Raw genomic sequence first — 72,089 nt, 5'->3', positions numbered from 1 at the left:
TGTACAAGATCTCTGGGGTCCGGCGCACATATAACCAGGCCACCCACCGCTGGACCGATGTCATGGACCGGGAGCGGGACTTGCTGGACGCGCTCGGCGTAGAGGTCCCCGGGCTTGGTGAGTAGTAGTAGTAGTACATTTACTACTCTGTTTTATCCTGCTCTGTTATTTGCAAATCTTTGTTCTTTACCAAGAGCAATAATGCTGCCGATTACATTGAGGTAAATTATATTTCAAAATCTTCTATGCATTTCATTTTCAGGTGCACTGCTCTCCTTCTCAGTAGCCTTGCTTGCTACTATGCTTCTTTGTTTTGTATGTTGTGTTCAGAAGCATTTCATTGGCCTGAGAAATTATGTATGAGTGTACTGTAAAGAAAAGAACTGCGTAATGCTAGACAGTAAGGGTCATATTTTCAATTACCGGCGCATCCCTGCAAAGTAGCAGGGATGCGGCAGTAATTGTGTGCCATGCCACCACCACCCATTGGCCCAAAACGTCACAGAAGCCTTACGCATCTGTGCCGTAAAGGCAGCGCATTGCTGGAGTTGCGTGCCAACGATGGCGCAGCTCCAGCAATGCTCTGGGGTACCCTATCTCCCCAATGCTGCATCAAGCCGTACGTCGGCTTCAAGCGCGCAGGGTTTGAGTCATGCATCATTGTCCTAAAAATGACTGATTGACATCTTGTAGATTTCCCTCAGCCACTTTTAGGATTCGTTCCTGCGCAGGTACGCCCTCCCTTGCGCCGGAACGCCCCCTGATGGCGCAGGGCTTTACAACGTGATGCATCGCCCATATGCCCATATGTGTTTTTTTTTTTAATATATACGCCGCACCAACACCATGGCGAGTCTTTTGTTCTGCCGCTGCGTCAGAAAAGGCACGCAACAATGGAGGAAAATCAGCCGCAACTTCCGCAAGGGACTTATAAATCAGCCCCAACAGACTGAAGTCCAGTCCTTCCTTTAGACAGTCACATGGCTATCAGAAGAAATAGTGGCGGTGGTGGCGGGTGGATTGATAGTTTGAGTATTCACTGATCTGCAAGCAGGATGGACTTTGTCTGTCACGTGTTGCGCACTGCTGCCTGCAGTGCCAGGCCTAGGCAAACCTCTTTAGTAGTCTGTTTATTGAGTTACATAGGAACTTTCTAAGTCAACGTTCCGCAAATCAGGCAATACGAATAACGTAGTATACCACATGAGATAGATCCCGTGGAATAGTTGTCTATCTATTTGCTATTTTTCCAAAATATGTTGTTATTGTTCTTTTGAAATGTTTGATTTGGTTGAAAAATCTATTCCATGTTTTCTGGTTTTTCTTTCTTTCATGTTGTACATCAGCTCCCCCCAAGGGCAAGAGGACACAGGAGGAGGGTGCTGAGGATGCAGGCCAGGATCGGGCAGGCGAGGGCTCCTTTGCTGGCCCCAGTAAGTTTACATTTTAATAAACAGTACATATTTTTTCCTAGCGTTCCTCATTCGATTTTTTCTAAATCGTCTTTGATCTTCTTGTAGACTGGATATAAATTCTTATCCTGCCTCGAATATGACTCCCTGTGGTATTACTAGACTATTCTTATTAGTCTGTCTGTGTAGCTAACTAAGATTGGACATTTGGCAATTCCATTGGACTCCCATTATATTCAGCAATACCTCTATGCACTGTCTCCTTACTGACTAGATAGTGTGGCAGAGTCATTCAGCTCCCGAAGTCACCGATTATAGATCCCCAATGATCTCTAGATTATCGTACGCAGGACAAGAGAGTAGTACTACGGAGTCACAGCACAGTCAAGAAGTGTCAGAGGCACTCATGCTTGCAAAAATTCCAAAACCTTTAGCTCATCCACTCTAGTCTAGAGGAACAAAAACCACAGAGTCTATTTAAGTGTAAAAGCTTTATTAAAAGTAAACACATTTATTAAAATCTACTTTGTCATAAAACTATTTAACTGTAAACGGAAAAGTGGTTAGTGCTGACGATTAATTGGACACATTTCTTGTGGTCGAGCCGAACTCTCACCTAGTTTGAACTTGATCCTGGTCGTGTTCTTAGGACTCAGGAGTCAAGCTTCTGTCTGTTAGGAGAAAAAGTGGTGCGTGTTAAAAATCAAAAGCAAGCATTCATCAGTTGTGCATAAAAGTGCAGCAAGACAACAGCCTTCCCTGGAAAATGGGACATTTTTACTATGGAGTAGACAGTCACAAATCATTACATTGTATTCTGTTTTTTTAACATTTCTCCTAGACCAAATATTATATAGTAGTGAGTGGTGTATTCTAACATTCTTAAATGTACTTTGTAGGTGTAACATCTGGTGACGGGGCCAGCGCGGAGGTGGCTGTGTTGGACTTGGACTCGGAGGCCTCTGGGGAGGAGGCGGCGTTAGAAGAGCTGGTGGCCGTTCCTGTGGGGGATCAAACGGTGGTGGCGGAAACAGGTAAGCTATATATTCCTTACTTATTGAGATTGAAGACTGCATAGTGTGCTTTCTGCACGGGTGTATTACAATTACAAATCAACCAGGTAGTAGCCTCCTCGAAATGTACTTCGACTTAGCTGTGAAGTTTTTGGTGAGAAGAATCCCAATAAGTTCTTAGACGAACGTGATGGATGGGATGAACGAAAAGCGAAAGAAGGGTGTAAGTAAGTGGGACGCGAACTTGTATGATGGCTGGCAAAGAAGAACGATATGTGTTTGCTTGGACCCAGAGGTGGCTGGGAAGGAAAGAATATGGTATGGTGCATGGCTGGGTCAATGATGAAGCAAGGATGGGTGGAAGGACAGCAGCCTGGGTGGGTGAAACAGAAACTGTATGTGTGCGTATACTTTGACTGAATGGATGCCTGGAGCATGGTATTCTCTGACTCTTACATAGCACATGTGTATCTAGAGAGAGTAGATGGTCGCCAGGTGAAGTAAGTGTTACCTTGAAGAGCATGTACCACCGCACCCGCACGTCCGTCCCAGTGCAGGGAAGGCAAGGAAAAGAAATTGTAAATGTGTCCAATACTACCATGAATAGTAGCAGTACTTTGTATTGCGTTTGCATTCACAGCATATATCTGGTTATTACGGTGGACACTCCGTACCTCTCTTAATAACTTTAGTTTACTTGTAGTACGTCATTCATGTGTGGGTGTATCACTGTTCACTCAATATTAAGCAAAGCACCTAAAGTCATCTCATCTGTCATTAAATACGTCCCATGTGAAGTGATAGATAATCAAATTAGTTAGCTTCTTCAGTTTCCTTTTCTAGTACTCATTTGCACTGTAGGGTGAAAGGTAAATTAATTAAGCAGTAGCCCTTGTAACAGAGTATTCTCAGTGCCACCCGTAATAGAAAAGTAATAGCTTCACCACCTGCATGTACTGGACCGGTACAGTAACGCAAGTCTGTCTCCATCATCATGGTGTGCAACTTTTTTTCTCGGGTGCAACTTCACTGTGCTGTGTCCATGTCATTCTGCCGGCTTGCATAAGATAACGTACCCATTTCCCTAAACAAGAGAGAAGAAGAAGAATAAGACTGGTGTACTGTCATAGTCGACTGTAATGGAAGTCCATAGTGGTCGTAGAATTAGTTCATTAAACTACCACTACTGTTAGAGCAAGGATGCAGAAGTGGGAGGTTACATAGATACTGTCCTCAATAGTTATGTACTGTGCTTTCAATTTGCTACTTGTACTCTGTGACCCAACTTTCGGCTCAATCACTTTGTGTTATTAATAAGGAGCATTGGTTACAGACTATGTCTTTCTTTCTTCATATAGTTGCTCCTTCCAAATCAACAACAAGGAGGGAGCAGGCTAGATTGGCCCGGCAACGGAGGCTGGAGGCCACAGTCGCCGAGTATCGGCGGCTGGTGGCCCTGGAGGAGGAGGAGGACACGCAGTCGAGCGGGGCAACATCTTCGACTGTGACCACTGCATCCTCCTCCGTGACTAAGCCAGCGGGACCGAGCCGGGCTAAGAAAGCCGACCGCCACCGCCAAGCAACCGAAATACCAGCTGCCCCCCACAGGAGCTGCAAGGAACGCCAACGCCGCCTACGAGTCCGCATGTCCAACCTGGAGCAGGAGGTCCTGAGGTATAAGACCTTGGTTAAGGGCCTCCGCTCCGAGCTTGCCACCCTCCGCAAGGAGTATGATGCCCATGCCGCATCATGCACCAGCACCAGCACCCTCCAGTAGTGGAGTGTCCCTTGCCCTTTTTTTATAGACTTTTGGGGGGTGGGATTTGGGAGTTGGGATCGTTTTGGGACGTTTCAGAGACAATCGTTGGGGTTAGGGTGGGTGAGGGAGATTATTTTGTTAGGGATAAATAAATATATTTTTCAACTTTATCTGACCATACCTGTTTTTTACTGCTTTTCAGTCTGGTGGGTGGGGGGCGGGGGTGTAACAGTAACTTTGTTTTCCTGAACAGTCGTAGGACTTTAGTAGTACAACCGTCAATCTCTTGTCTACTCCGAAATAATACTCCATTATACTACCTCCCACCAAACGCTTATCTTACCTGTAATTTGTGTTAGAAATTAGGGCTAGGCCCAGGGCTGGCTCCAGGTGAAATGGGGATTAACGTTGTCATTCCTGGGCGGGTGACATTTCCTCATTGCGGTGGTACTAGTGGTGTGACACAGTGGCAGTTGCATGCCTATGGAAAAAAAGAAAACGAAACCTTGTTTGTACTCCTTACTGTAGCATTACAACGGTTACGGTACGATCGAGAAAATAGCAGGTGACAGTACACTAGAACAGTGCCATAATGTAGCCTAACAAATGGTAAAGTATTGCAAGTATAACTAGTACTTGCGTTGAATTTATTTGACATTGGCTACTACTACTAGAAGATATAGTACTGAAGCTGAGTAAGTCTAGAAGATATCCTCGTATTCCTTCACCAGCCTGTTGCTGCTATCACCTTATCCTCCCCAGCAAGTGTGTGGAATTATTGATGTCATTTTAGTCAGACATCAAGCAAAACAACACAGCCCGGGGGAAGAGGGTTAGGGTTTGTAAAATGGATGGGAATGGGGGTTTCTTTTTGGGTAGGTTTTGTTGAGAGAAGAAAAAAAAAGCAGAGCATGGACAAACAATAATTGAAGAAACAGAGTTTACAGACAATCTTTGGTTACAAACTAAAGGTAAGCACATGCAGTCACACTCATAGAATAAAAGACAACAATGGATACTGTATCTGTATTGCGTATGTTGTTGGAGTTGTCCTGTTGAAATTGGTAAGTAAGTTGCATGCAGCAAACAATTCCTCTTATTGGCGGCACTCCTCCATTCCAGCTGACGCTTCGTCCATCAATGTGGTGGTGACCACTGACAGAAGAGACACCCTGTCCACTGCCTGCTTGGCGGATGTTGACTGAAACCCGGCCTGTAATTATTGAACGGAAAACAGGAAGTGCTATTACAATACCACTGATAAATAAATAAAAGGTATGTACGCTGTGTGGTTCAAAAAGTGACACTTTGATTTCCCTAATAGACAGTACAATATTTTTGAAATTGCGTACTCTGTCTGAGTCACCTTTTTAAGGATCAATAAGTATGGCCAAAATATTATAGCGGATCTTTCCCCTCAAGGTGGGTGTACTACTGTGTTTTAGAACAAAATTTGACCTTCCCAGCAATGCTCCCACCAAGACCCTTACTAAAGCCAGTCGCAAAAATGTAGAAGAACCCAATCATATCTCCAAAAACGATGCCTAGCAGAAAAATGGTTACAAAACGTACTTTGAAAGTAACAGTAGACCCAAATACAGACCGTGGATGTATTCAAACCACTTGCCTGCAAGCAAAAGTATCCATAGCCAGCATCGCTCCAACAGTGCTCTACAACAACAGAACCGCGTTGCAATAGAACCCCCCTAAACACATGCAATCCTGCTGCTAGGGCTAACCCTAACGAACCCTAACTTACAAAAAGTGCCAAAACTGGTGTTTCCTTATGGATTTTGTCCAACAAACTTCTAGCCGGTATTAGACCTTCCCAGGAATGCCCCAGGCAAGACCCGCCAACCCACCCGCAAAAAAACACCCGACACAACACCACCAAACAGCGAAAAAGCTAAATCTCATACTTACAATGTCTCTCGGCCTTCGGTCCAAACGCGGCGCTGTGCAGCTAGGTCGTCATCATCATCAATCATCATAACTCCTGTTTTCCACCACGGATTTCCTGAAAAGCAAATGCAATCAAGATTAGACTGTCGCAGCAGTGCTTCGACAGAGACCCCGGCCGCAACCCACCCACGAACAGCAGGAAGCCCCCCAAAACGCTACATTGAGCAAGATGTCTGAAGAAATGGCAAAAAAAAGGCTTTTCCTTAAGGATTTTGTCCAAAACACTTCTATCCGGCATTAGACCTTCCCAGGAATGCCCCAGCCAAGACCCGCCAACCCACCCGCAAAAAAACACGCGACAACACCCCCAAACAGCGAAAAAGCTAAATCTCATACTTACAATATCTCTCGGCCTTCGGTCCAAAGTAACGCGCTGTGCAGCTAGGTCATCATCAATCATCATAACTCCTGTTTTCCACCACGGATTTCCTGAAAAGCAAATGCAATCAAGATTAGACTGTCGCAGCAGTGCTTCGACAGAGACCCCGGCCGCAACCCACCCACGAACAGCAGGAAGCCCCCCAAAACGCTACATTGAGCAAGATGTCTGAAGAAATGGCAAAAAAAAGGCTGTACCTTATGGATTTTGTCCAAAACACTTGTATCCGGTATTAGACCTTCCCAGGAATGCCCCAGGCAAGACCCGCCAACCCACCCGCAAAAAAACACCCGACACAACACCCCCAAACAGCGGAAAAGCTAAATCTCATACTTACAATGTCTCTCGGCCTTCGGTCCAAACGCGGCGCTGTGCAGCTAGGTCGTCATCATCATCAATCATCATAACTCCTGTTTTCCACCACGGATTTCCTGAAAAGCAAATGCAATCAAGATTAGACTGTCGCAGCAGTGCTTCGACAGACACCAAAAATTACACACAAACCCCCGGAACCCCGCCAAAGAGCACCTCAAAGGCAAGCAAGTCAGCAAAAACGGCAAGAAATTTCCACCTCATATTTGGTCCAAAACACTTTTGTCCATTATTAGAGCTTCACAGCAATGGGCCCAAAACCGTCAACTCACCCGCAAAGAAGTACAACACCCCCACAAGTGCTGAGTCTTTCTTCATTGTGCGTAATCCAGCACTCTGCTTGGAGGGAAATCGCAGTCTGGAGGAGGAGGATAGAGGAGCATGTTCTTCAGAACTTGTGAACCTGAGGAATGTAGACTGCGGCACCTTCAAATCAATAAGCAAACAAGTGAAGACAGTTCTGATGATGGTCTTGTTTTTGGGATTAGGTGATTAAAGTTTGAATTAAATTAACTGTGCAAAACAAAGAAAGAGAGACACAAAGCACACAGGAATAAAAGTGAATAAGGACGAAAAAGAAAGTTCTTGATTGATTGTCTCATTTTCAGGGCTCGGTGTCAGGGAATAAGAACAAGATTTCGTCATCATACTCTGCGAATTCAGGCTGGATGAGGTCAGTGGCACCGAACAGAGAAAAAATCCCCTCATCTACGTTGCTGTCCTCCTCGTCTTCATGCGGCGTGCTTTCTCGTACTTTGTAATCTGGTGGTATGAGGTGCTGATTCATCTTGATCATTGTCAGCCGCTCCACATTTTTGGGCGAGAGGCGGCTCCGTTTGGGAGTTACAATGCCACCAGCAGCACTGAAAACACGTTCAGAAGACACACTTGCGAGTGGGCAAGACAAATAGTTTATAGCCAGGTTGTAGAGCTGTGGCCACAATTGTTTTTTGCCATGCCAATACTGCAATGGCTCCTCATTAAGAAAGACCACTGTTGAGTCATTCAGATAGTCCTGCACCATCGACTCAAGGTCATCAACTGTTCCTCCACTTTGCTTACTTTTTGCTGTGCCTGTGACATTTTTTCGAGAACCATACCCCATCAAACTTAGCCAATCCTCCTCCCCAGCCACTGTTAGTGTTGTCATTGTGTGTGGTGCAGATGATCCAGTTGCCGGTGTCTTTAACGGCTGAGAGGTCACTTGTGCCCCAGCCACAGGTGCAGAAGTGGATTCTTGTGACTGCGGATGGCCTGCTGATGCTGATGCTGATGTACTGGCTTCTCCTTCAATAACCTGCCGTTCTTTTTCAAACCTCTTGGCTGACCAGGCTAACCAATGTTTGTACTTTTGAACATCTGCATCAGCGAAAGGAAAGAATGCGTTGTCTGCCAGCGCCTTTTTGTAGCGTGGATCCAGAATAGTAGCACAAATGTAATGCTGATCTGAGTTGATGTTTTTAAGACGTTCATCACCACGTAGGCGATGTAATAATTTCTCAGACAAAATGAAATGGGTTTTTTTTTTTTCATCTTTTTGAAACTCAGAAGAAACCGCCATCAGTTGGTGCTCCAGTATGCACAACAATGGGATAGCTTTTCCCAAATTACAGTCCTCCTGGCTGACTGCACGCGTGAAGAACTCAAAAGGACGAAGCATGTCTGTCAGGCTTTTAACTATGGCCCATTGCGCCTTACTCATCCGCAGGTCCTCCTTCTGAGATGTAGCCTCTGTCAAGAAATAGTGATCGAGTACCGTATACTGCTCATACAGACGCTCAAGCATGTAGAAGGTTGAGTTCCAACGTGTTGCCACCTCCTGGATGAGTGCTTTCACTGGCATTCCACGTTCAAGTAGCAGTCTCCGCAGATGCTTCCGGGCCTTAAAAGAATGGCTGAAATGGTTGCACATTTTGCGGCAGGTGGCCATTACCTCGAACGCTGGACTCTCTTTATCACTCAAGAATTTTTGAACTACCAGGTTGATACAGTGCGCCAAACACGGCACTCTAACATGGTCACCCTTCAACATGGCCTTAACTACATTGGCGCCATTATCCGTGGAAACATAACCAATCTTGCGTTTTAGGGGGGATAGCATTGTCAAGACCTTTTTGTCAAACTCTTCCAAAAGGTTTTCTGCTGTGTGACTTTTCTCCAAGCCAAACATGGCTAGTGTTGCATGTTTCCGAGCAGCTTTGAAAACTTGGTCCGGGTCAACACCTGCGTTTAGCTTTGCTATAACACCTGAAAAAGAGACCCAGTGTGCAGTGATGCACATGTAATCATCGCCTGGGCCACTGGTCCACATGTCTGTTGTCAGATGTATTGTGTGAACAGCACTCTTCTGCAAAGCTGCCCCAATCGCCTGCAGCACATCTTCATGTAGTGCTGGAACCGCAACTCTGGCAAAATAGAACCGGCTCGGAACCTTCCATTTAGGGCAGAGCGTTGCCACTAATTCAAGAAAACCTACCGCTTCTACAAAAGAAAAAGGTAGAAGGTCCACAGCTAGCATTTTAGCCAGCTTAGTGTTATACAGACGCGTCAGTGGGTGGTTGCGTTCATATGGCACGTCTGAAGTAAGCATTGTTCTAATGTTGCCCTGGACCAAGCATTTACGGGCTGATAATGACTTCGTTGACCCAATTTTGCTCGCTGGTGAACTTTTGTGCGTTGGTGTCTCACTCGCTCCAACACTCTTAGTGTGCCTCACATTGGGTGTGCTGCTGACAGGGGTACTGGGTGTAAGGGAAGTGTTTGACACGTCTTCTTCCTGCTCGTCATCATCAGATGAAACATCAACGTTTCCTTGAATTTGGCCTTTCTTGATCGCATCTAGGTGCGCAAACCATTTGACAGTGTGCTGTCTCCTAAGATGACCTCTCTGGCCTCCGGTACCATAGTTGGTACCTGGCTTACCACGACTAACTGCTTGCTTACAAATGGTACAAATGGCAAACTTTGGATTTTTTGGACAAACAGTAAAGAAGTCCCAAACTGGGGACTTGAAGTGTCTGTGGGACATGGAGGAGGCGGCGATACTGGTGGTGGTGGTCATGAAGCAAATGCCAGATGAAGTGGAGGATGTGGATTGCCCAACTTTTGTACGTTTTGCACTTTCACCGCCACTAATTAAGGTCGAGATTGACGGAGGTCTCTTCTTGCCAGAAAGAAATATGAAAGCGGGACGAGTTGGTGTACTACTTAACTCCAATGATTGTGGTGTTTCCACTGCCTCCTCATCGACAACATCATCATCACGCTCAGCAGCTCTTCGGGCTAGGGTCAAAATGTCTGTTTGCTGCATGCCCGCTGGGGCTGCAGTGACCTTTATGATGACTGGGTCGTCGTTGGCAGAGTCTTCATCAGCAGCAGTATCCGCCACTTCTTGTTGAGACTCATCACACTCCATAACTCTGAGACTTTGGACGAGCTTCCTTTTACGCTTAACTACCTTTGTTTGTTCCCAAGTTTGATCCGTATCATCAGAAGGAGGTGTGCTTGAAGAGGATGTAGACACCACCCTTGATCTCTTCCTTGCTAGGGGTGTGGAAGACAATGAAGGATCATCAGGAGGAGTGGCTTCCTCAAATGATACCTCGCCTTGATTGTCGATTTCCTGATGTGCCCCTACTTCGGGAGGAACAACTATTGTGGGCACTTGTTGTGACCCTCCATGCACCTCTGCTTGCGCATCTCCTTGCGCTGCCTCTCCTTCCACATGTACTTGGGCTTGTACTTGCACATGTGATTGTTGTTGCGGCTGTGGTTGTTCAACACTCGTCAGATGAGCTACAACAACCTGTGTTGATTGAGGGACATTGCTGCTGCTTTCTTGCGATGAGCCAACATCACTGGTCGATGGTGATTGAAGAAGTATACTGGCTGCCTCTGCAGCACTCAAGGGCTTGGACTTAAGTTGGCGTGGTGGTGGTGGTGGCACTGAGCCCAATGGAGCGGGGGTGCTGCTGCCAGCTTGGTCCCCAGCAGATCCCGCTGCAGCTGCTGCAGGCATACTTTTTTTTTTACTCCCAAAAAAAGGGGCGGGCGGCACACCAGTGTCCTTGGTAACTTGCTTCTTCTGCTCCTTACTGGCACCTTTCTTGCTAGAGGAGCTACGGGTTACTTTTTTTGGGGCCATCTTCTTCAGAGCAGGTCAGCAGGCAGCAGTTGCACGAGTTGCAGAGGGTTCTGTGTCCAGAGTGACGTGACGTCGCGTGACGTTATGCTGCACACACCGCTGCAGGACTTCTTCCTGGCACTGGTGGTTCTATTGAGTCTTCTTGTGCACCTAAAAGCAATGGAAGACAGAGGAACATCAGTTCAGTTATACACCCCAAAAAATCGACAAAACACAGAAAAATGAGCACAATCCCATGCCATCCATGATGTTTACATTGAAGACACCCCACAGAAAGACTAGGGACATGCAAGTATGCAACACTCACTACCCCTGGGCAGAAGGGATGAAAAGTAGGCAAAATAAGTGCAGGCCTCAGACACTGCCTCTCCTCAAAATGGCCCCCTTACACCCCAAGCACATGTTGCCTGTACCAGCCAGCACTCAAGATGGCCACCACCACCACCCACATGGCCAGTCCACATCAACAGTACACCCCCAAAAAACAGAAAAACAGCCAGAAATCACCACAAGCCAATGCCATCCATGATGTTTACATCAAAGAGAGTGAGACCACACCACAGGCACACTCAGTCCATGCACCACCACCACCCCTGGGCAAGCAAAAGGCCACACCAGCAGCCCCCCAAAAACGACAAAAAACAATAAAATTAGCACAATCCCAGCCCATCCATGGCCTCAATTATGTTTAAATTCAAGAAGACACCCCACAGAAAGACTAGGCCCATGCAACACTCACCACCCCTGGGCAAAGGGCCACACCAGCAGGCCCAAAAAAACGACAAAAACCAATAAAATCTGCACAATCCCAGCCCATCCATGGCCTCAATGGTGTTTAAATTCAAGAAGACACCCCACAGAAAGACTAGGCCCATGCAACACTCACCACCCCTGGGCAAAGGGCCACACCAGCAGGCCCAAAAAAACGACAAAAAACAATAAAATCTGCACAATCCCAGCCCATCCATGGCCTCAATGGTGTTTAAATTCAAGAAGACACCCCTCAGAAACACTAGGCCCATGCAACACTCACTACCCCTGGGCATAAGGGATGAAAAGTAGGCAAAATAAGTGCAGGCCTCAGACACTGCCTCTCCTCAAAATGGCCCCCTTACACCCCAAGCACATGTTGCCTGTACCAGCCAGCACTCAAGATGGCCACCACCACCACCCACATGGCCAGTCCACATCAACAGTACACCCCCAAAAAACAGAAAAACAGCCAGAAATCACCACAATCCAATGCCATCCATGATGTTTACATCAAAGAGAGTGAGACCACACCACAGGCACACTCAGTCCATGCACCACCACCACCCCTGGGCAAGCAAAAGGCCACACCAGCAGCCCCCCAAAAACGACAAAAAACAATAAAATAAGCACAATCCCAACCCATCCATGGCCTCAATTATGTTTAAATTCAAGAAGACACCCCACAGAAAGACTAGGCCCATGCAACACTCACCACCCCTGGGCAAAGGGCCACACCAGCAGGCCCAGAAAAACGACTAAAAACAATAAAATCTGCACAATCCCAGCCCATCCATGGCCTCAATGGTGTTTAAATTCAAGAAGACACCCCTCAGAAACACTAGGCCCATGCAACACTCACTACCCCTGGGCATAAGGGATGAAAAGTAGGCAAAATAAGTGCAGGCCTCAGACACTGCCTCTCCTCAAAATGGCCCCCTTACACCCCAAGCACATGTTGCCTGTACCAGCCAGCACTCAAGATGGCCACCACCACCACCCACATGGCCAGTCCACATCAACAGTACACCCCCAAAAAACAGAAAAACAGCCAGAAATCACCACAATCCAATGCCATCCATGATGTTTACATCAAAGAGAGTGAGACCACACCACAGGCACACTCAGTCCATGCACCACCACCACCCCTGGGCAAGCAAAAGGCCACACCAGCAGCCCCCCAAAAACGACAAAAAACAATAAAATTAGCACAATCCCAGCCCATCCATGGCCTCAATTATGTTTAAATTCAAGAAGACACCCCACAGAAAGACTAGGCCCATGCAACACTCACCACCCCTGGGCAAAGGGCCACACCAGCAGGCCCAAAAAAACGACAAAAACCAATAAAATCTGCACAATCCCAGCCCATCCATGGCCTCAATGGTGTTTAAATTCAAGAAGACACCCCACAGAAAGACTAGGCCCATGCAACACTCACCACCCCTGGGCAAAGGGCCACACCAGCAGGCCCAAAAAAACGACAAAAAACAATAAAATCTGCACAATCCCAGCCCATCCATGGCCTCAATGGTGTTTAAATTCAAGAAGACACCCCTCAGAAACACTAGGCCCATGCAACACTCACTACCCCTGGGCATAAGGGATGAAAAGTAGGCAAAATAAGTGCAGGCCTCAGACACTGCCTCTCCTCAAAATGGCCCCCTTACACCCCAAGCACATGTTGCCTGTACCAGCCAGCACTCAAGATGGCCACCACCACCACCCACATGGCCAGACCACATCAACAGTACACCCCCAAAAAACAGAAAAACAGCCAGAAATCACCACAATCCAATGACATCCATGATGTTTACATCAAAGAGAGTGAGACCACACCACAGGCACACTCAGTCCATGCACCACCACCACCCCTGGGCAAGCAAAAGGCCACACCAGCAGCCCCCCAAAAACGACAAAAAACAATAAAATAAGCACAATCCCAGCCCATCCATGGCCTCAATTATGTTTAAATTCAAGAAGACACCCCACAGAAAGACTAGGCCCATGCAACACTCACCACCCCTGGGCAAAGGGCCACACCAGCAGGCCCAAAAAACGACAAAAAACAATAAAATCTGCACAATCCCAGCCCATCCATGGCCTCAATGGTGTTTAAATTCAACAAAACAGTTGTATCATGCACCCATAACCAACCCTGGTCCTACTGGATACTGTGGCTACCCACAATATAATTTATTTAATTTTCTGAAAAAGTTCCAAAATTGTACTTGCAGCAACTGTAATGCCCCAAACAAACTTACTTGTGAAAGTTGATTTCTAATCCAAAAGTGATCCAAAGACAGTCAAAAAGGCCTCAAATCCAAATATCCAGCAGCACCCACAAAAAGTAATCCTTCCAGCTCCAGATCCAAATGAAAGTGACCAGGAGATGGACAAAGCACTGGGAGGAGCCTGCTGGACAGGAACAGGAAGTTGGAGACTGTGGGGCACTTCCTTCCTCCCCCCCCCCAAAATGGACTCCTTGCAAAAAAAAAGGCCATGCAAATGTCAACCTGAGGAGTGATTCTGATAAAAATCATAATTTTCTGAAGGTTTATCCTGTTTGCTGGTGATTTTCTTGTGCGAAATTGCAAAATCTCTATTTCGCAAGTGCGAGATTGTTCCTTTCCGCCGCAACTACGTGTTCGCAATTGCGAACTCTCGCGAGGTGTGCTGTGCAAGGTGGCAAGCCGCGAGTACGTATTCGCGGGCGACAAACTCCCGCGGGAACACGCAGCAAGATCTAAAATGGCGCGTCACTCGCAAAGAAAAACAACTCGGCAAACGCTAAAATGACGGAAAGTGAACGCCGTGCACCACGCCGCGCGCCGCAACCAAGCAAAAAATCCGCCGCGAGCGGATTCACGGATTTTCGACAAATTCGCGAGAGTTCGCGGATTGCGAATTTGCCGAAAATCCGAAAAATCCGCGATCGGAGCGGATTTTACGCCCATGCTTAATCACCACCCCCTTTTTGTACCGCATTGGTCGCCATAAGTGTGGCAGGGTATGCTCAGACGTGAGTCCCTTGCTCACTTTGCCACTGGATTCAAGCAAGCCGGGCTGAAGATGGCTGTAATGCCAGAAACCGGTCCTCGGAAGCTTGTTTCCGGTCCAGGGAAGGCATGGCTTGGCAGTTCGGGCTGGACTGTTCCCATGAGGCACAGGGTCAGACTGATTTGCATATAGCCATGTCTGAACTGGGGTGCAGAGTGGGCTAAAGAAGGGTGATGGATCAAACCCAGATCTTTTGACTGGGTGTGAGTGTTTGATTGGTTCAGATGCTCCATCCATCACCACCCCCTGTTTGTACCGCTTTGGCTGGGTATGCTCAGAGGTGAGTCCCTCGCTCACTTTGCCACTGGATTCAAGCAAGCCGGGCTGAAGACGGCTGTAATGCCAGAATCCTGTCCCATGTGCACCCCCGCCCCCTAGAATCCCTGGGGGCCCGCTACGGGCCCCCTATGCTGAGAACCACATATCTTTCCGTGGCGGCACTGCCGCCACAGAAAGGCATGTCCCCGCATGTATGCTAATATGGATGGCGGTATCTACCAGACACCACCACCATATGAACAACTTTTCCGCCCGGTCGACTCTTCGACCGGGCAGAAAACTGGCGGATGGTCTTTCAGTCAGCCGGGGTCCCCCCGCCATGGTAATTTACATGCGGGTGGGGGGAATTTACATGTGGGTGGGGGAATCTGTCAGGAAGATCGTCACCGCCCTGCGGGCGGTGGAAATCCGCCTGACATACTAGTGGGGGCTTAAGTTTTTTAAAAGCTGTAAAGTGCAAGTGCAAATTATAATACACATTGGATCCTAGTAATAATAATAAAAATATTGGACGTAGCAGCCTATGTTCATTGTGATAATCACCCCCTATATACATTAAAACAACAATGTGCAGCTACTAATACAGTACAGATCACTACACATCGAATCTGACTTCTAAAAGCCAAATGTAAAGAAAGTAATCTCTGGACTCCAGATTTACTTTTAATTGCTTTGAGGCTAGTTTACATATGGCCAATCTTCCCAAAGATATGGTGATACAGAATTAAAAAGAATGTTGTTGTCCGTCCTTAGACAAAAAGCTATGACAGTACTAGTAGAGCCAAAATCAACTAATCCTCCACTTTCTCACAGCTTTCTCACAGCTACATGCTGGTTAAAATATGCACCAATAAAAACCTCAAAATTGAGAACACCTATGCTAGCTGTTGTACCGCGTATCGAAACAGCCATGATTTTCAGAAACAAGCCTTTTCAAGTAAAATAACAAGGGCCTTCATGAGAGATCAAACAAACTAGAGATCAAGGCAAAGTTATCTCCATAGTCTGAGGCTAGAACACTTTGAACTTTCTGTAGCATAATTGGAAACCTTGGTCCAGTATTTAATTACGTTCAAGGGGAAGGCCCAGGAAAAATTACTAAACAAACATTTGCAGCTCCAAAGCCTTCAAACAAGAGAACATTAAAATAGGAAATAGTTCATAGATCATGACAAGCAGGAGTTCTATGTAATACTTTGGCTCTAACCTTTATCTTTGTTTCTTCATCAAGTTGAGCAATCCTATAGGAGTGAGATGTGATCTAAGAAGCTTGTTCTCCACGCCACATAAACACTGACACTGCCCAAATCCCAGAAGTACATTTGAACTGCACCAGTACTTAGAGTTAATGGCAAGTGCTTAAAAGAAGAGAAAATGCCCTCTGCCTAGTCTGGTCCTTCTTAGCATAGGTACTTCACTCTGGTTACTGCTCAGGTTGCTAAGGAATGTATCTGTATGATTTTAACAAACAAAAGAAAAGTGCATGAGCAAAGGGTATTTCTGATATAAGCCTGACTTAGACGAAAGCATATTATTTGGTAAAGAATTTCAAATTGATTTAGGCCATGATTTACCATTTGAAGGACGGGTTACTCCGGCCACAATGGTGAGGGATCTCCTGTCCACCAAAGTCATCATCCCATAGGTTACTGTGGGATTTAGATTTCAGCGGACAGGATATCCGGCAATGCTAGGCAGGATTGACCGGCCCCTTGTATTCTAAATCAGGCCCTTAGACTTTGGCATCTCTTATTATTTACTTTTATAACAAGACCGTGCCCCATATCCTACTGCACTCTTACACTTTTATTTTGTCCTAGTTGATGAATTATTAATTCTTTTGATCCTGGTAGGTTCTAGGTGATGAATTGTCCCACATGTCCTACATGGGAGTTGACCTACTAATATGTAAAAAGGAGTTTATTACCGTCAAAAAGTTTATTTTAGTAGGTCACACTGCAGGTCTAAACTGCAGCATTAGGCTATAAAGATAGGCGTGAAGCCATGCCTTCCTTGTCACACCAGTGGATGGCAAAACAAGTGCGACAGTCCACAGGTGACATTTAATTTCTACACCAACTAATATGTCCTTCTAGGAAAGTATATACGCCAACAAGAGATTAGCAACTTTTTACGTTTTTAGTGGTCAGGCCACTTAGAGTGAACATTAGAAAATAGTGAACCAGTATTCAGAGTCTAAAACTAGTGAAAAACGGGAGCACTACGCGAAAAGAGATATTTCCTTACAATCTTTAAAAGTGAAATGTGTCCGAACATAAAGTTGGTATATTCTTAACATGATGAGCCACTATAAGCTATTTTCACTGGTCGTACTGTAGCTGAAGCCTAGACAATGGAAAGGTACTTTATATCAATTTAATCTGCAATGTTTGACATTAAATGGCTTCAAAAGTCATTCAAATTGTTTTTATATTTATGAAAATCGAAAGGTCATTTTATTGGCAAAGTTAGATTTTACTAATATGTACCTGCCTGAACCTCTAGTTGGCTAATAAGCATTAGTTGAACTAAGAGCTGGTCTGAGCAGGTGACCATATGCAGGTGTGAAAACTGCTCCCAGAGCAGAAACAATGGCCTGAGTTTGAGGAGGTGTTTTCTTCCCCTTGCAGGAAGAACAGCTAGGGTACACAAAGGAACTTCATTATCTTGTGAAGGGCCTGTCCTGTCACAAGTACATGTAAGGGTGGACCTGGAGAAGATAACCTTTTGTTCCTGCAGCCTGGCTGGCTCCAAACCCAGAGGGAAGAGAGCTACCATCAGAATTGGTTTTGAGGGACTGCTAATGAGTAAACTACTTTTTACCCTGGGTATAACTCTGGGTGGCTCACAGACTCTGCACAAGAGAGAAAGGGTTTCCCCTCTTGGATTTTATGAGCAAGGTCCACTGTGGGATTGTTTGTAACAGGACAAACAATAAGTGATGAAAAAGTAGGTAAGATTGCCCCAGGGTACTTTTACCGTATGGTAAGGGAGGAACCAGAAGTCACCATAAGCTGATGTCAACCATAAATGTGGCACCATAGGCTCCCTCCTCAGAACACTTTCTTGACCTGTGGCGAATAGGGAAAGGACTGAACATTGCTTTCTGTAACCTGAGAGGAGGGCTGAAAGCCTAGATATGTGCCCTCCTGTAACAGGGCAAAGGAGTGGACTTCAACGGTCAGTAGGCTGACCTCCTGTGTAACTATAAGGACACACAAAGACGAGATACCCCATTTTCCTGCATGGCCAGTTGCCCAGTCGCAATTTGGCCTGCACTGCACTCTTCACAAGGCCTTTTCTGAGCCAAGGTCTAAAATACCTAGACCCCTTGAAGCATGAGAGCCTTAGGTAAACAGTTGAAGGAAAAAGGGCATACAACGGCAATGTTTGAAACTAAGAAGAATTCTTACTTACAGCTGAGGGGGGACTTAGACCAGAAACCCGAGCCAATCTGGCAAGGGCATAACGTTGCTGGGCTGAAAAAATATGATTGTTCCACTTCCTTGCAACAGTGGAGTGTTCTTCATTACAGCCTGCTGCCTTGTCCTGCGGGCGAAATCCAAGCTACATTTCAGAGACTAAGGGCCTCGTTTAGATCTTAAAAGGGGGGGTGGTGAGGACAGAGTATCTGAATTAAGCAGAACACTCCTACCCAGTCAAAAGATCAGGGCTTGATCCATCACCGTTTTTTAGCTCACTGCACCATCCCAGTTCAGAACCTGGCTACATGCAAATTAGTCTGTCCCTGGCCCAGTGCATCATGGGAACAGGGCAGACCAAACTACCAAGCCAATTCTTTACTGGAAAGGAAACAAGCTTCCGGGGACCGGTTTCTGGCATTACAGCCGTCTTCGGCCCGTCTTGCTTGAATCCTGATGGTGCAGTGAGCAAGGGACTCACATCTGAGCATACCCTTCCACACTTGTGGTGGCCAAAACGATTCAAAAAGGGGGGTGGTGATGGACAGAGTATCTGAATTAAGCAGGACACTCCTACCCAGTCAAAAGATCAGAGCTTGATCCATCACCGTTTTTAGCTCACTGCACCATCCCAGTTCAGAACCTGGCTGCATGCAAATTAGTCTGTCCCTGGCCCAGTGCATCATGGGAACAGGGCAGACCAAACTACCAAGCCAATTCTTTACTGGAAAGGAAACAAGCTTCCGGGGACTGGTTTCTGGCATTACAGCCGTCTTCGGACCGGCTTGCTTGAATCCTGATGGTGCAGTGAGCAAGGGACTCACATCTGAGCATACCCTTCCACACTTGTGGTGGCCAAAACGATTCAAAAAGGGGGGTGGTGATGGACAGATTATCTGAATTAAGCAGAACACTCCTACCCAGTCAAAAGATCAGGGCTTGATCCATCACCGTTTTTTAGCTCACTGCACCATCCCAGTTCAGAACCTGGCTACATGCAAATTAGTCTGTCCCTGGCCCAGTGCATCATGGGAACAGGGCAGACCAAACTACCAAGCCAATTCTTTACTGGAAAGGAAACAAGCTTCCGGGGACCGGTTTCTGGCATTACAGCCGTCTTCGGCCCGGCTTGCTTGAATCCTGATGGTGCAGTGAGCAAGGGACTCACATCTGAGCATACCCTTCCACACTTGTGGTGGCCAAAACGATTCAAAAAGGGTGGTGGTGATGGACAGAGTATCTGAATTAAGCAGAACACTCCTACCCAGTCAAAAGATCAGGGCTTGATCCATCACCGTTTTTTAGCTCACTGCACCATCCCAGTTCAGAACCTGGCTACATGCAAATTAGTCTGTCCCTGGCCCAGTGCATCATGGGAACAGGGCAGACCAAACTACCAAGCCAATTCTTTACTGGAAAGGAAACAAGCTTCCAGGGACCGGTTTCTGGCATTACAGCCGTCTTCGGCCCGGCTTGCTTGAATCCTGATGGTGCAGTGAGCAAGAGACTCACATCTGAGCATACCCTTCCACACTTGTGGAGGCCAAAACGATTCAAAAAGGGGGGTGGTGATGGACAGAGTATCTGAATTAAGCAGAACACTCCTACCCAGTCAAAAGATCAGGGCTTGATCCATCACCGTTTTTTAGCTCACTGCACCATCCCAGTTCAGAACCTGGCTACATGCAAATTAGTCTGTCCCTGGCCCAGTGCATCATGGGAACAGGGCAGACCAAACTACCCCCCCTTTGTAATTATTTTGGCCACCATGAGTGTGGAAGGGTATGCTCAGACACGAGTCCCTTGCTCATTGCACCATCAGGATTCAAGCAAGCCGGGCCGAAGACGGCTGTAATGCCAGAAACCGGTCCCCGGAAGCTTGTTTCCTTTCGAGTGAAGAATTTGCTTGGTAGTTTGGTCTGCCCTGTTCCGATGATGCACTGGGCCAGGGACAGACTAATTTGCATATAGCCAGGTTCTGAACTGGGATGGTGCAGTGAGCTAAAAAACGGTGATGTATCAAGCCCTGATCTGTTGACTGGGTAGGAGTGTTCTGATTAACTCAGATACTCTGTCCATCACCACCCCCTTTTTGTAATTATTTTGGCCACCATGAGTGTGGAAGGGTATGCTCAGACATGAGTCCCTTGCTCATTGCACCATCAGGATTCAAGCCAGCCGGGCCGAAGACGGCTGTAATGCCAGAAACCGGTCCCCGGAAGCTTGTTTCCTTTCCAGTGAAGAATTGGCTTGGTAGTTTGGTCTGCCCTGTTCCCATTATGCACTGGGCCAGGGACAGACTAATTTGCATATAGCCAGGTTCTGAACTGGGATGGTGCAGTGAGCTAAAAAACGGTGATGGATCGAGCCCTGATCTGTTGACTGGGTAGGAGTGTTCTGATTAACTCAGATACTCTGTCCATCACCACCCCCTTTTTGTAATTACTCGTTTAGATCTTGGCGGATGGGTTACTCTGTCTCAACTGTGACAGATATCCTGTCTGCCAAAATATAGATCCCATAGGTCATAATGGGAATTATATTTCAGAGGACAGGATACTCGTCACCATTGTAACGCAGTTACCCGTCCTCCGAGATCTAAATCAGGCCCTAAGTCCCAATGTATAAAACGAGACTGGATAGAGGAACCAAAAAGTATCCAACTGATGCAATGACAGCCATGGGCATGAAATGAAACTTTTCTGCCAAATTGAAGGATTTAGAGGGTCCTCTCTTAATACCTAGCCAACTTATGTGAGACCTTTTTGGAAACAGCCTGCTGCCTTGAACCCCTGAAGGTGAAATCTCTGACTGGGCCTTCCTGCTTGGTGTATCAAACCTCAGAATCCATTGCAGTTGGCCTCAAAGTGTGCCTGGGCTCCTGTCTGCTACAACTACAGACTATCATTGATGCATATTGCTTTTCGGTGCAATTTTTACTCAAAACTTTAAAAACTCTCCGGTTCTCCTTCGTGGAATATTGTTATATTGGTGTCCTTTTATTTCTTAAAATGTTCTATATTTTTATGATTTGGTTTGATATATTTATTGTTAGGTATTCTGACTTTATTACTATTTTCGTGCTCTATAAATACTTTATGCGTTGCTCTAAATCATGCATGACTAGTCTTGCGTTAACATGTTAAGCCAACATTTACACACAGGAGCAGTGTGAAATACAGTTCCTGTTCCCTCAGTAGAGGGATTTATAAAATAATACATCACGTGTATACATTGTATATAAACTCTGGGAAGTATTTAAGGCTTTTGTCAACTAAGTATTAACAATAAATCTAAAACATGAGAACAACAGGCTATCTCATAGGTATACATGATTCTACCATCAAACAAATGAATCACCAAACATATTACAGCAGTGCCTCACTCCACCAATACATTACACAAGTGTAAATGTCGACCCGTTTGTCCCCGCCCCCTAGAGTTAACCTCCACATCTTTTAATAGGCCAAGCTCCCATGTAAACATATGCACAGACCCCACCAGATATGTACAGTGACTTGTCATCATAAACCAACCAGCAGAGACGCATACAACAGAAAGCTCCCATACTGAGGGCATCACAAGCAACTCTGTAGCTACCTGCACTAGTGATATCCAAAAGGTAGCCTGTCATCAGACTTTGCTTCCAATTTCATTATGTACATGTCCCAGGTTTAATTCCCAGGTTCAAATTCCTTGTATCCGTCCAAATCACCTAGGCAATGTATTAATGGTGGCCAGCTCCACCACTGCCCACCTTTTTGAAACCTTAATCCAAAACCTCAAAAGTCAAGTAGATGTTGAATTCCAGACCATTGCAATGCGTCATTTATATAATAACAGTGCTATGTCAAAAAACCTATTTTCCTTCTTGGATCTAGTCATATTCCCCAGCAGACATTAGTGGGGACCCATTAAAAAAGTTTTGCCAACTAATTCAGAAAATACATTGAAAACTTCACCCCATTTCTGCGGCAGTACTGAACACTTCCACATCATGTGGTGAAAGTGTGCTTCTTGTTGACTACATCTAGGGCACTAAGAGGATTCCCCCAACATATGTGTCCTATGCGTTTTGGAGTGAGATAGGCCTGATGGAAGTTGGTAAACTGCATGAACTGGAATCAAGCATTCAGAGACACTGCCTTAGTGAATTTGTTAATTGCCCTCCATTGTTTATTCATCAAATCCAGATTCAAGCAGTTGAGCCACATATTTCTGACCCCAACACAGTTGTGCAACAGTTGTGATTGCTAGGCTCTGTATAACAGCACAACAGCTGTTCCCCCACTTATATGCATTAGCACACACTGCAATGTCGCTCCACTTATGTGCTCCCCTGGGCCCCATAAGGTATGTATCCAATGTACCAGTGCATTGTGAGCCAAGAATTGACTATGACCCCTGCTGTTGTTCTCAACTATACCCTGGAATGTATTACGTTTTCCCTGTTCATACAAGTTACCCAGGAAAAGAACTACCACCACATTGTATGTAGTGGCAACATCTCTGAGTCCTTGCAACACCCACAGCGGCAACTGCGGGCCATAAAGGCAATACCCAGCCTTAGGCTGCACATATCTGCACTAACAGAATTTAACCACTTTGTGCAATCTGTTCAACCCAGGTACCATCTGTGCTGGTGCCATGAACCACTTCATTATCAAGTGTCCCTGTCCCCCAACCACTTCATGGGCCTCTAAAGTTGAGCTACTGCATAGTATCACATATAGTTAGGGACACTCATGTGGCCCTAACTATGCATCATGTGCAGACAAAGCCTCTTTCGACCTTTGCCCCATATCAAATATATGGCATGCAACTCTGCAAAACAAGTTCTATTAAGCACCACTGCTAGCGCTGAGAATAAGCATAGGAATCACAGCAATACCTGCATTTTAGCTATTGCTACACATCCCATTGGGGACAGAGGGAATGTCCACCAGAAGGACATCAATTGTCGTGACTAAGCCAGCACTCTGCCCAAATTGCCTTTTAGCAAATCCTCCTCAGTATGGATCATATTAACCTCCAATAATTGAACGTGACTTATTTCCATTTTAGTCCAGTAAGGCGCATAGCCACCTAGTCCATTGTCATACTCTGTCTAAAAAGGGAACAGCCAGGATTGGGCCAATTTATATTGAAGCCTGAAAAATTCCAAAACTGATCTAACTTGACCATTACCGATTTCGAGGACTATTAGGGTTTCCTGGGAAACACCAGAGCATTATCTGCATACGATGATATTACATGCCAGAAGCCCCCAGCACTTATGCCCCACTTTGGACCTCTCTACCACAAGAGACAACGGCATGGACTCCACTGCCATAGCAAACATAATGGGCAAAAGGGACACCCCTGCTGAGTGCCCCGGCCAACCCCAAAGCCATCAGATGTAGCCCATCCAGTTTTAACCCAAACCAATGGTCCTGAGTATAACAGTTGTATCTATCCTAGAAATTCCAGACCTAATCCCGTCCTCTTGAGAACTGCCATGAGGTAAGGCCAAACCAGAGATGCTGCTAATGGCCATTCATCTCTGTCACTCCTGCATCCATTAAACCAAATAAATATCTAATGTTCATTAAGGTATTCTGTGATGGTTGAACCCATTTTGGTTTGACTGGATCACTGCTGGCAAAACTGGTTGGAGCCTATTGGCCTAAATTTGACTTGGAATTTTATAATCCTGATTCAAAAGTGAAAGTGGCCTATGGAATCGAACATCATTCTAGGGGTTTGTCACCCTGCTTAGGGAGTACTACTGTCAGTAACTCACTCATAGGCCTCGTAAGTTCCCTCTTTGCTTAAAGGCTTGATACGTCATTGAAAAACAGTTGGCAATGCTAGCTCTGTAAATGGCATAAAACTCCATAGGCAAACAGTCCATACCAGGCATCTTGTTTCTTGCCAATTTAAATATTGCTTCTTGAACCTTTTCTAGCTACAAAGTCTTGTCAAGTGTCTGACCTGATTTTTAAGTTTAACCCACATCCCCGTCAAGCTTGTGATTGACACATAAACCACTTGAGTGCACCCTCAACTATCTACTAACTACTTGTGGAACTTCACCACCCCTATTGGTACATTGTACCAGCAATGTCAGTATTCAGAAAATATCCATTTCAACTCAAAGACAAAGCTTGCACCCAGCAAAAACATAAACAGCCAAATTAAGATATCTAAATATAGTTACCTACCATTGAATAAAAGTTTCTATAAATATTACAGTGTGATCACACACTTTAAAAAGAAAACAAAATGGACTGAAATATGTAATTTTGTCTTGTTATTAAGAAGCAGATTTGGCAAATTAGGAATCCTATGGTAAACAAGCACAAATTATTAAAATTAAGTAAGTGTGTTTCTAAATTCCTTTATGAAAGCCACACCCTTTTAGCTTGGAGCAGGTCATTTGAAGCAGTTGCTTCTAACTTGAGCTTGATCCCTATCAACAAGTGGAAGTGCCACCTCATGTAAGAATTTCAATGCTTTTACATTTGACTTCTGAGGGACACCCACTAACAACTTGGGAAACTGCAGCTACAAGTAAAAATTTCAATGTTTTTGCATTCGACTATTGAGGAACACCTAGTAACGACTTGTGAAACTGCACCTTCACAAAAGAATATTAATACTTTTGCATTCAACTTTCTTAAAAATTGTTAAATATTTGTGAGTTAATATGGAAAAGTGTTTTGACCAAAGTAGTGTTGGATTTTGGGGATACACAAGAGTAATTTAACGAAAACTGTAGGATTTGGCCTCGCTTAAGCATATCAATATGTCATCTGTGTGTTTGATATGGCATCATTCTGGGCTCTGATGGCACCTATGGGAACTCTAGACACATGTGACCTTAAAAGCTGCCAGCCAATCATCATGAACATTCTATTGGCTTTCTTCAAGTTGGCTTCACAAGGACACCCTGTAATCTTTGTTTACAAATATGTTCAACTACTCTTTGGCTGCCCCTGCTGCAATGGGGTATGTAACCTCCTGGTTTTCAGCCAACGTGATATATTTTTCTATAGTCAATAACTCTTTATTCAGTGTAAGTTTGATGTCACAAGTGGCCTTAACACAGTGCCCGTGTTTACCCACCTTATCAGCATCCCACTTGATTGTACCATCTGTTGCCAATCCCTTTATGCAAGATATTGATTAATGTATGTGCCTATTGGTTTATGGAATGAACAATACAATAATGCTCAGTTCTCAGCCTCCAAATGGGGATACAAGCCTGATTCCTCCCACTAGAATATGACCATCTTTAGAGGATTGTGGTCAGACAATGTATATCCCAAATGCTCAGTTACAACCACCTGCTTACACAACCTTGAGCCTAGTCTAGTATGCAGCTGGTGTACTGGTGAATAGAACACATATTTCTTGGCCTAGGGGTGCATGAGCCTCCACGCTTGGTACAAGTGTATATTATCTAACCAGACCTTAAAATGTTGTGCTACCTTAATATCAACAGTTTTCGGCAAGGGTGCCAGATTTACCAGTAGACACAAGGAGCCTGCAGGTCATGCAGCAGCTCTGGGGTCAATGTATCCATATCGGCAGTGTAATGGCAATTTCGTGAATAGTTCGCAATTACAGACATAGGTCCTCCATCAAGAAGCCCTTCCACCACTAATAATCTGCCCTCCATCAATCTTAGTATGCTGCTGAATCAATAGTACCCCAAAAGCAATCAAGACAAGCACAACTGTCATATACAGCTAGTCCCTCCATCTCTTAACCCATGTCATATAGGGAAGGAGGGTATTTCACAGAACATTCATTGGATGATATTTACCACATGCACGGAATCGTGATTCCCCACCTCTTGGCATGGAACATTTACTCACACACAAGGTCTCTTTAAGTGAAAGAATAAAAAATCCCAGCTCCCTCACCTAGACAGAGGACCGAAACAAGACCCCACCACCAAAACAACAATCCCATAGTGTTGGTGAACTTTGACTCCATCGTTATCCATTAGTATTTGGCCATGCTAATCAATGAGGGCTATCCATCCCCTACGCCTAAAATGTTTGCATCATTCCCTCCAGTACCTTCAGAATTAACATCACCCCCTTCATATTACAGTAGCAAACACAAACTACATGCTACCACCATTTACATGTTTAGTTTGTGTTTTAAATGATGTAATCTGCAGTTCTTCTGGTCAAGGCCGGCCATAGCATGCTGTCAGACTCAGACTCCACAGTGTCCTCCACAACAAAGTCACCTTCAGAGGGGGGACATGGATTGAGGTCTGAGAAGATGGCCACGCGCTAGGGGAGCTCCGCATTGGCTTGTTCTACGTATCGGCCTCCTGATGGACTCGGGCCGTAATTCCGCATGGGAATGGAGTCTTTGAAGATGTGAAGCACGAAAGATTTAACACATGAAGTTTTTGTGGCACAGGTGAGCATTCTTTCCAACTCTTTTGGCCGGTGCATTTCTATTCATGGCTGTTTGTTTCAGCGCTGCCTCACATTTTATTAAAAATGAGGCAGCATTTCAATGTTTTTTCAGCATTTCTTCATCGGAATGAAGACTCATTTCCATTGGATTGACTTTGCTTGACCTTGCAGGAATCTGTCTCATGTTCATGTGGCAGCACTAATGTTGTTGTTGAGATGTTACTGACATTTCATTGAGATTTATCCTTGCAGAGGCACAGTATTTTTCCACTGTTTTGTTTTCTTCTCTTTGTATTTCAAAGAGTGTATTTATGTCTAATTATTTTGATGAATGTTAATGATTTTCTTAGACTTGCTGCATCTTCTTGATTTTTTCTTTGTCTGGCTTTTCCTCTGAACATATTATCTCTGCCTGCAGAATCTTTATGAGGGCTGTACCTCCATTATTATAAAAGTGCCTGATTGAAATTATGGGGGAACGAAATCTGCACATCGTATTTCTGCTGCTCTCTCAATGTCCTCATCTTTAGCGAATCATAATCCTTTTACCATTCTTCAAACAGTCATGGAAGAGTCTGACTGCAATATGTTCCCTCCTTCCACTGGTGTCACTGAGGTGTCGTCAAATAGTATCCTCCCACTAATAAATGTACATATAAATTGACTGCTTCATCTATGCTTTTCTCTAGTAACGTGTTAAAAAAGAACCTCCCTCACAGGTCACATCTTCTCCTCCACAGGCCATGGAGTTACTTCTTGAGGAAATTCACACTCTTCATCCTTATATGGAGGAAACAAAGAAGCATCTTCAAGCCCTAGATGACAAGTGGTCAAATATGGGGAATAACATTGTACAAATTGAGCAACATGTGGACTCTGTCCAGGCTGTGGCGAACCAGGTTCCCTCTATGAAAATGGAACTTACTCTTCTTAAAAAACAAATGGAAAATCTTGAAAATTGTATTAGGCATAACAATTTGAGCAAAAATGGTTTTGTGGAGGTTTTGGAGGGCTTGGATCCTATTTTAATTTTTAACTCATTTCTTCGACAAGTTCCTGTTATCTCTAACTCACCTGTTTTGGATATTCAAAGAGCACACTGCCTGAGTCGTAATCCAAGTTTGACATCATCATCTATCAAACCATGAGGTGTTATAATCTATTTTTTAGAATATACTATATTGAAGGTTTTGCTGGCAGCTAAACTTAAGGTACAAATGTCATGGCAAGGCATTAATCTTTTCTTTTATCAAGACTATGCCAAGGAGACAGGAGATAGGAGAATGAAATTGGACATGAGACCACGCTTCACAATCTTGAATGCAAGACTTGTCTTCTTTCATCCATGTCTTTTTAAAGTTACCAACAAGAACAAAACCATGAATTATGAAGATCCAGCTTGGCTTCAATACTTTCTGGATCACTGCAGAGAAGAATATATGGATATTTCCTGGCTTTCCAGTGTTTACATTGATTGTGTTTTTGTTTTAAGTGCTCTTTTTTCTCATTGAATGTTATTATTACATGCTTCTCTTTTTGGCGTTTATATGTATTATTTATCCTTCATGTTCTTCCCCTTTTGCTAGGTGCGGTTTTCATTCATGCTCATTGTAATTCCGGGTCTGCTTTGGATGGTGTCCTCTCCTCCTGATCCTCCCTGGGTTGACTGATTAGTTGTGTCATCTTCCTTATGTGGCTTCACCACCCTCATTTTATTCATGCTATGTTTGGTCAGTTAACTTGTTCTCAAAACGTATGGTTTGTGTTTTTCCTTGTTGTGCATATTTCTCTTTTATTTTCTTCTCTTCGCTGTCCTCTCTCGGAAACTCTATTTTCTTTCTTAAATAGTTTCCCCTCTTTTCATCTTTGCTTTTCTTCTTCATATTCAAATGTATATTTGTTTCCTACTTCTTTCCCTTTCATAACTGCTTATTTCTTTTTCTATGCTATTCAGTTTTGCTGATATCATTTGACATGTTCTTTTTTTGTTTTCAGTGCTCATATATTTTCTTGCTTTCTAACTGTTGTGGTTTTCCTATCACTTATTTATATTATTCAATACGTTACCAAAGTTGCTAAGATTTATTTCTTAGAATGTTAAGGGTTTGGGTTCTCCTATAAAATGCCAGAGGGTACTGCCGCACATAACTAATTTGAAGTGTGATATAGCTTAATTACAAGAAATACATATTTTAAACATAGAAATATCTAAACTTAAAAGACAATGGGTTAGTCATGTTGTGGCTTCTCCGGGTACGGGAAAACGTAATGGAGTTGCCAATTTATGTCACAAGCATTTTGATCTGCAGGGTTATCCACAAAATGCGGATGAAATGGGTAGATGGCTTTCTGTTTATTTGTTGGTTAACAAGATTCTCATGATGCTTTTTAATCTTTATGCACCCACTGCCCCTGACACTCTTTTTTGGCCTGCAATATTATGTAAATTTATGTCCTTTCAAGATGATTGTTTATTGGTTGGTGACTAAGGTAATATGGTTTTTGACCCCATTATTGACCTTAATTCTAAATCCATTCCCTCCCACATTCATTCTCAGTTTACATCTACTATTCAACAACTGTCACCAGTGGCTGCTCGGAGACTGTGCAATCCTATTTTAGAATATACTTTCTTTTCGCCTCTACACACTTCCCAATATCGATTAGATTATTTGTTTCTTTCCAAACCACTTGCCAGATGTGCTGCAGTTCCACCAGTGAAATTAGGATGCTCCTGCCATACTGGTGGGCTCATCCTGCCCTTTTAACCTTGCAGACAGTGCCGCTGGCTCAAAAGAGCATGCACATCCTTTCCCTGCACCACGTAGCAGGCACAATGCAGTGCCTGCCACTTGGTGCATGGAACTGCATGGAGGGATCATGGGTACCCTCTCCAATGCACCCCACCACACTGAGGGGGCCCGTAACGGGCCCCCAAAGCCAGTCTCTGCCTGTCTTTTTGCAGCGGGATATCCACCGTAAAAAGAAAGGCAGAAGGGCATATTATAATCACTATGGCGGTGCCTGCAGGGCACGACCGCAATGCTGCCCTGGTTCCGGTTTCCACAAGGTGGGCAGAAAGTACCGCCTTGCGGAACCATGGTGGACGGATTTTCTGTACACCGCAGAACCATTGTGATTTCCACCGCCATCCTAATTTGGAGGTGGTCATTTTAAGTATGATAGCGGAAGGACCGCCAACGTCGGCCCGGCGGTGGCGGTCCTTCTGCCATCATAATGAGCCCCTAAGTCACTGCAGTTTACATGTGATACTTTTTTTAACTTTATTTTGCATTTCCATCAAAACAAAGAACCAACCAAGCATACAGCAGTCCATAATCAAGACAGTCACAGCTTCTTAGAGTCAGCGTCCACAGATTCAATATTATCTTTGACAAAACACCAAGTAAGAAGACCAATAGCATTACCAATAAAATGTCACATTAGGGTCCGAGACCCAATCCCCACTCTTAGTTGTGAACATTAGTGGCAATTCACCTCCAACAGTCTCATCTCCCGCTTCCACTGCCCAGACCAGTTGCCAAATGTTGCGTACATGCTGTTGTGGGTATTAAAACATGTAAACCAATTATTCAGACAGCGTCATCCCACTCCCGTGGGGACAATTCCCTCCTCCAGTTGCGATTTGTTTTCTTGTCTAAGAGTCTCGACATATGCCCTGTATGACCCCCAGATATCCTTGGGCAAGACGTACTGGGCATTGTGTCTGCATAAAACTCACTGTTCACATTATAATATGCGATACTGTGCAGCCATACCTGAACATTTGGGGCAGTTGTCTGTCCCCGGTGCAATGCCACCTCTTGCTTAGCTAATAGAAGGCACAATGAGGCTAACCTATGAATTTACTTAGGGAAAGTGACGATGTATCCAATTAGTGCTACCTCTGGAATCGGGGTCAATGGGATGTGCAATATCAGTCCAAGCGTGTGGTGTACTCGCTCCCAGTGTTCATGTATGTTCTGGCATGTCCAAGTGAGGTGTACGAAGTCTGCATAAGGTGCAGAACATTTGCAGCATGTTTGAGGCTTAGTGGGATCTATTTTGTGTGCAAGCGCCGGAGTAAAATAGATGCGACGCAAACATTTGAAATGTAGGAGCTTGTGTCTGCTGTTTAGGAAAACGGCTTGTGTGACTGAGCAGCAGTGGGCCCACTGTTTGTCTGTAATAGTCATACGCAGGTCCTGCTCCCAGTCTCTGTGAATTGTACTATCTTGTACCAGTTTTAATGAGGCACTAGCCTTGTAAAGCTTACATATCAGATGTGTGTTATCTTCTTTATCTATGAGTAGCGTTAAAGGAGGAAACGAGACAGGTTCTAATGGGAATGTCGGGAAGATGGAGAGTAGTGTGGAGAAGATGCGACATAATACAAATTTGTCTATAAAGTCTGCTGTGCTAAAGCGTGTGTCTACCGACGGAGAGAAAATATGTCCGTCTGGGTATAAATCTCCCAGTTTAGTCAGGTCAAACTTTGTCAGGGTACGCTGCACCAGTCGCTCAGATGTGATGGGAATCAGTCGAGGATTAACAACAAGTAAACCGGAGGAGTAGAGCTTCTCTGTTCCAGTGATCCTGCAATGTTTATGCCATGACCAGTTCGTGGAAGAAACAGTCTGAATATCGACAGGGTCTCTGGGAAAGCCGACAGGTAGTACCGCCGAGAGGTGCCCGGGTAAAATCAGCCTCTGGTCTCAAATAGGAAATACTGGTGTTCGGATGATACGCGTAACTACACTGTGCCACCAAATAATAGAGCTGAAAATCTGGCACATTATAACCCCCTCTTTCATAGGGCAATGTGCGGGCTGCCCAACGGACCCATGCCTGTTTACCCCCCAAACAAGCCTACTCAGAAGCAAACAAAGTGTGTTAAAAAAATTATTGGTGAGGGTGATTGGTATGCTATTAAAGAAATATAAAAATTTGGGTAGGACAACCATTTTTATAATAGCCACACGGCCTGAGTATTTGGGCAGTGTCCAGGTGGATGTGGATGCCTAAGTACTTTACCAACTCCGTACCCCATTCAAGGGGAAACTCCAGTTCCCATGGTTTTGTGCTAGTTGTCAGTGGAAAGATGACCAATTTATGCCCAGCCCTGAAAAACTGCCAATTCGGATGATTTCTCTAATCAGCTCAGTTAAATTATCCTGGGGGTGTCTAACATACAATATAGTGTCATCAGCATACAATGATACCAATAAAGGGCCAGTATTGAATTGTAATCCCATATGAAGATGTTTTCCTGAAAATGACGTATGAGGGGGTCCATGGCCAGGATGAACAAGAACGGGCATAGTGGACAGCCCTGCTTGGTTCCTTGCATTAGCTGAAAAGGATTGGAAAGGGAGCCATTGAACTGCAGCCGGGCAGTCGGTGTATTATATAAAAGGGCTGTTGTGGCAATAAAACCCATGGGCATGCCCATGCATCGCATTATGGAGTGGAAAAAGGACCAGTCCATGGAAACATAGGCCTTCTCCGTATCCAGTAGGACGGCTGCTGCAGGAGTCTCAGGGTCAATCCTGCGGAGGACTGAGAACAGCCAGGGGAGAGCCAGGGAGGTGGAGCGCTGAGGTACAAATCCAGATTGAGCTGGGGAAATAATAAAATATGTGGTACTTTTAAGATTGCTTTCAAGGATATTATTATCTCCTTTGTGTCTCATTGGAAGAAAGTTTCTTCAAATAATTGAAAGTTACTCACAGCATGAATTAAACAATTAGAACTTTCATATTATCACACAAATTTTATGGCTTGTCAATCAAAATTTTAGTTCAATAAATGGATCACTGATACATCGACTCTCAAAACATCGAACTACAGAATTATCGAGTCAGTAATATCATAAACAAAAATATCAACACACAATACACAAAATAGAAAGGACACTAACATCGATTAAAAAATATTGTTTAAATAAATCTCAATGACAAAAATATCGACACCAAAAATATAGACTAGAAAAATATCTATAACATTAAAATAAAATGAAACACATCAAAAACATCGATACAAACAATATCGACAACACAAACATCAATAAAATACATATAAACTATAAATAAAATAACATTTAAACATACAAAAATACTATTTATGATAATACAATAAAATAACATATACTAGTTTTTAAAAAAATATAAATTATTCACATTATTTTAAATAAATAAATTAAAAAGTCAAAAGCAAATTAATAAACACAAAAATAAAACATTGAAAAGATACCAAAAGTAACGAAAATAAATAAACATATATAATATATAAAAAATACAAACACAGTTATCTACATATACAATTTCATAACAACAATCAACAAAATAAAAACAAAACAATAAATAAACAAAAGAAACATTAAATAAATCACAAGGTAACAGCTAAAAAATTCAAAAAAGCTACCTCAACCAATAAATTAGAACACGCAAATACAAACCAACAGAAAACTCTAACTAATTAAACAAACACTATAAAAACAATCAAATATTTAACATAAAATGTACCATATAATTTACAACTACAGAGGAAAAGCAAACCTCTGAGAGAGAGAAGACAAGAAGAAAAACAACTTCACCAAAAAATATTCCAAACATTCTGCAATAAAGGTAAGCACTAAACTTTGTGACTAAATAAATGAAAAAGAGCTTGCAAAATATTAAAATATATTTTCATTTACATATAACAGATTACATCTACCAAGGGCACTGCATCAATTAAAAAGTGTAAGTATATTGATTTAATTACAAATAAATACAAATAAACACTAAATATTATAAATAATCAAATTAACTAAAATTACAACATAATATTTCATTTTTCAGAGATTATACTTCACAACAACTCCACCCAAAAAATCCCAAAACAAATATTACGTTACAAAATCAATATAAGATACAAATATAATACAAATGATTTACAAAAATCAACTAATAAACCTAACTATTGAAAAATGATAAAAAACAATGTATTACTAACAAATACTTTTCTCTTAATAGCTACTACAGAATTCAACAAAAAACAATATCAATAAATGTATAGACTAAAAAAGTGAAATAAACAAATATACAAAAATTATAACTTATTATTTTATATTTCACATATTACACTTCAATTAAAGTCCATCTTAAAACAGCAAAGCAAGAATTACCTTAAAAAACAGAGACAGAAGCAACATTACAGAAAAATATATAATTAAGTAAGTATATAAATTAACCAACAAAAACAACAATCTAATTAACAAAATTAAAATAAATTAAAAAGCAAATATAACTAAAAAATATTTTTCTCTTGCCAGCTTCTACAAACTACAACCTACAACAAAATCATTGGAAAAAACATCATCAACGAAAATTGTAAGTATTTTGTTTTCTCAAGTTAATAAAAATAGAAACTAAATGAAAAAAAATGACACAATAAAATGCAACACTTTCATAACAATAACATTTTACTTTTCAACCAACAGAAAAAAAACAAGTGGATACACATCAAACTCGATGTAAGTTTTTTTCTGACATGTAAATTATACAAAACGTTTACTGTTCATAATAAATAAATATATGTACATATATTCACAGATTAACCAAACAATGGCAGAGGGAGCAAAATTCATTACTTCACAAAAGGGGAAACTACTTCTCTGCTGCATGAGCTACACCTATAACCAAGAGAAAATGAGTGGACCAAAACACACTGGAAATGCAGGCAATATTACTCTAACTCTTGTAATGGGAGAGCCACTATGATAGAAACCAATGTAGCAAATGTCACTTACAAAAAATCTACTCTAAGTATAGATTACGCCACCATAGCAACTTTACCTAACAAATAAAAAAATGAATAGCCCTGGCCTACGTACCAACAACGGAAGTAGCAAACCATTATAATCCACTGCTTGAAAGCCCAGTCTATCAGGCAAATGAAACCAAATTAACTCCCTTCCTAGACTGCTTTGAAGATACTTCGGTGGGAAGACTACATTGGTCAGGACACCGTAGGTAACCCAAATTCCAAATATCTTAGTGGAATGTATATGACAGTACTCTAGCTCAAAAAGCAAAAACAAACTATGCAGTGAAAGCTTGGCACAATGCCTTTAAAAAGGACAACCAACCCTACATAAACTTACAGAAGCTATCAAAAAAGAACAAAGCTATCAAGAGCTAAGTCTAAAACAATCCCTAACTAAAATCGCCTACCGTGATTTTCGAAATTGCACACCGCAGGGGCCAGGCAGTCGCTACCGCAATAAGGCTGCTATCAAATTGGTGCCAATGACCATGGTTTGGGTGGCAGAGCACGCCAACCACCATTTCCCAATGTGTAAATCACTATCGCATTTGCGGTGGGCATTGGTGGTGGCCCATCGCAGTAGCCAGGCAGTCGCTACCTTGATTTGGCCGCTTCATGTTGGTGCCCACGGCCGTGATTGTGTTGGCAGAGCACACCAACTGCCATTACCCAATGTGTAAATCATTGGCAGTGGCACACCACAGGGGCCAGGTGGTTGCTACCATGATTTGGCCGCTTGATATTGGTGCCCATGGCTGTGATTGTATTGGCGGAGCACACCAACCGCCATTTCCCAATGTGTAAATTAATACAGCAATTGTGGTGGGAATTGGTGGTGACAAACTGCAGGGGTCAGGCAGTCACTACCGTGATATGGCTGTTACCCATTGCTGCCAATGACCGTGATTTGGGTGGCGGAGCATGTTAACAGCACCTATGGACACATCATGCTGTGTCAATGGCAACGGCCAGTTCTCACCAGTGTACAGTAGACACCTGATTCATGCCCAAGATTGTGCACACAATGCCAATGTAATATTTGTCTCACTGCTGACTACTCCATGTCGGTGCAAATGACTGCAAACATTGGCATGTACTCACTCACATGTCACTTGTGATATTGCTGATCATGTACACAGACCAGTGTTGTGATGGACTCTCCAATATGTACACATGTCAATGTGTGATATGGCTGGGCAACACACAGTAATGGATGTCTGGCTACACAATGTGCATATTTCACACTGTATTTTGCTTTGCTCATGTACATACAAGATCTGAATGCACAGACTGGGCTCATTGACATTTGCCCTGTTCGACTTACGCAAGAAGGTGTGGCAGGTACAGCAACTATGTAAAATGTAAATAAATGTCATGGTACTTATAGAGCGCACTGTCACCAGACGGTCACCTTGCGGTGTTGCCTATGCACTTTCCTGGCGCTGATACTCATACCGCTGTGGAACCCCTCCTGGCTTTCCCTGTGAAGTGTCCACTCCTGGGCACCCCCAGGCATCCTTAGCGCTGTTGGGGCCGGTGTGGAGGCTAAGCAAGCTATTGCCCAGAGTTGCAGCGTGGGGCCCATGATTAGAATAGGCACCGAGGCGAGAATTAACAGGTCTGAGGAAATTGAGCCCGAGACCCCGCCGAGGCGAGAATCGAACCCTGGTCCCTGGCCAGAACTCTGCATCAGGGTCTGCCGCTCTAACCATTGAGTCACACTCCTCCAGCAGTGTTGTGGCTTGACAGATATGCTGAATGAACTACTCTCAGTGCTGGTTACGGAAGATGTGGACAAGTATCTTTGGGCATTCACATATTCAGATTTAGTTTTGGAGGTGCTCACTGTGGGAAATGTGGACAAGTGTATGACTATTGTAGCTGAAGGTGTCACTACATGTTAAGTTGTGCTGTAAGCTGAACTGTGATGCCAATCACTGTTGGCGTTGGTCCAGTCAAAATGTAAGATGTTGGACAAATCTCATGGTGGATTGCAATGACATGTGTCCCCTTTCGTTTCACCTAGGAGGCAACCAAATGTGCATCGTCCCTTTCGAGTGCTGGCGGACATGGAGGATGAAGACGTCATATGGAAATTCCGTGTGGATTGACCCAACCTACAAGACCTATGTGCTCAGTTGGAGTCCTACCTGCGGCCTCGCTGAACGTATGAGACTGCTTTGACACCCACGTGTAAGGTGATGGCGGCTCTGCATTTCTTTGCTACTGGTTTATTCCAGTACTCATTGTCCACCGCTGGTGGGATGTCGCAACCTATGTTCAGCATGGTACTACGTGATGTCTGCTATGCGACCTACAAGGAACGATTCATCAATTTCCCCAGGAGGCATGAATAGGTGGCTATGAAGGGTGATTTTTATGCCCTTGGGCACATCCCTAATGTTGTTGGTGCCATTGACAGCACACATGTTGGCCTGGTTCCACCACAGGCATGTGAAAACATCTGCAGGAACACTAAACATTTCTGTTCCATCAATGTGCAAGTGGTGTGCCAGGCACATATGATCATCTCCCACGTCTGTGCAAATTTCCCGGCTTCGCACATGACTCGTACATCCTACGTTACAGCATTGTGCCAGCATTGTGCCACAGCTGATGACTAATCTACTTCCAGAGCATACATGGATTGTGCAAGAGTATGCAGAGTCAAGTAGCGTGCTGTATGTGTGACATGCCACAGTTATATCATCTAATCTGTATATATATCTCACACCTCTGGCACTCTGCATATGCAATCTGGCCTTGGTTGCTGAGCCCATTACGGAATCACAGAACCCCATCTGAAGTTCACTACAATAATGCCCCTGGGAGGACAAGTCGTGTGGTGGAGCATGCTTTTGGTCTCTTGAAGTCACGATTTTGCTGCCTGGCAAAGATCGGCAGTGCACTGATGTGCTCGCCCAAAAAGGTGTGTCAGATTGTAGTTGCATGCTGCATGCTCCACAACCTGGCCTTGCGCAAGGAGGTCCCTCTGCTCCTGGATGCTGATGAGCAGCCGAGGGCCCGCCTGCAAAACCACACATGTCCAGTGACAAGGATAGTGGAGAGGAGGAAGGTGTCGAACTGCGTCAACTGCTCATCAATCGCTACTACCCTTGAAGGTGAGCAAAAACGTACAACGGGGCCATTGTCTGCTGATGTTGTTGGTGAAAAGGCCTAGGATAGCTTTGTCACTGCTGTCTGTTGTTAGCTCTGTGCTGGCTGCTAATGTTTCTGGGTCATGGTAGGTATGCACCGCTACCGGATGTCTATGTCGGTACTGCTGCTCATTGTAATGTGTGCAGATAGGAGTACCTTGATCACAAGTGTTGTGTAATGGCTGTGATGCCACCGCCTGACAAGTGAATATTGTTCTGTTGTGTTTTCCTAGGTCCCTTCAGCCTCTCCTTGACTACAAACAATCTGTGCTCCTGGTACATAGTAATCATGGTCAACATTGTACATCCTGTGATAAACATGGAGCAGACATGAATACATAGGTGTGGAAGGAGTGTTTATTTACAATGGGTATATGTGACAGGGAAGTGAATATTTACAAAAAGGTGAATAGTGAATCAATGAGTTGTCAGTGATGGAAGATGAGACAATCGAGTAGTCATCACATTGATGTGGTGACCCAGTCCAACAAATGCCTGCCAACAACGTGGCAGTGTGGATAAGGAAAGTCAACAAAGTCAATAGCAAGGTGAAGAGAGGGGCCATCATTGCTGGCTGCTTGACTGGCGTTTGGCAGGTGATTTGCCACTGGATCCTCCCTAGGATTTATTTGGACGGCCCCTTGGTCATTTGGCAGGGGAGGCCTCTTCTGCGGGCCCAGTGGGGTCTGAGGACTCCCCCCTCTCTGTGGCCACAGGGGAGGAGGGAACTGTCATCCTGCAGGCCACTGGAGGGAGGTGGAGGTGTTGTTTTGGCCACAGGCCTATCTCTCAGAACCGCCACTAGCTGGCCCAAGAGGTCCTCGACTTGCCCCATGCAGGTGTCTATGGACCTAAGTAGCAGACGGAGCTCACAGGAATCTTCTTGAGCCAGGCCCGTATGTACCTATGCTCATTCATAGGCCCCAAGGACTCTGGCGATGTTGGTCAGGGCTTCGGTCCAGGTGTCCGATTGTGTATGACTACCACTTGCACTCCCACCTGCCCTGCAGTCACAGACCTGTTGCCTCACTACTCTACGCACCCGCCTACTTTCCCTGCCCTCCTCAGTTGGTGGGGTGGTCATCCTCTGGGGCAGGGAGAGTGTTACAGGCAGCACTGGTGGTGGAGGCCGCACAGGTCATTACAGCAGGGGTCAGCGTAGTTATTGTTGCTGATGTGGTGGTGGGGGAAACAGTGGGGTCCTGTGACCTGTTGCGCCGTGGCATGCCTGATTGGCCGGCTTCTTGCTACACATTCTCGAAATCCAGGGAGTCATCATCAGAGAGTACATGTTACGGGGGTGGAGACTGGCTCTGCAGGTTGGTGTTGTCATCCTCTGCTGTCATTTCTTGATCACCTGTGGGACAGAGGGGAGATGGTCATTGAAGAGCACCCACATGCTTGTTGTTAGATGATTGGCTGTTACATGTTATACACCACACAGTTTACATTGACATCACTTTGTATGGCTGCATGGTACTGAGCATCATGACATGATGTGGAGGTACATACATTACTTGTCAATGGTGTGACATGTCAATGGATAACATGCGCCACATGCAGATTTTGTGCTTACGAGTACATGTTGCCATTTAACGACTAGTGGCACAACAACTTTCTGTGAAGCATCTTGGTTGTTTACTCTGCCTGGCAGAGGTTACATCTGAACATGAAGTAGCCATTGTTATCTCATGCATACCTTTGTCATGCCATGTGCATAGCTTTATTTGTTCTACAGACCATGCTTGCTTTGTTTTCATATGGTCCTTCAAGCTCTGCCCCCCATGGATCTTACAGATGGCATTCAATGCTGTGCATGACTGTGCCCTAAATTTATTCAACATGTAATTTGGTGAGTCACACCTTTGTTGCTGTGACAGTTACATATGCTTAGCTGTCTGCACACTGTAAGTGGCTATTGGATATGTGTAAATATTGGTGGGATGTGAGGCCTGGTGTTGTTATTTAACTCCATGCTTTTTTAGAGGAATATTGGGGTGCATGCACTGTCTACTTACCTGTTCTGTTGTCACATTTGGGTGGAATTTCTAAAACAACTCTCTGGGTGAGTGGTGGAGTGCTACATCCTGCTTAGGGGTGGGACAGGGGTCCTTGGTGGGAGTTGTAGTGCAAGCCTCCCAACCCCAAACAGCCCTGCCTGGGAAGATGGCTAGCTACCTGTTAGGTGAGGATGACCAATAAAATGGCTGCCACGTGCTACTGGGTGTGATGGAGTGCTACATCCTGCTCAGGGGTAGGGCAGGGAGCCCTGGTGGGAGTTGTAGTGCCGGCCTCCCACTCCCAAACAGCCATCCCTGGGAAGATGGTTAGCAACCTGCTAGGTGAGGATGACAAATAAAATGGCTCCTACATGCTTCTGGCTGTGTGTGAGTGCTACATCCTGCTCAGGGGTGGGACAAGGGTGCATGGAGGGAGTTGTAGTGCAGGACTCCCACCCACAAACAGCCCTCCTTGCAAAGATGGCTACATACCTGTTTGGTGAGAGTTACAAATACAATGGCTGCCACATGCTTCTGGGTATTGTGTAGTGCTAGATCCTGCTCAGGGGCGGGACGGGGGCCTGGAGGGAGTGGTAGTGCAGGCCGCCCACCCACAAACAGCCATCCTTGAGAAGATGGCTACCTACCTGTAAGTTTGGTTGGGGAGGTACAATGGGTGCAACATGCTTCTGGGTGTGTATGAGTGCTACATCCAGCTCAGAGGTGAGACAGGGGTGCTTGGAGGGAGTTGTAGTACAGGCCTCCCACCCCAAACAGCCCTCCATGGGAAGATGACTACCAGCTTGGTTGGAAAGGGTGACAAATACAATGGCTGCCACATGTTTCAGGGTACGGTGGAGTGCTCCATCCTGCTCGGGGGTGGGACAGGGGTGCCTCCTGGGAGTAGTAGTGCAGGCCTCCCACCCACAAACAGCCCTCTCTGGGAAGATGGCTACCCTCCTGTTAGGTAAGGGTGACCAATACAATGGCTGCCACATGCTTCCCATGTGGGGGAGTGCTCCATCTTGCTGAGCTGTGGCACAAGGGTGCCTGTTGGGAGTTGTAGTGCAGGCCTCCCACCCACAAATAGCCCTTCCTGGGAAGATGGCTACCTACCTGTTAGGTGAAGGTGACCAATGCAATGGCTGCCACATGCTTCTGGGTGTGTTTGAATGCTAAATCCTGCTCTGGGGTGGGGCAGGGGTGCCAGGAGGGAGTTGTAGTGAAGGCCTCCCACCTAAAACTGCCCTCCCTGGGAAGATGGCTACCTACCTGTTAAGTGAGGGTGACCAAAGCAATGGCTACCAAATGCTTCTGGGTGTAGTGGAGTGCTCCATCTTGCTGAGCTGTGGCACAAGGGTGTCTGGTGGGAGTTGTAGTGCAGGCCTCCCACCCACAAACAGCCGTCCCTGGAAAGATGGCTACCTACCTATTAGGTGAGGGTGACAAATGCAATGGCTGCCACATGCTTCTGGGTTTGTTTGATTGCTACATCCTGCTCAGGGGTGGGACAGGGGTTCCAGGAGGGAGTTGTAGTGAAGGCCTGCCACCCACAAACTGCCCTCCCTGGGAAGATGGCTAACTACCTGTTAGGTGAGGGTGACCAATACAATGGCTGCCACGTGCTTCCTGTGTGGTGGAGTGCTCCATCTTGCGGAGCTGTGGCACAAGGGTTCCTGGCGAAAGTTGTAGTAAAGGCCTCCCACCCACAAACAGCCCTCCCTGGGAAGATGGCTACCTACCTGTTAGGTGAGGGTGACCAATGCAATGGCTGCCACATGCTTTGGGGTGTGTTTGAGTGCTACATCTTGCTCAGTTGTGGGACAGGGGTTCCAGGAGGGAGTTGTAGTGAAGGCCTGCCACCCACAAACTGCCCTCCCTGGGAAGATGGCTAACTACCTGTTAGGTGAGGGTGACCAAAACAATGGCTACCACATGCTTCTGGGTGTGGTGGAGTGCTCAATCTTGCTGAGCTGTGGCACAAGGGTGCCTGCTGGGAGTTGTAGTACAGGCCTCCCACCCACAAACAGCCCTCCCTGGAAAGATGGCTACCTATCTGTTAGGTGAGGGTGACAAATGCAATGGCTGCCACATGCTTTGGGGTGTGTTTGAGTGCTACATCTTGCTCAGGGGTGGGCCAGAGATGCCAGGAGGGAGTTGTAGTGCAGGCCTCCCACCCACAAACAGCCCTCCCTTCGAAGATGGCTACCTACCTGTAAGATTGGTTGGGGAGGTACAGTGGCTGCCACATGCTTCTGGGTATGTTTGAGGGCTACATCCTGCTCAGGGGTGGGACAAGGGTACCTGGAGGAAGTTGTAGTGCAGCCCTCCCACCCACAAACAGCCTTCCCTGGGAAGATGGCTACGTACCTGATAGGTGAGGGTGACAAATATAATGGCTGCCACATGCTTCTGGGTGTGGTGTAGTACTACATCTTGCTCAGGGGTGGGTCATGGGCCTGGAGGGAGTAGTAATGCAGGCCTCCCACCCCAAACAGCCCTCCCTGGGAAGATGACTACCTACCTGGTAGGTGAGGGTGACAAATACAATGGCTGCCACATGTTTCAGGGTACGGTGGAGTGCTCCATCCTGCTCAGGGGTGGGGCAGTGGTGCCTGGTGGGAGTAGTAGTGCAGCACTCCTACCCACCAACAGCCCTCCCTGGGAAGATGGCTACCTACCTGTTAGGTGAGGGTGACCAATACAAAGGCTGCCATGTGCTTCCCATGTGGTGGAGTGCTCCATCTTGCCCAGCTGTGGCACAAGGGTTCCTGGTGAAAGTTGTAGTAAAGGCCTCCCACCCACAAACAGCCCTCCCTGGGAAGATGGCTACCTACCTGTTAGGTGAGGGTGACCAATGCAATTGCTGCCACATGCTTCTGGGTGTGGTGGAGTGCTCCATCTTGCTGAGCTATGGCACAAGGGTGCCTGCTGGGAGTTGTAGTGCAGGCCTCCCACCCACAAACATCCCTCCCTGGGAAGGTGTATATCTACCTGTTAGGTGAATGTGACAAATACAATGGCTTCCACATGTTTCTGGGTGTGGTGGAGTGCTACATCCTACTCTGGAGTGGGACAATGGGGCCTAACTGGAGTTGTAGTGCAGGCCTCCCACCCACAAACAGCCCTCCCTTCAAAGATGGCTACCTAACTATAAGTTTGGTTGGGGAGGTACAGTTTCTGCCACATGCTTCTGGGTATGTTTGAGGGCTACATCCTGCTCAGGGGTGGGACAAGGGTGCCTGGAGGAAGTTGTAGTGCAGCCCTCCCAACCCCAAACAGCCCTGCCTGGGAAGATGGCTAGCTACCTGTTAGGTGAGGATGACCAATAAAATGGCTGCCACGTGCTACTGGGTGTGATGGAGTGCTACATCCTGCTCAGGGGCAGGGCAGGGAGCCCTGGTGGGAGTTGTAGTGCCGGCCTCCCACTCCCAAACAGCCATCCCTGGGAAGATGGTTAGCAACCTGCTAGGTGAGGATGACAAATAAAATGGCTCCTACATGCTTCTGGCTGTGTGTGAGTGCTACATCCTGCTCAGGGGTGGGACAAGGGTGCATGGAGGGAGTTGTAGTGCAGCACTCCCACCCACAAACAGCCCTCCTTGCAAAGATGGCTACATACCTGTTTGGTGAGAGTTACAAATACAATGGCTGCCACATGCTTCTGGGTATGGTGTAGTGCTACATCCTGCTCAGGGGCGGGACGGGGGCCTGGAGGGAGTGGTAGTGCAGGCCGCCCACCCACAAACAGCCATCCTTGAGAAGATGGCTACCTACCTGTAAGTTTGGTTGGGGAGGTACAATGGGTGCAACATGCTTCTGGGTGTGTATGAGTGCTACATCCAGCTCAGAGGTGGGACAGGGGTGCTTGGAGGGAGTTGTAGTACAGGCCTCCCACCCCAAACAGCCCTCCCTGGGAAGATGACTACCAGCTTGTTAGGAAAGGGTGACAAATACAATGGCTGCCACATGTTTCAGGGTACGGTGGAGTGCTCCATCCTGCTCGGGGGTGGGACAGGGGTGCCTCCTGGGAGTAGTAGTGCAGGCCTCCCACCCACAAACAGCCCTCTCTGGGAAGATGGCTACCCTCCTGTTAGGTAAGGGTGACCAATACAATGGCTGCCACATGCTTCCCATGTGGGGGAGTGCTCCATCTTGCTGAGCTGTGGCACAAGGGTGCCTGTTGGGAGTTGCAGTGCAGGCCTCCCACCCACAAATAGCCCTTCCTGGGAAGATGGCTACCTACCTGTTAGGTGAAGGTGACCAATGCAATGGCTGCCACATGCTTCTGGGTGTGTTTGAAAGCTAAATCCTGCTCTGGGGTGGGGCAGGGGTGCCAGGAGGGAGTTGTAGTGAAGGCCTCCCACCTAAAACTGCCCTCCCTGGGAAGATGGCTACCTACCTGTTAAGTGAGGGTGACCAAAGCAATGGCTACCAAATGCTTCTGGGTGTAGTGGAGTGCTCCATCTTGCTGAGCTGTGGCACAAGGGTGTCTGGTGGGAGTTGTAGTGCAGACCTCCCACCCACAAACAGCCGTCCCTGGAAAGATGGCTACCTACCTATTAGGTGAGGGTGACAAATGCAATGGCTGCCACATGCTTCTGGGTTTGTTTGATTGCTACATCCTGCTCAGGGGTGGGACAGGGGTGCCAGGAGGGAGTTGTAGTGAAGGCTTCCTGTTGGAAATGGGATCCCCGGCTGGCCAGGGCTTTCGCCAAAGTCAGTCAGAGACCACCACCCCCAAGTCAGGGCAAGGGAGTTACACGCCAAGATAACCCCTACTCACCCTCTAGGTAACGTGGCACGAGCAGCAAGGCTAAACTTGGAGGCGATGTAGGCTAAGTATTTGCGCATGCACCCCAGCAACAACAACCAAAGGCCCACCACAAAGGAAACTCCACACAAGGTTATATAAAAATAGCCTTTGTATTACACCAAAACACATTAGATAAAACACACACTTTACAATGTGCCAGAGGCACGGGCAGAATTTACAGGGGGATATTTACAAGACAGGGCCACCTGGACCACTGTCAGGAATCAGAAGTAGCACTTTCAGAAATAGCACTTAGAAGGTAAAATCACTGTAGCACACAATAAAAATAGAGCACACAACCAGTCACTACTGGTAACAGGACCTCACTAGCACCACCTGCACTAGGGAGAAAACAACCACCTATGTATTACAATACCTGTAGGGGTGTAAGAGGAAAACACATGATGCAATGCATAACATTCATTCAGAGGTGTAACAATAAAACACAGTTGCGCAAAAACTCACCAGTCACCACCTGTGACTGTCCCTGTGTCCCAATGTCAGGGCCTAAACGTGGCAGTTGTCCACAAAGTGCTGGGCAACTGGTGCAGGGAAAGTTAGGGCACTGAGGAGCCTCTCAGGCTCTGGTCAAAACAATGTGGGCAAGGAGGGAGCCTCTCAGGGCTCTGAAATGAAGATGTGCCCCTTGAGCCTCGCTGGGCTCTTAAACACGAACGTGGCACCTTTGAGCCTCTCTCAGGGCTCTAGAACCAACAATGCCCTTGGGTGCTGTGGAGCCTCGCAGGCTCTGTAGACAAATGCCCCAAGAGCCCCTTGGACTCTGTAAAAATGCGGCCACTGGTGGAGCCTTCAGGGCTCAAAACAAACTATGCCCCCTTCTGGAGCCCTCGTGGCTCAAAGAAAGACTGCCCCTCTTTGTTGGAGTCCCACTCGGGGGACTCGAAGCAATTATGGCCCTCCCAGAGCCTCTCAGGGCTCTGCAGCAAGACTTGCCCCCACGACGTTGGAGCCTCTCAGGGCTCGTGACAAAAGGGGCCCGTGGAGCCTCTCTGGCTCAAAGAACAGAATGCCCCCTCAGAGCCTCATGGCTCTCAAAATGAATAATGACTGCCCACGTTGGAGTCCCTCACGGGGGACTCGGGAATCACGCAATGCCCCCTGAAGCCCTCGGGCTTCACACAGTAGTGCGCGCAAGATCGCGCTACGGGGGAGGGGCGGACACCGACAATGTGTCCCGACGCCCCTCTCCCTTTGTAGACACTCACCGGGTCTCTGGGTGGCAGGGCGGCTCCTCGGCGGCTCGGCTGGGACCGCGGGCGGGCTCCCCTTCCCTCTGGAGCCTCGAGGACGGAGCCGGCTGCTCCTCTCGCCTCCCGCCTGGCTTTGTCTCGCTCTCCCCTCCGCCTGACTTCCGCCGGGGCCGCCAATGGCAGCGCGGCCCTGGGGGTCAGGAGGCGGGACTTCCGGGTCGCTCTAGGCAGCGGCCCGGCAACAGCTTTCACTCCCCCTCGGCTGCGATCACGGGAAAACGCCGGGTGGGCTCCGGCTTCAATCAATAAAATCTCCACGGGGCAATGCCGGGTGGCACCGGCCCTCAAATTAAAAGTAAAGCGAGGTGGCACTCGCTAATGCCGAAAATCGGCAAAGTCAGTTCCAATGCCGGGTGGGCACCGGCAATGTCGATAAAGCGCTCCCAAGCGCTCTGGGAGCAAAGGAAAGCGCTCCTAGCGCTAGAAATATAAGCAAAGCGCTATTGAGCGCTGGGGCACCAGGAAAGCGCTCCTAGCGCTATAAATCAAATAAGAGCGCCTCCAGGCACTCTAAGCAAAAAGCAAAAGCTCCAGCAGGGTCTGGAAGCAGGCAGAGGGGCAAGGCAGGGCCAGAGCCAGCACACTGGGTCTCCAGGCAGGGAGACAAGCCTAGTGGCGGTCCTCTTGGCCCCAGCAGCAGCAGCAGCCCCCTCTGGCAAGGATCCAAAAGTAGAACAATTTCAGTGGGGACACAGCCCCATTTTTATACAGTATTTCCCTTTGTCTGAAGGTGCAGAGTGGGGGCGGAACCAGTCGCAGCTGGTTCTTGAGTACTCTGTTTACCTCAACCACCCTCTCTATTCACTGGCAGGGCCTGGGTCATTAGACACACCACAGGGGGGCGGAGCCAGCATTGTGTGGGGAAAACCCAGCCCATCCAGGACACAGGTACACTCCTCCCACACATTACTCATGCAGATCTCCCACTCACCACCGGGCAGACCCATCCAGACTTCCTGGAGCCTGGCATGCCAGCCAGCTCCAGCCAATCACACGCCAGCACCCTCACAGCACACGTACAGCCATGTCTAGAAATGGCGCTTCTCTACTAGACACATACATGCTGCATACACCATCTCGCAGCATTCACTCTCACGAGTTCACACATACCAGACTCAAGCCTGTACACCCCACGCATCAGGAACTACCAGGGACACATACATTCCCCATGCATTCCTATGGGCGGGCAGGCCTAGCTCAGCACATGCACTCAGAGTGCGCACGCACTTTCCACTGGGACACAGTGAAAGTGCGCAGAATCCAAAAATCACCATCTCCAGGTCACCATTTCAAGCAAAAAGTCTAGGGGTGAACCTGCCCTAAGGGCCAAAGTCCAACACAACCCCCTTCCAGCCAAAACGCAGGGTAGAACAATCACCACCGTGATGGACTTCCCTGCTTGGGGCGATAGAACACGGACGCGGGCCCGCAACTGCAGGGACACCCTCCTGTTCTACGCCACGGTGAACCCATGGGATTCCTTCTAGAACCACTATCCGGACCAACTGGGCTACCCCACTGGTACTCCCGAGCTGTCCGCGGCCAGGACCAGGCCCTGGGCCACCCAGGTGCCACTGGTCCTTGCCAATTCGCAGAGCGGGGGGTAGTAACCCCTGGCACATAGGAGCCATTTTCCACTCTTCCTGTCTGCAAGACAGGACTAGACTGCCACTGGTTCTCCAGCCTAAGGCCTACAACCTCAGGCGGACCAGGGGTCTCAGGGAAGGCTCTCCTCCCCTTACCTCTTCTTCTAGGGTTCCTCCTCCCTCTGCGAGGGGTACCCCTAGATTGCCATTCCAACCCAGGACTTATCCACTCAGGTTGCACCGGGGTCAGAGGTGGGCTCTCCCACCCTCTGCACCCCCTTCCAGAGGTCTGCCCTCTCCCACCTGGAGAAGTTCCTCTGGAAGAAGAACCGGTCAGGACACTGGTTACAGTCGTCCTACCCTTCAGGTCAGGCTGATCCTGAACCTGGCCTTCCAACCTCTGGTCTACAACCTTCGGTGGAACAATTGCCTGGCACTCCAGGACTTCTGGGGACTTACACTCCATCCCCCTGAGGCTAACAAATGAGACATATGTTGTGTGACTGTCTGTCTGGCGCAGATCTCCCGCCCTCTGTCCACCTGACAGTGCGTGACGATCCCCCAGACCAGAAGTGGTGTTACCATGGTCACTACACGGGAACCTAGCCCAACTGGGTAGTCCCTGACCCACTGGTCCTTCCACTGGGGAACTCCCCCAATCACTCCTCACTCTGGACTCCTGTACCCTCCCTACCGGAGCGGTACTGCCAGACTCTAGAACCATAGGAGCTCTGGTTACAGACGCTCCAGGTCCTTTACTCACTAGGAGATCTTCCTCAAGTGGACTAACAGGACAGCCTAGGTCCCCAACCTGGTGTTCCCTACAGAAACCATCCAAGTCCTGAGGCAGGGCTTCGGGCGTCCGGGGAACCTCGGTCTCCCCCTCACTCCTGCTCCACTGAGCCAGGCAGTGAGCCCCTACACCCTCCTCGCTATCCTGGGACCTAGCTGGGCTACACTGAGCCTCTTCCACCACGCTGGGCTGGAAGATACCTGAACCACTACTTTTGGAGTCACTCCCTAATGACCCTAGAGAACCTTTATCACTCTCCCAGCGCTCTGCTTCCTCAGCAAGCGCCCAAGGATTAAGGGATTCAGACTTCAACAGGTGCTGGCGCAACTCTGGACAAACAACACTGAGCAACTGCTCCTTGAGAAACATATTCAGTACTCCGTCTTTCTCATTATCCGAGCTAGCCGCCAGCCAATCCCACATTGCATCAGAACAGTCGTCCACAAAAAAACCCCCACTTCTGTTGAGGCGGTTTCCTACTGCCCCTGAACTTTAACCTTAACTCCTCCTCTTGGGAACAAGGGACCATACGTTGGGCACGGGGTAGGGGACTTTCTGCACTGAAGTCTAAATAGCTGCCACCACTGGACTCAGCCCTCCCTGGGGAATCCAGAAAATTAAAACTGCGCGCAGGGGATAGTCTATCCTCCAGAGCTACTTTGCCTCTGGTGGAGGCCCTCTCAGCCTCCTCTATCCTTTCCTGCGCTAAGACCATCTCGGTCTCTAGCTGTTGCTTCCTAAGCTCCAGCTGCGCCATAGCCTGGGCATGCTCCAACCTGAGCCTCTCTAAAGCCAGCTGGTGCTCCCTTTCTCTCCTTCTATCTTCCAGCTCCTCTGGGGACAGGGAAAGGGACGAGGCGCTGCCTCCTATACTGGACCCAGCAAGGGACTCCCTATCTATGGGGTCCTCACTCTCTACTGGCATCCAGGTGCAGTTATCTTCTTCCTCCTCTTCTGAATCTTCAGGGCTCCCCACAGACCCACCACCCTCCTGGTGTGGAGCCCGGGCCCTTTCCTCACTGCGCTCAAGATCCCATTGATCCTCTTGCCATTTGACCATGCATCTCCTAAGTGCATACCAGCCTGACTGATCCGCCCCTATGCCTCTCTCTTCACAGAACTTTCTCAGCTCCCACATACCGTATGTGGCTAGATCATTGAAATCAAAAACCAGCTCCATTCTGGCGGACGTTCTAGAGAAGAGATCACACAGGGAACCTAGGGGTCTGAGCTAACACAGGAGTACACAATTCACAAAGGTATCAGCAAGCTCTCTACCCCAGAGAACTCACACTCACTTGCCTAGTGCCACACACCATTCATCCACACACAACCCTCCCCTCGGACTGGTAAGGCAGTTTCTACCACCCCTGATTCCTCAACCTGACCACAAGTGACACAGGTACCGACTCTGGGCGCAGGGAGGGGGACAAATGTATTGACACAATTACACAATGGATACCTTCAGGAGAAGAAAATATGAAACTTCCAAAAAAACAATCCCCTAAAATGTGGTCATCTAAAATGCAGAGTTTTGTGGTGCAGCCAGCTGCTACCAAGGTACAACGCAAACACAAATCCTTATCCCGCCGCTTGCCGCCAATGTTGGAAATGGGATCCCCGGCTGGCCAGGGCTTTCGCCAAAGTCAGTCAGAGACCACCACCCCCAAGTCAGGGCAAGGGAGTTACACGCCAAGATAACCCCTACTCACCCTCTAGGTAACGTGGCGCGAGCAGCAAGGCTAAACTTGGAGGCGATGTAGGCTAAGTATTTGCGCATGCACCCCAGCAACAACAACCAAAGGCCCACCACAAAGGAAACTCCACACAAGGTTATATAAAAATAGCCTTTGTATTACACCAAAACACATTAGATAAAACACACACTTTACAATGTGCCAGAGGCACGGGCAGAATTTACAGGGGGATATTTACAAGACAGGGCCACCTGGACCACTGTCAGGAATCAGAAGTAGCACTTTCAGAAATAGCACTTAGAAGGTAAAATCACTGTAGCACACAATAAAAATAGAGCACACAACCAGTCACTACTGGTAACAGGACCTCACTAGCACCACCTGCACTAGGGAGAAAACAACCACCTATGTATTACAATACCTGTAGGGGTGTAAGAGGAAAACACATGATGCAATGCATAACATTCATTCAGAGGTGTAACAATAAAACACAGTTGCGCAAAAACTCACCAGTCACCACCTGTGACTGTCCCTGTGTCCCAATGTCAGGGCCTAAACGTGGCAGTTGTCCACAAAGTGCTGGGCAACTGGTGCAGGGAAAGTTAGGGCACTGAGGAGCCTCTCAGGCTCTGGTCAAAACAATGTGGGCAAGGAGGGAGCCTCTCAGGGCTCTGAAATGAAGATGTGCCCCTTGAGCCTCGCTGGGCTCTTAAACACGAACGTGGCACCTTTGAGCCTCTCTCAGGGCTCTAGAACCAACAATGCCCTTGGGTGCTGTGGAGCCTCGCAGGCTCTGTAGACAAATGCCCCAAGAGCCCCTTGGACTCTGTAAAAATGCGGCCACTGGTGGAGCCTTCAGGGCTCAAAACAAACTATGCCCCCTTCTGGAGCCCTCGTGGCTCAAAGAAAGACTGCCCCTCTTTGTTGGAGTCCCACTCGGGGGACTCGAAGCAATTATGGCCCTCCCAGAGCCTCTCAGGGCTCTGCAGCAAGACTTGCCCCCACGACGTTGGAGCCTCTCAGGGCTCGTGACAAAAGGGGCCCGTGGAGCCTCTCTGGCTCAAAGAACAGAATGCCCCCTCAGAGCCTCATGGCTCTCAAAATGAATAATGACTGCCCACGTTGGAGTCCCTCACGGGGGACTCGGGAATCACGCAATGCCCCCGAAGCCCTCGGGCTTCACACAGTAGTGCGCGCAAGATCGCGCTACGGGGGAGGGGCGGACACCGACAATGTGTCCCGACGCCCCTCTCCCTTTGTAGACACTCACCGGGTCTCTGGGTGGCAGGGCGGCTCCTCGGCGGCTCGGCTGGGACCGCGGGCGGGCTCCCCTTCCCTCTGGAGCCTCGAGGACGGAGCCGGCTGCTCCTCTCGCCTCCCGCCTGGCTTTGTCTCGCTCTCCCCTCCGCCTGACTTCCGCCGGGGCCGCCAATGGCAGCGCGGCCCTGGGGGTCAGGAGGCGGGACTTCCGGGTCGCTCTAGGCAGCGGCCCGGCAACAGCTTTCACTCCCCCTCGGCTGCGATCACGGGAAAACGCCGGGTGGGCTCCGGCTTCAATCAATAAAATCTCCACGGGGCAATGCCGGGTGGCACCGGCCCTCAAATTAAAAGTAAAGCGAGGTGGCACTCGCTAATGCCGAAAATCGGCAAAGTCAGTTCCAATGCCGGGTGGGCACCGGCAATGTCGATAAAGCGCTCCCAAGCGCTCTGGGAGCAAAGGAAAGCGCTCCTAGCGCTAGAAATATAAGCAAAGCGCTATTGAGCGCTGGGGCACCAGGAAAGCGCTCCTAGCGCTATAAATCAAATAAGAGCGCCTCCAGGCACTCTAAGCAAAAAGCAAAAGCTCCAGCAGGGTCTGGAAGCAGGCAGAGGGGCAAGGCAGGGCCAGAGCCAGCACACTGGGTCTCCAGGCAGGGAGACAAGCCTAGTGGCGGTCCTCTTGGCCCCAGCAGCAGCAGCAGCCCCCTCTGGCAAGGATCCAAAAGTAGAACAATTTCAGTGGGGACACAGCCCCATTTTTATACAGTATTTCCCTTTGTCTGAAGGTGCAGAGTGGGGGCGGAACCAGTCGCAGCTGGTTCTTGAGTACTCTGTTTACCTCAACCACCCTCTCTATTCACTGGCAGGGCCTGGGTCATTAGACACACCACAGGGGGGCGGAGCCAGCATTGTGTGGGGAAAACCCAGCCCATCCAGGACACAGGTACACTCCTCCCACACATTACTCATGCAGATCTCCCACTCACCACCGGGCAGACCCATCCAGACTTCCTGGAGCCTGGCATGCCAGCCAGCTCCAGCCAATCACACGCCAGCACCCTCACAGCACACGTACAGCCATGTCTAGAAATGGCGCTTCTCTACTAGACACATACATGCTGCATACACCATCTCGCAGCATTCACTCTCACGAGTTCACACATACCAGACTCAAGCCTGTACACCCCACGCATCAGGAACTACCAGGGACACATACATTCCCCATGCATTCCTATGGGCGGGCAGGCCTAGCTCAGCACATGCACTCAGAGTGCGCACGCACTTTCCACTGGGACACAGTGAAAGTGCGCAGAATCCAAAAATCACCATCTCCAGGTCACCATTTCAAGCAAAAAGTCTAGGGGTGAACCTGCCCTAAGGGCCAAAGTCCAACACTTCCCACCCACAAACTGGCCTCCCTGGGAAGATGGCTACCTTCCTGTTAGGTGAGGGTGACCAATACAATGGCTGCCACATGCCTCTGGGTGTGGTGGAGTGCTCCATCTTGCTGAGCTATGGCACAAGGGTGCCTGCTGGGAGTTGTAGTGCAGGGCTCCCAACCACAAACATCCCTCCCTGGGAAGGTGTATATCTACCTGTTAGGTGAGGGTGACAAATACAATGGCTTCCACATGTTTCTGGATGTGGTGGAGTGCTACATCCAACTCTGGAGAGGGACAATGGGGCCTAACGGGAGTTGTAGTGCAGGCCTCCCACCCACAAACAGCCCTCCCTTCAAAGATGGCTACCTACCTATAAGTTTGGTTGGGGAGGTACAGTGGCTGCCACATGCTTCTGGGTATGTTTGAGGGCTACATCCTGCTCAGGGGTGGGACAATGGTGCCTGGAGGAAGTTGTAGTGCAGCCCTCCCACCCACAAACAGCCTTCCCTGGGAAGATGGCTACGTACCTGTTAGGTGAGGGTGACAAATATAATGGCTGCCACATGCTTCTGGGTGTGGTGTAGTACTACATCTTGCTCAGGGGTGGGTCAGGGGCCTGGAGGGAGTAGTAATGCAGGCCTCCCACCCCAAACAGCCCTCCCTGGGAAGACGACTACCTACCTGGTAGGTGAGGGTGACAAATACAATGGCTGCCACATGTTTCAGGGTACGGTGGAGTGCTTCATCCTGCTCAGGGGTGGGACAGTGGTGCCTGGTGGGAGTAGTAGTGCAGCACTCCTACCCACAAACAGCCCTCCCTGGGAAGATGGCTACCTACCTGTTAGGTGAGGGTGACCAATACAATGGCTGCCACATGCTTCCCGTGTGGTGGAGTGCTCCATCTTGCGGAGCTGTGGCACATGGGTTCCTGGTGAAAGTTGTAGTAAAGGCCTCCCACCCACAAACAGCCCTCCCTGGGAAGATGGCTACCTACCTGTTAGGTGAGGGTGACCAATGCAATGGCTGCCACATGCTTTGGGGTGTGTTTGAGTGCTACATCTTGCTCAGTTGTGGGACAGGGGTTCCAGGAGGGAGTTGTAGTGAAGGCCTGCCACCCACAAACTGCCCTCCCTGGGAAGATGGCTACCTACCTGTTAGGTGAGGGTGACCAAAACAATGGCTACCACATGCTTCTGGGTGTGGTGGAGTGCTCAATCTTGCTGAGCTGTGGCACAAGGGTGCCTGCTGGGAGTTGTAGTACAGGCCTCCCACCCACATCAGCCCTCCCTGGAAAGATGGCTACCTATCTGTTAGGTGAGGGTGACAAATGCAATGGCTGCCACATGCTTTGGGGTGTGTTTGAGTGCTACATCTTGCTCAGGGGTGGGCCAGAGATGCCAGGAGGGAGTTGTAGTGCAGGCCTCCCACCCACAAACAGCCCTCCCTTCGAAGATGGCTACCTACCTGTAAGATTGGTTGGGGAGGTACAGTGGCTGCCACATGCTTCTGGGTATGTTTGAGGGCTACATCCTGCTCAGGGGTGGGACAAGGGTACCTGGAGGAAGTTGTAGTGCAGCCCTCCCACCCACAAACAGCCTTCCCTGGGAAGATGGCTACGTACCTGTTAGGTGAGGGTGACAAATATAATGGCTGCCACATGCTTCTGGGTGTGGTGTAGTACTACATCTTGCTCAGGGGTGAGTCAGGGGCCTGGAGGGAGTAGTAATGCAGGCCTCCCACCCCAAACAGCCCTCCCTGGGAAGATGACTACCTACCTGGTAGGTGAGGGTGACAAATACAATGGTTGCCACATGTTTCAGGGTACGGTGGAGTGCTCCATCCTGCTCAGGGGTGGGGAAGTGGTGCCTGGTGGGAGTAGTAGTGCAGCACTCCTACCCACCAACAGCCCTCCCTGGGAAGATGGCTACCTACCTGTTAGGTGAGGGTGACCAATACAATGGCTGCCATGTGCTTCCCGTGTGGTGGAGTGCTCCATCTTGCCGAGCTGTGGCACAAGGGTTCCTGGTGAAAGTTGTAGTGCAGGCCTCCCACCCAGAACCAGCCCTCCCTGGGAAGATGGCTACCTACCTGTTAGGTGAGGGTGACCAATGCAATGGCTGCCACATGCTTTGGGGTGTGTTTGAGTGCTACATCTTGCTCAGTTGTGGGACAGGGGTTCCAGGAGGGAGTTGTAGAGAAGGCCTGCCACCCACAAACTGCCCTCCCTGGGAAGGTAGCTACCTACCTGTTAGGTGAGGGTGACCAAAACAATGGCTACCACATGCTTCTGGGTGTGGTGGAGTGCTCAATCTTGCTGATCTGTGGCACAAGGGTGCCTGCTGGGAGTTGTAGTACAGGCCTCCCACCCACAAACAGCCCTCCCTGGAAAGATGGCTTCCTATCTGTTAGGTGAGGGTGACAAATGCAATGGCTGCCACATGCTTTGGGGTGTGTTTGAGTGCTACATCTTGCTCAGGGGTGGGACAGGGGTGCCAGGAGGGAGTTGTAGTGAAGGCCTCCGACCCACAAACTGCCCTCCCTGGGAAGATGGCTACCTACCTGTTAGGTGAGGGTGACCGATACAATGGCTACCACATGCTTCTGGGTGTGGTGGAGTGCTCCATCTTGCTGAGCTGTGGCACAAGGGTGCCTGCTGGGAGTTGTAGTGCAGGTCTCCCACCCACAAACATCCCTCCTTGGGAAGGTGGCTATCTACCTGTTAGGCGAGGGTGACAAATACAATGGCTTCCACATGCTTCTGGGTGTGGTGGAGTGCTAAATCCTGCCCTGGAGTGGGAGAATGGGGCCTGGGGGGAGTTGTAGTGCAGGCCTCCCACGCACAAACAGCACTCCCTTCGAAGATGGCTACCTACCTGTAAGTTTGGTTGGGGAGGTACAGTGGCTGCCACATGCTTCTGGGTGTGTTTGAGGGCTACATCCTGCTCAGGGGTGGGACAGGGGTTCCAGGAGGGAGTTGTAGTGAAGGCCTGCCACCCACAAACTGCCCTCCCTGGGAAGATGGCTACCTACCTGTTAGGTGAGGGTGACCAAAACAATGGCTACCACATGCTTCTGGGTGTGGTGGAGTGCTCAATCTTGCTGAGCTGTGGCACAAGGGTGCCTGCTGGGAGTTGTAGTACAGGCCTCCCACCCACAAACAGCCCTCCCTGGAAAGATGGCTACCTATCTGTTAGGTGAGGGTGACAAATGCAATGGCTGCCACATGCTTTGGGGTGTGTTTGAGTGCTACATCTTGCTCAGGGGTGGGCCAGAGATGCCAGGAGGGAGTTGTAGTGCAGGCCTCCCACCCACAAACAGCCCTCCCTTCGAAGATGGCTACCTACCTGTAAGATTGGTTGGGGAGGTACAGTGGCTGCCACATGCTTCTGGGTATGTTTGAGGGCTACATCCTGCTCAGGGGTGGGACAAGGGTACCTGGAGGAAGTTGTAGTGCAGCCCTCCCACCCACAAACAGCCTTCCCTGGGAAGATGGCTACGTACCTGTTAGGTGAGGGTGACAAATATAATGGCTGCCACATGCTTCTGGGTGTGGTGTAGTACTACATCTTGCTCAGGGGTGGGTCAGGGGCCTGGAGGGAGTAGTAATGCAGGCCTCCCACCCCAAACAGCCCTCCCTGGGAAGATGACTACCTACCTGGTAGGTGAGGGTGACAAATACAATGGATACCACATGTTTCAGGGTACGGTGGAGTGCTTTATCCTGCTCAGGGGTGGGATAGTGGTGCCTGGTGGGAGTAGTAGTGCAGCACTCCTACCCACAAACAGCCCTCCCTGGGAAGATGGCTAGCTACCTGTTAGGTGAGGGTGACCAATACAATGGCTGCCACATGCTTCCTGTGTGGTGGAGTGCTCCATCTTGCGGAGCTGTGGCACAAGGGTTCCTGGTGAAAGTTGTAGTAAAGGCCTCCCACCCACAAACAGCCCTCCCTGGGAAGATGGCTACCTACCTGTTAGGTGAGGGTGACCAATGCAATGGCTGCCACATGCTTTGGGTGTGTTTGAGTGCTATATCTTGCTCAGTTGTGGGGCAGGGGTTCCAGGAGGGAGTTGTAGTGAAGGCCTGCCACCCACAAACTGCCCTCCCTGGGAAGATGGCTACCTACCTGTTAGGTGAGGGTGACCAAAACAATGGCTACCACATGCTTCTGGGTGTGGTGGAGTGCTCAATCTTGCTGAGCTGTGGCACAAGGGTGCCTGCTGGGAGTTGTAGTACAGGCCTCCCACCCACAAACAGTCCTCCCTGGAAAGATGGCTACCTATCTGTTAGGTGAGGGTGACAAATGCAATGGCTGCCACATGCTTTGGGGTGTGTTTGAGTGCTACATCTTGCTCAGGGGTGGGACAGGGGTGCCAGGAGGGAGTTGTAGTGCAGGCCTCCCACCCACAAACATCCCTCCCTTCGAAGATGGCTACCTACCTGTAAGATTGGTTGGGGAGGTACAGTGGCTGCCACATGCTTCTGGGTATGTTTGAGGGCTACATCCTGCTCAGGGGTGGGACAAGGGTGCCTGGAGGAAGTTGTAGTGCAGCCCTCCCACCCACAAACAGCCTTCCCTGGGAAGATGGCTACGTACCTGTTAGGTGAGGGTGACAAATATAATGGCTGCCACATGCTTCTGGGTGTGGTGTAGTACTACATCTTGCTCAGGGGTGGGGCAGGGGCCTAGAGGGAGTAGTAATGCAGGCCTCCCACCTCAAACAGCCCTCCCTGGGAAGATGACTACCTACCTGGTAGGTGAGGGTGACAAATACAATGGATGCCACATGTTTCAGGGTACGGTGGAGTGCTCCATCCTGCTCAGGGGTGGGGCAGTGGTGCCTGGTGGGAGTAGTAGTGCAGCACTCCTACCCACAAGCAGCCCTCCCTGGGAAGATGGCTACCTACCTGTTAGGTGAGGGTGACCAATACAATGGCTGCCACATGCTTCCCGTGTGGTGGAGTGCTCCATCTTGCGTAGCTGTGGCACAAGGGTTCCTGGTGAAAGTTGTAGTAAAGGCCTCCCACCCACAAACAGCCCTCCCTGGGAAGATGGCTACCTACCTGTTAGGTGAGGGTGACCAATGCAATGGCTGCCACATGCTTTGGGGTGTGTTTGAGTGCTACATCTTGCTCAGTTGTGGGACAGGGGTTCCAGGAGGGAGTTGTAGTGAAGGCCTGCCAACCACAAACTGCCCTTCCTGGGAAGATGGCTACCTACCTGTTAGGTGAGGGTGACCAAAACAATGGCTACCACATGCTTCTGGGTGTGGTGGAGTGCTCAATCTTGCTGAGCTGTGGCACAAGGGTGCCTGCTGGGAGTTGTAGTACAGGCCTCCCACCCACAAACAGCCCTCCCTGGAAAGATGGCTACCTATCTGTTAGGTGAGGGTGACAAATGCAATGGCTGCCACATGCTTTGGGGTGTGTTTGAGTGCTACATCTTGCTCAGGGGTGGGCCAGGGGTGCCAGGAGGGAGTTGTAGTGCAGGCCTCCCACCCACAAACAGCCCTCCCTTCGAAGATGGCTACCTACCTGTACGATTGGTTGGGGAGGTACAGTGGCTGCCACATGCTTCTGGGTATGTTTGAGGGCTACATCCTGCTCAGGGGTGGGACAAGGGTGCCTGGAGGAAGTTGTAGTGCAGCCCTCCCACCCACAAACAGCCTTCCCTGGGAAGATGGCTACGTACCTGTTAGGTGAGGGTGACAAATATAATGGCTGCCACATGCTTCTGGGTGTGGTGTAGTACTACATCTTGCTCAGGGGTGGGTCAGGGGCCTATAGGGAGTAGTAATGCAGGCCTCCCACCTCAAACAGCCCTCCCTGGGAAGATGACTACCTACCTGGTAGGTGAGGGTGACAAATACAATGGATGCCACATGTTTCAGGGTACGGTGGAGTGCTCCATCCTGCTCAGGGGTGGGGCAGTGGTGCCTGGTGGGAGTAGTAGTGCAGCACTCCTACCCACAAGCAGCCCTCCCTGGGAAGATGGCTACCTACCTGTTAGGTGAGGGTGACCAATACAATGGCTGCCATGTGCTTCCCGTGTGGTGGAGTGCTCCATCTTGCCGAGCTGTGGCACAAGGGTTCCTGGTGAAAGTTGTAGTGCAGGCCTCCCACCCAGAACCAGCCCTCCCTGGGAAGATGGCTACCTACCTGTTAGGTGAGGGTGACCAATGCAATGGCTGCCACATGCTTTGGGGTGTGTTTGAGTGCTACATCTTGCTCAGGGGTGGGCCAGGGGTGCCAGGAGGGAGTTGTAGTGCAGGCCTCCCACCCACAAACAGCCCTCCCTTCGAAGATGGCTACCTACCTGTAAGATTGGTTGGGGAGGTACAGTGGCTGCCACATGCTTCTGGGTATGTTTGAGGGCTACATCCTGCTCAGGGGTGGGACAAGGGTGCCTGGAGGAAGTTGTAGTGCAGCCCTCCCACCCACAAACAGCCTTCCCTGGGAAGATGGCTACGTACCTGTTAGGTGAGGGTGACAAATATAATGGCTGCCACATGCTTCTGGGTGTGGTGTAGTACTACATCTTGCTCAGGGGTGGGTCAGGGGCCTATAGGGAGTAGTAATGCAGGCCTCCCACCTCAAACAGCCCTCCCTGGGAAGATGACTACCTACCTGGTAGGTGAGGGTGACAAATACAATGGATGCCACATGTTTCAGGGTACGGTGGAGTGCTCCATCCTGCTCAGGGGTGGGGCAGTGGTGCCTGGTGGGAGTAGTAGTGCACCACTCCTACCCACAAGCAGCCCTCCCTGGGAAGATGGCTACCTACCTGTTAGGTGAGGGTGACCAATACAATGGCTGCCATGTGCTTCCCGTGTGGTGGAGTGCTCCATCTTGCCGAGCTGTGGCACAAGGGTTCCTGGTGAAAGTTGTAGTGCAGGCCTCCCACCCAGAACCAGCCCTCCCTGGGAAGATGGCTACCTACCTGTTAGGTGAGGGTGACCAATGCAATGGCTGCCACATGCTTTGGGGTGTGTTTGAGTGCTACATCTTGCTCAGTTGTGGGACAGGGGTTCCAGGAGGGAGTTGTAGAGAAGGCCTGCCACCCACAAACTGCCCTCCCTGGGAAGGTAGCTACCTACCTGTTAGGTGAGGGTGACCAAAACAATGGCTACCAAATGCTTCTGGGTGTGGTGGAGTGCTCAATCTTGCTGAGCTGTGGCACAAGGGTGCCTGCTGGGAGTTGTAGTACAGGCCTCCCACCCACAAACAGCCCTCCCTGGAAAGATGGCTTCCTATCTGTTAGGTGAGGGTGACAAATGCAATGGCTGCCACATGCTTTGGGGTGTGTTTGAGTGCTACATCTTGCTCAGGGGTGGGACAGGGGTGCCAGGAGGGAGTTGTAGTGAAGGCCTCCGACCCACAAACTGCCCTCCCTGGGAAGATGGCTACCTACCTGTTAGGTGAGGGTGACCGATACAATGGCTACCACATGCTTCTGGGTGTGGTGGAGTGCTCCATCTTGCTGAGCTGTGGCACAAGGGTGCCTGCTGGGAGTTGTAGTGCAGGTCTCCCACCCACAAACATCCCTCCTTGGGAAGGTGGCTATCTACCTGTTAGGCGAGGGTGACAAATACAATGGCTTCCACATGCTTCTGGGTGTGGTGGAGTGCTAAATCCTGCCCTGGAGTGGGACAATGGGGCCTGGGGGGAGTTGTAGTGCAGGCCTCCCACGCACAAACAGCACTCCCTTCGAAGATGGCTACCTACCTGTAAGTTTGGTTGGGGAGGTACAGTGGCTGCCACATGCTTCTGGGTGTGTTTGAGGGCTACATCCTCCTCAGGGGTGGGACAGGGGACCCTGGTGGGAGTTGTAGTACAGGCCGTCCACCTCCAAACACCCTTCCCTGGGAAGATGGCTAACTACCTGTTTGGTGAAGGGGACCAATACAATGGCTATCAAATGCTTCTGGGTGTGGTGGATTGCTACATTCTGCTCAGGGGTGGGACAGGGGGCCCTGGTGGGAGTTGTAGTGCAGGCCTCCCACCCATAAACAGCCCTCCGTGGGAAGATGGCTACCTACCTGTAAGGTTGGTTGGAAAGGTACACAGGCTGCCACAATCTTCTGGGTGTGTTTGAGTGCTACATCCTGCTCAGGGGTGGGACAGGGGTGCATGGTGGGAGTTGTAGTGCAGGCCTCCCATCCACAAACAGCCCTCCCTGGGAAGATGGCTACCTACCTGTTAGGTGAGGGTGACAAATACAATGGCTGCCACATACTTCTGGGTGTGGTGGAGTGCTACATCCTGCTCAGGGGTGTGACAGGGGGGCCTGGTGGGAGTTGTAGTGCAGGCCTCTCACCAAATACCATCCCTCCATGGGAAGATGGCTACCTATCTGTAAGGTTGGTTGGGAAGGTACACAGGCTGCCACAATCTTCTGGGTGTGCTTGAGTGCTACATCCTGCTCAGGGGTGGGACAGGGGTGCATGGTGGGAGTTGTAGTGCAGGCCTCCCATCCACAAACAGCCCTCCCTGGGAAGATGGCTACCTACCTCTTAGGTGAGGGTGACCAATACAATGGCTGCCACATGCTTCTGGGGGTGGTGGAGTGCTTGATCTTGCTGAGCTGTGGCACAAGGATGCCTAGTGGGAGTTGTAGTACAGCCCTCCTACCCACAAACATCCCTTTCAGGGAATGTAGCTACCTACCTGTTAGGTGAGACTGACCAATGCAATGGCTGCCACATGTTTCTGGGAGTGTTTGAATGCTTCATCCTGCTCAGGGGTGGGGCAGGGGTGCCCGGAAGGAGTTGTAGAACAGGCCTCCCACACACAAACAGCCCTCCCTTGGAAGATGGCTACCTACCTGTTATGTTAGGGTGACCAATACAATGGTTGGCACCTGCTTCTGAGTGTGGTGGAGTGCTCCATCCTGCTGAGCTGTGGTACAAGGGTGCCTGGTGAGAGTTGTAGTGCAGGCCTCCTACCCAAAAACAGCCCTCCTTGTTAGGTGAGGGTGACAAGTACAATGGCTGCCAAATGCTTCTGGGTGTAGTGGAGTGCTACAACCTGCTCGGAGGTGGGACGGTGTATGGTGGGAGTTGTAGTGCAGGCCTCCCTCCCACAAATAGCCCTGGCCTGGGAAGATGGCTACCTACCTGTAAGTTTTGTTGGGGAGGTACAATGGCTGCCAAATTCGTCTGGGTGTGTTTGAGTGCTTCATCCTGCTCAGAGGTGGGACTGAGGTCCCGTTGGGAGTTGTAGTGCAGGCCTCCCACCCACAAACACCCCTCCCTGGGAAGATGGCTAGCTACATGTTAGGTGAAAGTGACCATTGCAATGGCTGCCACATATTTCTTGATGTCGTGGAGTTGTACATCCTGCTCAGGGTTGGGACAGGGGTGCCTGGAGGGAGTTGTAGTGCAGGCCTCCACCCACAAACAGCCCTCCCTGGGAAGATGGCTACCTACCTGTTAGGTGAGGGTGGCCAATGCAATGGCTGCCAAATGCATCTGGGTGTGATGGAGCACTACATCCTGCTCAGGAGTGGGACTGGGCTGCCTGGTGGGAGTTGTACTACAGGCCTCCCACCCACAAACAGCCCTTCCTGGGAATATGGCTACCTACCTGAAAGTTTGGTTGGGGAGGTACAATGGCTGCCACATTCTTCTGGGTGTGTTTGAGTGCTATATCCTGGCCAGGGGTGGGACAGGGGACCTTAGTGGGAGTTGTAGTACAGGCTGTCCACCCCCAAACACCCCTCCCTGGGAAGATGGCTAACTACCTGTTAGGTGAGGGGCACCAATTCAATGGTTATCCAATGCTTCTGGGTGTGGTGGATTGCTACATTCTGCTCAGGGTTGGGACAGGGGGCCCCGGTGGGAGTTGTAGAGCAGGCCTCCCACCCACAAATAGCCCTCCCTGGGAAGATGGCTACCTACCTGTTAGGTGAGGGTCACAAGTACAATGGCTGCTACAAGCTTCTTAGTGTGGTGGAGTGCTATATCCTGCTGAGGGGTAGGACAGGGCGACCTAGTGGGAGTTGTGGTGCAGGCCTCCTACCCACAAATAGCCCTCCCTGGGAAGATGACTACCTACCTGTTAGGTGATGGTGACCAATACAATGACTGCCACATCCTTCTGGGTGTGGTGGAGTGCTCCGTCTTGCTGAGCTGTGGTACAAGGGTGCCTGGTGAGAGTTGTATTGCAGACCTCCCACCCAAAAACAGCCCTCCTTGGGAAGATGGACACCTACCTGTTAGATGAGGGTGACACGTACAGTGGATGCCACATGCTTCTGGGTGTAGTGGAGTGCTACAACCTGCTCAGGGGTGGGAGGGGGTAATGGGGGAGTTGTGCAGGCCCCCACCCACAAATAGCCCTGCCTGTGAAGATGGCTACCTACCTGTTAGTTTGTTGGGGAGGTATGAGGTAACGGGTTTTTAGGAACCCGTTTGGTGCCAGGGGATAACACCCGAAGACCTCTGAGTTCTCCCTGTTCCGGACCACAGAAACACGGAGTCTTCTAGTCGAGTCAGAGATCGAGTTTTATTGATAGCTACCAAGTAACAGGTGTCCTAGAAGCACGACATACACGGGTCATGTGTTCTCAGGAGACTGTTCGTTTTTACAGAACCAGCCTTCTCCTTATATACAGAAATAATAGCTGCGAGCGAGAATTCTTTAGTTTATGATATGGCTATACACATATTTCTACAATAATACAAAAGAGCGAAGTCATGTAGGCAAGCCCGTATTTTAGATGTCCAATGCGTGATAGATTACTCAGCCATGCCCGGAACTCCCATCAGATATCGATGAAACCCCAATAAAGGAAGGCACCTCCTAGTCATAAAACTGTCCATAAACAGGGAACAGGACAGGTGTGTGTTTGTAGAAAGCATGGTTTGTATGTAGTGAATGGTTTGAGGAATGTTATGTATCGATGCTATCGCATTTGGCCACTGGGCGAGGGGCTGCCCAGACAGGTTTGGCTAAAGGCGATGGAGTCAGTTGGGACAGGTCAGGGGGGAGTCAGGGAAGGTGGACGTGTCCTTTTAGATCAAGCTCGACCTTTAATTGACTTATCATGAGGGCAAGACACAAGATGGATACCGTTTACAAAATGGAGTCTGAGGGGTCGGGACGGAAACTACGATTCAGGGGTGTTAGCATGCCTCGATCATGACGCAAATGCATAGGAATGATGTCCTAATCATTATCGGTTCGCTGACACAAAATTCGTCATGGTACGTTGATATTTTGTGACACGGGTATTGGACCTCGTTATCGGGATGACGACAGGGTCCAGATTTTCAGAACCACAGACCATCCTTTTGCCCTTATGTAAGGCAATAAATCATATTAATCTGAGTCCAAATCCGTATGAAGGAATTCGTGGAGATGCTGCTGTAACATCATTCTGTTGCTTAGTTCGTCTCTCGACACAGGCTTCCGTACACATGACGTAGCACAGAGGCCACATAGTGCAGGAGCGCACTGTATACACAGGCAGAACATAAACAGAAGTGCTAAGATCATCCTAATGAAGATCAGTGTTTTCCATCCCCATGTAGCGATCAGTTCCCAGAACCACCCTAGTAAGGACCAATCTCCTTTTTCCACGTGGAGGGAATCAGATATTTCGTGTAGTTTAGAGATGGCCTGGTACACTGTCGGTGCGTTATCAGGGATGAAAATGCAACAACTGGATTGGATCACTCTACACACACCACCACGATCGGCGAGTATGATATCTAGGGCAACTCGGTTCTGAAGGGTCATAAGTCGATCCGACTGAAGTTCGGTCGTCAAATTTCCAAGGGCTCCGGCCGTTGTAGTCACGGCGGATTCAACTATCCCCGATAACTGGCGAATATTCCTGCTGTTTACCATAGGCCCCCAAAATGGCAGAAAACCCTTTGCGAAGTCAGCGAATTCCTGACCCGCGGTGTCGTCTTTACTCACGACACCTCTAGCTGTCCTTGTCCGATGGTAATCTGCTCTGGCCGTGTAGGTGGGAGGCAGCAGAAATGCGATTAAGCATGTACCTGAGAAGTCAGGGGGTAACCACGTGTAAGCTTGGTCATGGCAGACGAAGTACGTGCCTTTGGCTGCTAACAATATAGGGGAAGTTCGGGAAGCGAACACATATGTTTCCGTGCATATACTCTTTCCTAATTGAGCTTTGGGATCCCTGCCGATACCCTGTAAACATAAGTGACCTCGGTTGGGTACTATCCAAACTGGGCGGGATTTCTTTGCTGTCTGGCTCTTACTCAGGTAAACCCCATATTTAGTTACGTTCCAACGAGTGTACGGAGTGAGTTCATCTTTGGGAATCGTAAGATAGGTGTCGAACTCTCTACTCATATTTCTTATCCCTGCTATTAGTGCCTTGTTACTGGAATCACTTTCAGTAGAACGTGTCGGGTATGGTTCTAGGGCGAATAGGAACATGGTCTGGAAAGCCCACAGAGAACCATAATAACTGAAAGGCAGGATGAAGTATGGGATACCCTTATCCATCGTGTGTGGCATGAGTCCACATATCCAACAGTTCGATGTGTTCATGATGGACTGGTGTTGGTGTAGGAGTTGAATAAATGAGTTATTTACAAATTCGAGTCTTCTGGCAGATTCGTGTTCAGGTAGAGGGTGAAAGTAGTGTGAAGAGATAGTAGGAGGAGGCTGTGGCCGGGTGTCATTTGAAAAGGTAACTTGGAATACGAATAGAGTATAACCAGTCAAAAACATCGTTATGCTACACAACATTAAAATACACGTTATCAAAAACTTTCTTTTGGCCAGTACAGTGCATAATTGTTTTTCAAAGTTTGGGAGTCTGGTAGGTCTCTTTACCCTAGGAAACTCCATCCTCTAGTTGCTGCCCGCGGTGATAGGTTGGTTCTGCCAGGGGGTGCGCTCTATTCAGTCCGGGGTAACTCCCTTGGACCAACCAGAACCGTTGACCTAAACGTCCCCAGTTGCACTCCCCAGCCTTAAACCGCGACCCTAGCAGCAGAACCGGATGGCGGTTCGAAAATCAAAAATGAGCAAGTTTCCTGAGAGTGAGAGAGCTGAAAAATCAAAAATAGTTCTTGGGGGAAGGGAAAATCACATTCGTTTGTGTTTTTTTTTTTATTAGTCTCTTTGTCTTGACCTTAGATTATACTGTTCTTTCCCAGGTACGGTGTGGTCTTCAAACAATGTCTCAGGTTCGGTAGTGTCCAACTGCATAGACGGTGGCACAAGTCCTTGTAAAATACGATCACTCTCCTTTTCGGTACCAGTTTATTTTAAACGTGCATCGCTGAAAGGGATGAAGCGAGGTATGGATTCTGTCTCGGAGTCGGCAATTCCTTCGTTGACCCACCGGTCGTATGGAAGGGGCAGAGGGACCCGTTTACAATGGGTCCCGTGCACCCAGTTCTTTTTGCCGTCCACCCGAACCGCTGACCTCGTGGAAAGAAGTACCAGGTAAGGTCCGGTCCACCTCGGCTGTCCGTTGTTGGTGCGCTGGAAGTTCCGCACCAAGACCCACGTGCCGGGTGTGATGGAGTGACCTGGATCGTCAGAGGCTGGTGGAGAGGAACTGTGAACCTGTTGGTGTAAAACACGCAATTTAGTTGTCAATTCGCACAAATAGTCAAGCAGTACGGGGTGCTCTATTTCGCTACGTTTCTTTGGTCTTGGCACGCCCCAGACGTTCGCTGGGCGGCCAAACACTATCTCGTGAGGGCTAAGTCCTAATCTGGAATGGGCAGTCATCCTAGTTGACAAGAGTGCTAGGGGCAAGGCGTCGGGCCATTTAAGACCTGTACTGGCTTGGATCTTGGCTAATTTGAGCTTTAAAGTGCCGTTGTAGCACTCTACCAATCCAGCTGATTGGGGGTGATTCGCAGAGTGGAATTTTTGCTGTATGCCTAAACATTCACACACTCTCTTCATCACGCGTCCTACAAATTCACTTCCATTATCACTCCAGACAATTCTAGGCATGCCAAACCTCGGGAAGAACTCTTTGACAAGGGCTTTGGCGGTTGACAAGGCAGTATTGTCCTTAAGGGGGTACGCTTCCACCCACCTGGAGAAAGCGCAAACAACAACGAGCACATACTTCAGATTGTTGCATCTCTCCATGTGAATAAAATCGAGCTGCAAAACCTCGAACGGATACGTTGGAGGTGCAAAATGACCAGCTGGAGTTGGGGTTCCCCTACCGGGATTGTACTTCAAACACACCATACAGTTTCTGACCACATTCTCTGCATATTTCGGGATGTTGCTATTTTGCCATACTGGGGCCAATACTTTACAGATTCCTCTCGAACTGATGTGTGCAAATCCGTGAGCCATTGTTACTACTGCAAGTACATAGGCGTTAGGCAATAACCATCGCTGGTGTTCTGACAATTAGACCCAACAACCATTCGTATCTAATCTACCCTTACTTTCTCTCCATTCATTCACCTCTTTCTCAGTTGCCTCGGCTTGTATAGATTTCACGCTTTCAATGGTGTCCTCACACATTCCCACATCAGTAATCCATCTAGCGGGACCTACAACATACATCCGACTCATTGTGTTCCTTGCAGTCTCTTTCGCAACCTCGTCTGCAAATGCATTCCCGCGGCCAACATCATCCTGAATCTTTTTGTGTGCACTACATTTTATAATGGCAACTTGTAGTGGCAAGGTCAGTGACTGGAGGAGCTCATTAACTAGCTGACCATGTTGTATCTTTGCACCATGTGATGTAAGAAACCCACGTTCACGCCACAATCTCCCAAAACTGTGAGCCACACCAAAGGCGTATTGGCTGTCAGTGTACACATTCACTCGCTTTCCTTTCGCTAACACACATGCTCTGGTAAGCGCAATTAGCTCTGCAGCTTGTGCAGAATTATGGGAAATGCGCGCAGTCTCTATAATGGTGTGTAATGTCGTTACGGCATATGCTGCAGTCGTATCACCATTCGGCAGCTTGAAACATGAACCATCAACCCATAAAGTATCATTGCATTCAGGAAGGGGAGTGTCCTGTAAGTCTACTCTCCCTTTTGTCTCTTCTTCTGTCCTAAAGCAGCAGTCATGTTTGTCAATCTCGTCTGTTCCTGTCGGAATGGGTAATAACGTTGCGGGATTCAGTGTATCGCACCTCTTTATGTTGATGTGACTTGCTAGCAGCGTAAGTTCGTAACTGGATAGTCGAGCGCTAGTAAGGTGTTGTGTTTTCGTCCTGTTTAGTAAAATGTCTACTGCATGCGGAACCATAACGATCAGAGTATTATTCATGACTAATCCAGCGGACTGTCGGATGCAGACAGCTGCTGCGGCGGTAGCCCTCAGACAACTTGGTAGGGCTTTAGCCACAGGGTCTAGAGTTGCCGAAAAATACGCGCATGGGCGCTGTCTGTCCCCAAAATGTGGTGTTAAAACTGATAATGCACAACCTTCCTTCTCGTGGACATATAATGTAAAAGGCTTACTGTAGTTGGGGTTTCCCAACACAGGAGCCGAACATAATGCATCACGCAACTTGTGAAAACTCGTCTGGCAATCTTCAGACCAATGTTATAAGAAAAGGGGTGGTCGATTACAAAACAGTTAAACATATCATTACTTAAACATAAAGGTACATCCACCAAGTAAATGTGATTTAAATTGCATTTAATCCAACTATTCGCAGTGATTTTCTGCAGTTACGCATATACTATATTTCATATTCATACAATACATGGTTAATTACATTATAATTCTTCAAACAGTGCTCGGTGATTGTCAGATAAGAAAAGGGATTTTAAAGGAGGGTAGGGTGTGTTTGGAAAAGAATGAGGGACAAAGAAAAGGAATTGTGTCCTATAAACAATTCTGTCTTAATTCAACAGAACATTTCCAGTCATATTACAGATCACAGTTGTTCCCAAGAGGTACACTATACACAGGAGTTGAGTTTATCAAGTTTTCGGCAGGGCGTGTATGTGTTGGTGGTGATGTCGACGTTTCGACCCCCAAGTTAAGGGCGGGTGAGTCCTCAGTTTGGGGTCTTCCTCAGGACAATTAAAAACAGTGACATTGAGCACCTAGGGAAACAGAAATGTGTATCACTAGATGGAATCCATTAAAATCTAAAAAACAGGGCAAAAGTCAAGGGGTACCTACATGCGCAGGCGATCGAGTAGTATCCCGTCTGAGTTGGGACTCGCGCCTGTGGAGTTATTCTCTGGAGGAAATAGATTGCGGTTAGGAAGGATACAGAGGGCAGGTCAGGGTAAGTTAGACCAAGCAAGTAAAACACGACTTACTAGGTACGCCCGTTCATTGAAGAGCAAACGTCGTGGATGACGATACTAGGAACGGTCTATCCGTGGGTGAGGCAAGCGTCCTACATCCAGCGGGCGGTAGAGTACAGCGTGTAGATAAGTTACACAATCTGGAAGGACATAGAGATACTGTAATGCTTCGCATGTCAACTCATCGTGGTAGATAAAATTCTATAGGGGTGTAATGGAGGTTCTCAGTCCGTCCATCGTAAGGGTGGACCAGAGCTACTACCGGTCGACCACAGGACCAAAGCAAAATATGGGGGACCCGGAACGGGCCGCTACCCCGTGTGATTAGTAACCAAACAGTTCGGAATGGAAAACAGTCATCCATAATTAATGGTAAATAGGCCAGCCACAATACTGGTTGGTCTCCGACTCAGGAGGACAGATGGGGCGCCCAAACTCTAAAGGGCGTGTGGTCCTATGCTAGTTGAAAGAAAAGACGATTTAAAAGGTAAAGGCTACATTTACTACATGACTAGAAGAGTCGCGCTGCCTGGGTTAGCCAGGGTCGTGAGCGCTTCTCCTCGGTATCTGGTAGGACGGGCCGCTACCCCGTGTAATTTGTAACCAAACAAATCGGAATGGCAAACAATCATCCATAATTAATGGTAAGTAGGCCAGCAACAATACTGGTTGACCTCCGACTCCGGGGGACAAACGGGGAAACCCAATCTCTAAAAGGCGTGTTATCCCAGGTTGGTTGAAAGAAAAGACGATTTAGAAGGTTAAGGCAACATTTACTACATAACTATACGAGTCGCGCTGCCTGGGTTAGCCAGGGTCGTGAGCGCTTCTCCTCGGTATCTGTTAAAACTGCCCTAGTATTTTCGCAGAACAACGCGGAGCGAGCATACCTGCATGACTGCTGCCGACTCTTTCACAGTGACAGCTCGCAGGCGCCCGTCAACCCGTACATGTAACAGGCGTAACTAAGGAGCGTCTCTAGGGGGCGTGTCCCGGCACCTCGCGGTGCTGCCGCTGGCTGCTGCGCGGCTGGAGGGCTGCGTGGGGCGCATGCGCTGGGCTTGAAACACTGACCCCCATCAGGACGCGGGAGGACTATCTGAGTTAATATACTGTACCAAAGGCCAAAACAGTAGCGAGCGTTAGGACTCTGCTCTATTCACATCGGTGTCTCGCACATCCAAAAAGGGAATGTTGACACATAGCTCCTCTGGTGAGAAACACAGTAAAGGTTATGGATGGAATCACTCTTGTCACATCTGTGTGTATACACACGGAGCCACGGGCATTGGCTAAATGTAGTTAAGGGGCCGGTGGTGGAAATTGTTCTATCGGTAACCTCATATGCAACGGGGCTCAATGTGCATGGGTACTCCGGAGCAAGATAGCATTTGTACATGTATTTCGGGACCCCTGTTGATATTATACCAGTATTCGTGTTAGTGCACATGTATACACTTCATGTTGAAATCACACACCCCTGAATCCTTCAAATGGCTGGTGATTGGAGCTATGTGTCAACATTCCCTTTTTGGATGTGCGAGACACCGATGTGAATAGAGCAGAGTCCTAACGCTCGCTACTGTTTTGGCCTTTGGTACAGTATATTAACTCAGATAGTCCTCCCGCGTCCTGATGGGGGTCAGTGTTTCAAGCCCAGCGCATGCGCCCCACGCAGCCCTCCAGCCGCGCAGCAGCCAGCGGCAGCACTGCGAGGTGCCGGGACACGCCCCCTAGAGACGCTCCTTAGTTACGCCTGTTACATGTACGGGTTGACGGGCGCCTGCGAGCTGTCACTGTGAAAGAGTCGGCAGCAGTCATGCAGGTATGCTCGCTCCGCGTTGTTCTGCGAAAATACTAGGGCAGTTTTAACAGATACCGAGGAGAAGCGCTCACGACCCTGGCTAACCCAGGCAGCGCGACTCGTATAGTTATGTAGTAAATGTTGCCTTAACCTTCTAAATCGTCTTTTCTTTCAACCAACCTGGGATAACACGCCTTTTAGAGATTGGGTTTCCCCGTTTGTCCCCCGGAGTCGGAGGTCAACCAGTATTGTTGCTGGCCTACTTACCATTAATTATGGATGATTGTTTGCCATTCCGATTTGTTTGGTTACAAATTACACGGGGTAGCGGCCCGTCCTACCAGATACCGAGGAGAAGCGCTCACGACCCTGGCTAACCCAGGCAGCGCGACTCTTCTAGTCATGTAGTAAATGTAGCCTTTACCTTTTAAATCGTCTTTTCTTTCAACTAGCATGGGACCACACGCCCTTTAGAGTTTGGGCGCCCCATCTGTCCTCCTGAGTCGGAGACCAACCAGTATTGTGGCTGGCCTATTTACCATTAATTATGGATGACTGTTTTCCATTCCGAACTGTTTGGTTACTAATCACACGGGGTAGCGGCCCGTTCCGGGTCCCCCATATTTTGCTTTGGTCCTGTGGTCGACCGGTAGTAGCTCTGGTCCACCCTTACGATGGACGGACTGAGAACCTCCATTACACCCCTATAGAATTTTATCTACCACGATGAGTTGACATGCGAAGCATTACAGTATCTCTATGTCCTTCCAGATTGTGTAACTTATCTACACGCTGTACTCTACCGCCCGCTGGATGTAGGACGCTTGCCTCACCCACGGATAGACCGTTCCTAGTATCGTCATCCACGACGTTTGCTCTTCAATGAACGGGCGTACCTAGTAAGTCGTGTTTTACTTGCTTGGTCTAACTTACCCTGACCTGCCCTCTGTATCCTTCCTAACCGCAATCTATTTCCTCCAGAGAATAACTCCACAGGCGCGAGTCCCAACTCAGACGGGATACTACTCGATCGCCTGCGCATGTAGGTACCCCTTGACTTTTGCCCTGTTTTTTAGATTTTAATGGATTCCATCTAGTGATACACATTTCTGTTTCCCTAGGTGCTCAATGTCACTGTTTTTAATTGTCCTGAGGAAGACCCCAAACTGAGGACTCACCCGCCCTTAACTTGGGGGTCGAAACGTCGACATCACCACCAACACATACACGCCCTGCCGAAAACTTGATAAACTCAACTCCTGTGTATAGTGTACCTCTTGGGAACAA

The sequence above is a fragment of the Lissotriton helveticus genome, chromosome 3_1 (assembly GCF_964261635.1).
Source record: "Lissotriton helveticus chromosome 3_1, aLisHel1.1, whole genome shotgun sequence".
Taxonomy (NCBI): domain Eukaryota; kingdom Metazoa; phylum Chordata; class Amphibia; order Caudata; family Salamandridae; genus Lissotriton; species Lissotriton helveticus.
The sequence above is the reverse complement of the archived record's forward strand: the minus strand, read 5'-3'. Positions refer to the sequence as shown.